General features: G+C 35.4%; 9 protein-coding genes and 1 pseudogene across 17 annotated transcripts in view; 5 read left to right on the top strand and 5 right to left on the bottom strand.

Moving 5' to 3' along the window:
- The window catches only part of LOC118060483 (N6-adenosine-methyltransferase non-catalytic subunit MTB), a 5143-nt gene extending 3878 nt beyond the window's left edge, over positions 1–1265 (top strand). The window contains exons 5-6 of the mRNA XM_035073700.2: positions 284–435; positions 657–1265. Coding sequence (XP_034929591.1) covers positions 284–435; positions 657–1091 — 587 coding nt within the window. The 3' untranslated portion in view covers positions 1092–1265. The remainder of the gene's footprint in view (positions 1–283; positions 436–656) is intronic.
- A 1286-nt stretch (positions 1266–2551) lies between these two features.
- LOC118060484 (sec-independent protein translocase protein TATB, chloroplastic) lies at positions 2552–5178 on the bottom strand. Its single transcript, XM_035073702.2, has 6 exons — positions 4857–5178; positions 4622–4743; positions 4099–4158; positions 3845–4004; positions 2987–3139; positions 2552–2889 (listed from the first exon to the last, which is right to left on the bottom strand). The coding sequence occupies exons 1-6, from the start codon at positions 5080–5082 to the stop codon at positions 2819–2821; spliced, it is 792 nt and encodes a 263-aa protein (XP_034929593.1). The 5' UTR covers positions 5083–5178; the 3' UTR covers positions 2552–2818.
- Positions 5179–8500: 3322 nt separating this feature from the next.
- Positions 8501–11687, top strand: LOC118060485 (uncharacterized). Its single transcript, XM_035073703.2, has 2 exons — positions 8501–8908; positions 9849–11687. Exons 1-2 carry the CDS (start codon positions 8807–8809, stop codon positions 11304–11306), a joined length of 1560 nt encoding a protein of 519 aa, XP_034929594.1. The 5' UTR covers positions 8501–8806; the 3' UTR covers positions 11307–11687.
- Positions 11688–16275: 4588 nt separating this feature from the next.
- LOC118060566 (silicon efflux transporter LSI2) lies at positions 16276–18746 on the top strand. The gene is made up of 6 exons (XM_035073801.1): positions 16276–16309; positions 16374–16408; positions 16632–16726; positions 16838–17861; positions 17985–18174; positions 18384–18746. Exons 1-6 carry the CDS (start codon positions 16276–16278, stop codon positions 18644–18646), a joined length of 1641 nt encoding a protein of 546 aa, XP_034929692.1. The 3' UTR covers positions 18647–18746.
- A 5602-nt stretch (positions 18747–24348) lies between these two features.
- On the top strand, positions 24349–31554 carry LOC118060486 (mitogen-activated protein kinase kinase kinase YODA). 4 transcript variants are annotated; one of them, XM_073403742.1, is made up of 14 exons: positions 24349–24606; positions 25395–26222; positions 26322–26373; positions 26467–27062; positions 27360–27447; positions 27582–27644; positions 27983–28143; positions 28275–28350; positions 28681–28740; positions 28827–28934; positions 29116–29355; positions 30075–30166; positions 30254–30762; positions 30869–31554. In XM_073403742.1, the coding sequence occupies exons 2-14, from the start codon at positions 25663–25665 to the stop codon at positions 30949–30951; spliced, it is 2688 nt and encodes an 895-aa protein (XP_073259843.1). In that variant the 5' UTR covers positions 24349–24606; positions 25395–25662; the 3' UTR covers positions 30952–31554. The 4 variants fall into 4 exon arrangements, with proteins under 4 accessions (XP_073259843.1, XP_073259842.1, XP_073259841.1 ...); XM_073403741.1 differs by adding an exon at positions 24743–24822 and having other exon boundaries at positions 26322–27062; XM_073403740.1 differs by having other exon boundaries at positions 26322–27062.
- A 113-nt stretch (positions 31555–31667) lies between these two features.
- LOC118060487 (short-chain dehydrogenase TIC 32, chloroplastic-like) lies at positions 31668–35326 on the bottom strand. 3 transcript variants are annotated; one of them, XM_035073706.2, is made up of 8 exons: positions 35158–35325; positions 34828–35059; positions 34611–34690; positions 34206–34359; positions 33621–33699; positions 33168–33252; positions 32545–32591; positions 31668–32267 (listed from the first exon to the last, which is right to left on the bottom strand). In XM_035073706.2, the coding sequence occupies exons 1-8, from the start codon at positions 35261–35263 to the stop codon at positions 32091–32093; spliced, it is 960 nt and encodes a 319-aa protein (XP_034929597.1). In that variant the 5' UTR covers positions 35264–35325; the 3' UTR covers positions 31668–32090. The 3 variants fall into 3 exon arrangements, with proteins under 3 accessions (XP_034929597.1, XP_034929598.1, XP_034929599.1); XM_035073707.2 differs by having other exon boundaries at positions 32101–32323; positions 35158–35326; XM_035073708.2 differs by lacking the exons at positions 31668–32267; positions 32545–32591 and adding an exon at positions 32598–32807.
- Positions 35327–37793: 2467 nt separating this feature from the next.
- On the bottom strand, positions 37794–40656 carry LOC118060488 (short-chain dehydrogenase TIC 32, chloroplastic-like). Its single transcript, XM_035073709.2, has 8 exons — positions 40488–40656; positions 40071–40302; positions 39820–39899; positions 39570–39723; positions 38782–38860; positions 38424–38526; positions 38267–38313; positions 37794–38154 (listed from the first exon to the last, which is right to left on the bottom strand). The coding sequence occupies exons 1-8, from the start codon at positions 40639–40641 to the stop codon at positions 37996–37998; spliced, it is 1008 nt and encodes a 335-aa protein (XP_034929600.1). The 5' UTR covers positions 40642–40656; the 3' UTR covers positions 37794–37995.
- A 6459-nt stretch (positions 40657–47115) lies between these two features.
- Positions 47116–52884, top strand: LOC118060492 (SKP1-like protein 21). Of its 4 annotated transcripts, none has more exons than XM_073403599.1 (9): positions 47116–47267; positions 47617–47868; positions 48226–48447; positions 48722–48913; positions 48992–49102; positions 49280–49358; positions 49591–49694; positions 49860–50041; positions 50254–50942. In XM_073403599.1, the coding sequence occupies exons 2-9, from the start codon at positions 47833–47835 to the stop codon at positions 50489–50491; spliced, it is 1164 nt and encodes a 387-aa protein (XP_073259700.1). In that variant the 5' UTR covers positions 47116–47267; positions 47617–47832; the 3' UTR covers positions 50492–50942. The 4 variants fall into 4 exon arrangements, with proteins under 4 accessions (XP_073259700.1, XP_034929605.2, XP_073259699.1 ...); XM_035073714.2 differs by having other exon boundaries at positions 47118–47267; positions 47651–47868; XM_035073711.2 differs by lacking the exon at positions 47116–47267 and adding an exon at positions 52514–52884 and having other exon boundaries at positions 47342–47868; positions 50254–50387.
- Positions 52885–53248: 364 nt separating this feature from the next.
- On the bottom strand, positions 53249–59687 carry LOC118060491 (uncharacterized; annotated as a pseudogene).
- A 1785-nt stretch (positions 59688–61472) lies between these two features.
- Positions 61473–67525, bottom strand: LOC118060490 (U-box domain-containing protein 32). The gene is made up of 10 exons (XM_035073710.2): positions 67023–67525; positions 66320–66441; positions 65955–66076; positions 65685–65789; positions 65047–65174; positions 64787–64914; positions 64085–64234; positions 63323–63847; positions 62027–62770; positions 61473–61856 (listed from the first exon to the last, which is right to left on the bottom strand). Exons 1-10 carry the CDS (start codon positions 67201–67203, stop codon positions 61674–61676), a joined length of 2388 nt encoding a protein of 795 aa, XP_034929601.1. The 5' UTR covers positions 67204–67525; the 3' UTR covers positions 61473–61673.
- Positions 67526–68098: the final 573 nt, after the last annotated feature.

Here is a 68098-nt window from a genome sequence, read left to right as displayed (position 1 = left end):
CCTGTGTTTGGTTTGTGAATGATCTAGATTAGAAATTGAAGAGCTGCTGCATAACTTTCTGTTTTACTGCTAGCTGTCCGTCTGTTCTCACAATATAATAAAGGATTTTGTTATGCATGCATTCATTCCTCATTTTTTGTTCTTGTTTTATTTGTTATAAAATCTGACGTTTACAATACATGCTTCCTTCAGCTGGAAATTTACAAGAATGTTGTAAAGCGTCACCTTAAAATGGGTGATGCTGTGAGACATATTAATGTGTTTTATGGCACTGGAATTGCAGGTTCAACTCAAAAGCCTGAAGACATGTATCGGATAATTGAGCATTTCTCTCTAGGCCGCAGAAGGCTTGAGCTCTTTGGTGAAGATCACAACATTCGATCTGGTTGGCTGACTGCTGGTAAAGGATTATCATCATCAAATTTCAATGCTGAGGTACAGTATCATTCAGAAACATGATTACTTCTAATCATAACACACTTTTTCCCTTCACGTGGACTCTCATAATGTGCTGGCCAACAATCTAAGACTTCAGCTGTTTAATGGAATAGCAATTTTTGGTGTTACGACACTTGTTTACTAATATGAATGATTTGTTCATGCTTGTCATCCTAGTTCCTCTTTGGTACGCTAAACCTAGATTTGGTAACTTTCAGGCGTACATCAGGAATTTTGCTGACAAGGATGGCAAAGTTTGGCAAGGAGGGGGTGGAAGAAATCCTCCTCCTGAGGCGCCTCATCTTGTCGTGACTACCCCTGATATAGAGGCTCTACGCCCTAAGTCACCAATGAAGAACCAGCAGCAAATGCAGCAGCAAACAGTATCGATTTCTCTGACAGCAGCCAATTCCTCCAGCAGAAGGCCAGCTGGAAATTCTCCTCAGAATCCAAGTACTTTCAGTTTAAACCAAGAGGCCTCTAGTGCTAACCCTTCAACCCCAGCCCCTTGGGCATCATCACCAATGGAAGGCTGTAGAGGACGAGAGGGTGGGAATATGCCCTCAGAAGACAAGGTCTTTGATGTGTATGGTTATAGCGGGCAGGTAAATGGAGATTATCTAGATTTTGAATCCCACAGACCTATGAATTAGCTGTAAAGAAACACTTGCATAAAAAATCCTCCCCCCCCCCCAGCTAGCTAATTAGCTAATGTAAATGAAAAGAAAATTCCATATCGGCGTCTCTTTTTTCTTTTTTTCCCTGTAGTTGCAAAACAATAAAAGGGACCAGAATAGATGACAACTAGTATGAGTTACTTTTCAACTGATTTGATGTTTCTTTTAAGTGTTTAGAAATGGTTTTTAATTGACCTTTCACGTCTCAACAACTCAAGAAAAACCGCACCAAACTTTTACTATTTAGGTTAGGAATGAGTATTTTTAGTTTGATTTGATTTTTGTTTAAATAAAAGAACCAACCTTAATTTTTTTATAAAATTTAAAATTGAAATCAAACCAAAATCAATTTAAACCAATTACTTCTTATTCAGTTGGATTATTTAAGATTCCAAACCAGAAAAAACCAATAAATGAAGGTGCAACTACAAAAAGACAAAAGGGTTAAACAATGGATGAAGCTTTACCGGCCTTGTTTCTCTTCTAGATATTAACTACCAATAAATGACTATCCCTGAAATAATATAGTAAAAAAAATCAATTAAAAAGCGTAAAACAAAACTAACAAGAGAAGGCGGCTAGGAAGTCATCACAGGGGGTTTGATGGGAAAAAAAGCCATGCTCACTCAATGGTTCAAGTTTTTATAATATGTACGGTACATTGCACACATAACTCAATGTTTCTCGGGCCACCTTAGCATCCCCTGCAAAAGAATGAAGAGAGAAGACCAAACCTAAGACCGGGAGACTGAGAGATTGAAATACAAAGATATTAATTATGATTGTGGATGGGGGTGGCTGGTGGCTAATTGCTAGGGTTAGAATGCAATTCTTTTTATTCATAGTACCTTAGTTTTTTAGTGATTTTTAAATTGATTCGGTTTGGTGGTTAATTTAGTTTTAATCTTTCAAAATCAAAACTAAACCAAACTTGATCAATTTTTTTCTTATAAAAAATTTCTAATTGTTTAATCATTTTTTTTTTATGATTCGGATTTTTTAGTTATTTTTTTTTTATTATTTTCTTGTTTTAATTGAGTTTTTTTGCTTACACCTAGGCCAAAAGGTGCAGCGGAGAAAAGAGGGCAAAAAATACGGCCTTACAGAAGAGCTTAAGTGAGGATACTGCAATAATTGCCATCATTTTACTCTCTCCTCGTGCAGAATCCGGCACTACATTACGAGAAGCAGATGTATTGAATTGAATTGATTTGCCGCAGCCTCTGAATTCCAATTGCGAACTCCATGCTATAGACTTACAAAGGGCAGATCAACTTGTACGGGATCAAATCAAGTACTACTTTTATTTGGAACATTCACATCTAGTATTCAAGAGGCCGTGGGATCACTTGATAGTTGAGACTTGAGACTGACGATGGAGTGTGGAGTAATCTCCTTGAACAGAACATGACATTGAGGCAGAACAAAAGGGCACCTAATTAATTCCGAAAGCTTCATTAACACAAAAAAATTAATATTTTACAACATATTCAAGAATCATACACTTGTTCATCCTCACAATATCCTCTTCATATAGAATTCCTAAAGGCTACTCTCTTGTTGTTTCACTCTTCCGCCCAAAAAGAGAGAGGATAGAGCTCCATTGCTCTCGTTCTTGAGCACCTGATTAATTCATGCTTAGGCAGTCTCCTCTCCGACATCAAAAAATGGACAGCTGCAGCAGTTCTTCTCCGCTGTGTTACTTAAGAGTTTTGCACTTCATTTTCTGGCTTTTCTGGAGAAGGCGTCGCACCAGCAGTTTCTTTGACGGACTCTGAGTTGAGTTCATATAAAAGATGTAAGGAAATTTAGGGAGTGGGAAACACAGAGATAGATGTACGAGAACAAATTTAGTAGGAAGAATGGCTAACCTTGTGGCCGAAGCTGAGTTTCAGGTTCCAACTGACTTTCTACTGGAGGGGTTGACAGACCCTGTTGTTCAGCAGCGGATGCTTTTAGCTGCTCTTCTGTGATTTTCAAGTACTCTTCACTGGTATACGCTCTGTTTGGGGATGGAGCACCATCTAAATTATTTTAAACAGAAGACAATGTCTCTCATCAGTCTTGTAGTGAAGCCATAGTTAATATTGGGAAACGGAAACCACAGTATTTTGTAGTGACTTGATTATTCAATCAAGAAAACAACCACTACTTGAGTCCATTGAAAACAATGACCGAAGCTATTCAAACCAATCCTGCTAAGTAACCATGGTTATTCCCGTCAATGAGGTGCATAAATCAGCTTTGGAGAGGAAGGTTTTAAACGATCACTTATTTCGACCCTAGATTTCGATTCTTGATCCTTATCCACTTAAGACGTTCAGCTACTTGTTCAGGGAAACATGGTTGGTTCTACAATTTAGAAGGATTGAGGTTCAAATTATATTTGATAAACTTTGAGAAGAAAACTGCCAAATGGCATGAACAGTGCTACAGAGAAATGTCATTCTTAAACCTTCATTTGTGGTTTATAGCAATTAGCAACTGTCAGTGAACAAACCAACTTTGATAAGAGTTTACATATGCTAAAGAAAGCGTACTAGTATTTACTCATGCTCCAATGCTATCAGATCCAAAAAGTTCGGTAAAGGAGTAAAAAAATGTAAATGTCAATTTACTAATTAATAGTATAGTATGAAGTACTAGAAGTCAAATATCACCATCTGAATCTGAGACCACTAATGGTATCAAAGGAAAGTAGCAGCTATTACTTAAAAAAGATCACTCACTAGGGTCAGTCACGGTGGGAGAAATATCGGTGCTGCCAGCTGATGAAGGGTTTGATGCGGTGTTTGTTATCTTGGAGCTATATGTGTTTTGAGTTTGATTTGAAATTTCATCAAGCCCAATCTCTCGCTCAAGGGTGCTCTTGAATTCCCTTGACACCTCCTATATTAAATTTAAAGGGTCGAATCAACTATATACAATTACACAAATACCTGGCAGGAACAATTCCATTAAAACTAAAGTTACAATGACCAACCTGAAGTTCTTTAATTGTGGGTTGAAATTCACGTAGAGTTTTCCCTAGATTGCGTGCAACCTGCATTTAGATAATTCAATGGAGACACCACAAGAATCTTTTCTTTTCAGACAACAGGAAAATTAATAAAACATGCACTCTAAAACTTGGCAGTTAATTGCTACAGAAACGAAAAAGGCACTACAGAGTCGTCAAGATACCTGGACAGGGTTCTAGATTTAGTTTTTAATGCTGCACCAAACAATCTTCAAATTGATGGAAAATAAAAGGCATAGGGTTTTCTAACTTTACTGGCTCATACGGAACTCCATAACATAGGTAGCAAGCAATTTAACAATCCTTGTCTCATAGAATTGCTAAAAAGGGTGAGATGAGCAAACACTTTCAAGTGCAAAAATAAAATAACAACAGAAACAAAATGATGCTTATCTAGAGTTACATTAACCCTTCCAGCATTGCCAGACTTTTTGCCACATAAAATCTTTTAAAAGGGGCAAAGCAGCAAATAAGTTGCACAACTAACCTCAGCAAGACCTTTGGGGCCAAAAACCAGCAGAGCCACCACACCAATAACCAGAGCCTCAGGAGCCCCAACACCGAACAAAGATGCATGAATCACCTGACCCTTACACCTTCCTTTCCTCTCTGTACCACCACCACATGTCAACAAGAATAAAACAACAAGAAAACGAACAAGCGAAACCGAATTAACCCATAAGAAACTTAAAGAAAGCAAGCCCAGATGAAAAGGGCATTACCTTTAGCAACGAAATTGGGGGAGAATGAGATACCCAGATGCTTTAAACCAATCCATTGAGAGAAAGGACCAAGACACAGTTGAGGAATCCATGTCGAGAGACCAAATTTGGGTGCTTTATGGTATGGGATTAGAGGAGAGGGGGGGAGAGGGTAGAGAGCTGATTTTGTGCTTGTTGAAGTTGAACACAAGGATGCTGAGGTTGAAATTAGTGATGCCATGACCATGAGGAGTTTCTACAGGATTCTTTTAAAAGGGGCTTTAGTCATATGAGCAACCAATATTATCCTGAATGGAAGGGAACTATGACTGGAGATAGATTTCCCAGGGTTTTGGGGAGTGTGGTAGCTCTTTTCAAATAGCCGTGCCGATCACACATGTTTTTTTTTCAAAAAGACATTTCTTTCTAGCTTTGTCTTTGCCCTTCTTTTTTTTTTTTTTTTTTTTCTTTTTTGAGGGTGGTGGGTGTGCCCCCAGGTCTGCTCATTGGGCTCAGTAATGGGAGCTAGCTCAGAAGCCCATATGTAGGTTTCCTTGGAAGTTTTGGATAGCTCTTGCTGGCCCAAAAAGGAGACGGTACTTGGGCCTAGTCTACTTGATATCCTGACAAAAGAGGACCATTCAAAAAGCTGAAGCTAATATTGTCTTTTGATGATGTGGTGGTTGTGATGGGAAAGCAGGGATGGCATCAAGCATTTGTAAATATTCTCAGAGGGGGCCAAGGAGCATATAAAATGAAGCAGACGAAGGTGTTGTTGGAGCAACTTAGTCTGCGTACCCAAATCTTTCACTTTAATTATTCAAGAATTTAGGATTTGAGAGATCAACCCCCCCCCCCCATTTACTCGATGACTTAAACACGTGGTGTGTTGGTTCGGCTTTTGCCTTGTAGGGCCATAACCACACTGAAGAGCTAGCTAGCTAGGGTCAGTTCATGGAGAGATATCCTTCGGCTAGCTACACCTGATCCTATTGGACCCAGCAATGGACTTGTAATTCAAATGATTCAAGCTTTCTCGGTTTGTAGTATTTTTTTTTTCCTTTTTCTATATATCAACTGGGCTGGTTTCAACCTTTGATCAGCACTTGTTTCATCTTAAGTTGGAGGGCTTTTATATACAAGTGTAGGAATTGATCACTGGCTAGCACTGCATGCATGGTCGAGACTTGAGAGATGATCGAAGAACGTGGCAAAGCATGAGATGAGAAAAAATCAAGGAAGCACAATGTTGAGGTAATGCATGTCATTTTCTATCTAAACTGTTGATCATGATGAGCAGATGAAAAGGCTACACGATATATATAGCAGCAAATGATACGAACAATGAAAGGCTGTGATGAGATGGCTTTTCTTCCACTCACTAGCCAGGAAAGACAAATCATTGTAGGTCAAGAGTGGAGGGCTAAAGTGCAGTATCTGCTGAAAGAGAGTGCATGAAAAGGGTTATTAAAGGTGAGTTCAGAAACAAAGGCCCTTTTGAGGGAGAAAAAGGATGGAGGGGTGATGATTATTACGGAAGCAGTCGACAAATGAAGTAGTAGCCATGTATGAAAACAACAAGGAGGGCACGTGAAATCAAAGGGGTTAAAAGAGAGTTCAAGGGAGAGGTGGGGCGTGAGGTAACATCATTATCTCGAGAGTTTCAATGCAAGAACGGATGATGGCAGCGGGGGGGAGAGAGAGAGAGAGAGGAGGGGTAACCCACTCACCCACGCACTCACCCACGCACCCGTGCAAGGTTTAGTTAATTAGAAAGGAAGAAGAGAGAGTGTCGCCATCTTCCACACAAAGTTGTGCGCACAAAAACCCATCCAACAGGCAACACTTGGGTTGGGTATCCATCCACACGTGCACCACTGGATAAATCAAAACAAAAGCCACTGTTGCTAATTTGTCCTAAACTAACCAACAACAACAACAGATGATTTTAAAACACCACTGCATGAAGGAATTGAAGGCCTTTATCTGGGCTCCTTTCTTGAATGCCCAGGACAGGAGGAGTGGCTCTCCTCGTGATGGGGGCCATAGCCATACTGAATAAGATAGAGAGCCACGCGCGTCATCTGAACCATACCATCTACCTAATCGATCTTAATAATGTAATCACAACAGTACTAGCTACTAGCTAGCACCATATATCCTCTTCTTCTTCCTCCCACGTACGGGCGAAATAGCCTCCGGACTCATCCACCCGTAATTGTCGGCTACTCTCCAAGTGATAATACCGCGTTTGCTTCCCCAAAAACACCATTTTTACCCCCTTTATAATCTAGATATGGTTTGAATATACAGCATGGCCTTGACGTTCCTAGAAACATTATTGATGACGCCATGATGACCCCAAAAGTTATTTATCCCTCCGCGCACATACTGTCCTCCTCCTCGCCATTAAAGCGGTTAAAGATTAAAACTTTCTTTAAGGGGCATTCACATGGAAAATACTGAATTCTTCCTCAGGCTTTATAATAAGATTTGTAACGAGCTTGACCAAGAACATACGTGTTTTCTATAGAGGAGGAGGAAGGACATAGCACGTGAGGGAGAGGCATGCTTCAAGGGAGTCCACATGGGGGATGGGCAGAGCCGGCCGAACGAAACCCATTGAGAGTCCAAGTGAATGAATAAACGGCCTTGATTGGTTTGATCAAGATTAGAATAAATAAAAAAACTGCTGATGGAGCACTAGCACATGGAGCTTGCAGCCTCGCGCAAATGAGGTCACGAGGATCACGACCTTGTAATTTTATTTTATAAAAAAAGAAAAAGAAAAGAAGAAAAGGGTATGTTTCTGTTCAAATTCAATGTACAGAAAGCAACTCTGTAACTTACAATAATATCACCATGACTTCTATCTCACCTCCAAAGCCTGGCAGGGTTGACATGAAACCTATCTTCTTTCCAGTCACGATTTCAAAAAAAATCCGGTTACCTGGGTAAATCTGTTGATTTTTTTTATTAAAATAATATTATTTTATTTTTTTTTAAAAAAATATTATTTAATAAATCTTAAAAGTAACAGCTTCCAGTTTCTCATGGTGTCACGTCCATCCCATGCCCATTTCAGTAATTACATGTGCTTGACCACCACCACCACATCGTTATCAAGTGATTGCTAGACCGAGAGTCTCTGTTCTAATAATCATGGACTTGACCAGCTTGGGTTAAGTAGACATGTCCGTAGAAAAACCACACCCCCTTGCCCTTCCCTTCCCTTCACATCAGCTCCCACTAATCAATTAAACGAAATAAGTTATCGTTGCTGATTAATTAGTGTTAACAAAATGGACTTTTTATGATATTTGATAAATAATAATAATATAAAAAATACAGCAATAATAGAATGATAGCGATGTTTTATGACCATGGAACGGTGATGAAATACAATAATAAGTAATGATGATAATAAAAACACTAATGGAGTGTTAATATGGATGATAAAATATTAATAACAATGGTACTGAATTATTGTTATTATTTATAAAGTATTTTGTAAAACATTATTATCATCTTGCTTTCATAATCGTATTTTTAAGTAATTATTTATCAAACATGGGAAGAACAATTGTATAAATATCTTCATGTAAAGTATTCTTTATCATTAAAAATGTTATTCCCTCTTAATAGTTAAGAGTATTTATTGAAGGGAAAAGGAAAAGAGTTAATGAGATTAAAAACAACAAACAAGAGGATAAGAACCGTAGAGAAGAGAGAGTACTGTGCATGTTTGGCCTTTATGATCTGAAAAAACAGAACACAACTCAACACTTCTCTTCTGTTCTGTTCTGCTGTCTTGTTTTTTTTTTTTTTTAAAAAAAATAAACAAAAATCTCTTTCTTGTTTCAGTTCTTTTATCTAAGAAAACAGCAGCCCTCTTTGGTCTTGGTATGAATTTAATTTCCTGCATGTGTTTTATGGGTGGTGATGTTTGCTGCTGCTGTTGTTAATCAAAGATGAGAAGTGTCAATAATAGCAGCATCGAAACCGTTAACGCCGCTGCTACCGCCATCGTCTCCGCCGAGTCTCGTGTCCAGCCATCCTCTTCTTCTGTTCAAGTACAACTCTTCTTTTTCTTTTTGTCTCTCGATCTGTCTGTGTGTGTTGGTTAGGAAATGAAACTGATTTCTGAGGTTTTGTTTAGACTCTATTCGTATAACTGTTATGTTTTTTTTTTTTTCCTTTTCTTTTCTTTGATAAAAATTTTGATCTTGTTCTAAGGAACAAACTAACTCCTCCTTAACCTTCGACTGCGCTTTTTAGCTGAGGAACAGTACAGTTCCGGGGAGATGAAAAGATTGGATCTTTTTTAGACTCCTTTGTTGTTCAAGTAATTGAGATTTTAGCTTTATTTTTAGTTTTTACTTTTCTGGGTCCTGAAAAGTTGCAATCATAGAATTGAATTGAATGGACTTTTTTCACTTGCTTATGAGCTGCTTCTTCCTCTTCGTTTTTTTTTTTTTTCCATGATGGAAAGTTAAATCTAAGAAGATAAAGACACATGGGATGCTTGGCTTTGGATGATGTTCAATAGCTCCTTCTCTTTCTCCATGATTATTTATTTTCTTGCCGCAAATTGAGGGATTGGAAGACACAACAAAAAAGATTCAAAATTTTTATGTTGTTAGAATTAAGATCTTAGAACCCGTTGAAAAATAACATGATTCTGTGAGATACTTTATGAGAGTTTGGATTTATCCATTCTACCAATTAGGATTTGCTGCCAAACCCACCTTCTTTGACTGTCTTCTTTTCTAGATGAATTCAGATCTATGCTAGGAAAGCAGCAGTCCTGGCTCTCTCTTTCCATGGATTTCTCCGAGTTTCAAAATATGATTTGCGTGGTATTGGTCATGAGAAAAATACCGTGTCTGTCTCGCTTTGATGCCTTTTGTTTTGCGATCAATAATGTATTTTATGCAATATTACGCAGGAAATATAAGAATTAATTATGATTCTCTTGGAACCAGTCATTTACAATCTCTTTTCCTTCAACAGAAAAGAAGGTGGGGAGGCTGCTGGAGTCTCTACTGGTGTTTTGGTTCTCACGGTTCTCACAAGAATAGCAAGCGAATTGGTCATGCTGTCCTTGTTCCTGAACCAGAAGTACCAGGAGCAGTATCCTCTTCAACTGAAAATCAGACTCAGTCAACTCCCATTCTGCTTCCCTTTATTGCTCCTCCCTCTTCTCCTGCTTCTTTCCTCCAGTCTGACCCCCCTTCCTCCACTCAATCACCAGCAGGATTGCTCTCTCTCACGTCCCTCTCGGCGAATGCTTATTCCCCACGCGGACCTGCATCCATTTTTGCCATAGGCCCTTACGCACATGAAACCCAGCTAGTCACCCCACCTGTGTTTTCTGCTTTCACCACTGAGCCATCCACTGCTCCATTCACTCCCCCTCCGGAATCTGTTCAACTTACTACACCTTCATCTCCTGAAGTGCCATTTGCTCAACTCTTGACGTCCTCTCTGGAACGTGCTCGAAGAAACAGTGGCCCCAATCAAAAGTTTTCGTTATCTCACTATGAATTTCAGTCGTATCATCCGTACCCAGGAAGCCCGGGTGGTCAAATCATCTCACCAGGATCAGCGATCTCGAATTCAGGTACCTCTTCGCCGTTCCCCGATAGACATCCTGTGCTTGAGTTCCGAATGGGTGAGGCTCCCAAGCTCCTGGGCTTCGAACATTTTACTCCTCGTAAATGGGGTTCAAGATTGGGTTCTGGATCTTTGACACCGGATGGTGTGGGGCTAGGTTCGAGGCTTGGTTCTGGTACAGTGACTCCAGATGGCATGGGATTATCCAGGCTCGGTTCCGGTACGGTGACCCCAGATGGCATGGGGCTATCGAGGCTCTGTTCTGGAACTGCCACTCCAGATGGTGCTGGCCTGCGTTCAAGGCGTGGCTCAGGAACTTTGACCCCTGATTGCTTCGTGCCTGCCTCGCAAATTGGTTTCCTTTTGGAGAACCAAATTTCTGAGGTTGTATCGCTTACCAACTCAGAAAATGGATCAAAAACCGATGAAAATGTGGTTCACCACAGAGTCTCCTTTGAGTTGAGTGGTGAAGAGGTTGCGCGTTGTCTTGAAAGTAAGTCAGCGGCATCCACAAGAACTTTCCCAGAGTATCCACAGGACACCATGCCCGAAGACCCAGTGAGAGGTGATAGGTTAGCAATGAATGGTGAACGTTGCTTACAAAACGGGGAAGCTGCCAGTGAAATGCCTGGGAAAAATTCAGAAGAAACAGAAGAGGATCACGGCTATAGAAAGCATCGATCCATCACTCTTGGGTCAATAAAAGAGTTTAACTTTGATAACTCTAAAGGAGAAGTCTCTGATAAGCCTGCTATCAGCTCTGAGTGGTGGGCAAATGAAACGATTGCTGGGAAGGAAGCTGGACCTGCCAACAGCTGGACTTTCTTTCCTCTGCTACAGCCAGAGGTCAGCTGACATTACAATCATGAAAAAAAGACCTCTCTTCCATATTTCGACAGTGAAGCAAGTATGTGGTGTTGAAAGCTAGCCTGTGAGATGCAAGTCCAAAGCCAGCACCTTTTGGAAACGCAGATTACCATAGTCTGCAATCACATGATTGAAGGATAGATTTCGCAGTACTATTTTCTCTAGTGACCAAAAGCACAAATTCTTAGAGGAAGTAGTTTGTAGGGATCCTTAGTGTGGGCACTGATAGATCATTCTTTTTTTATTTTTTATCTTTTCCTTATTTTAGTTACACAAAAATAGCATTTGCATATTGGTATTGTACTCTGGATATTTTTTTTCTTTCCTTTTTCCTTTTCATGTGTAATAATAAGAGAATTTGGTTTCCTACGACAGGTGCCCTCACTATAGTGATTCAGTGTCTCTGTGGCTGTGTATGCCCCTCCTCTTCTTGTTTCTGCGGGTTCTCTCGTTATAGAATCCTGATGAAATGATTATATATATTAGAAAGATAAGTTTGGTATTGATCTATCCACATTTTTAGGTCTCTGTGATGGTGATTCTGTCTCTGTGGCTGTATATGCCCCTGTATCCTTGGCTTACATTGCATTACATCTCTATGTCTTCTCATACTGTTGGGTTTGGTGCAGAAGGGTCAACCTTTGTACATGGAATCAAGGAGGAGTTTGGCGTACATGCTCTGTTTAGACATGTCGCCACTGTGTTTCAAAATGTTGTGTACAAGTTAGCTATAGCTGGCCTGGAATACGGATTTTAGATACTGTGACAGGAATCCCACGCCAAGAACAGCCCTGGGAGTTAGAGAGTTACACTGGTGTAGTAAAAGTCACTGTTGGTGGGGTACTGCATTGAATTTCTGCTGCTGGGAAGACAAGAAGAGCGTGGTGGTTAATAAATGGAGATGCGTTGAATGAAGAGAGAGGGGGGGATCTGTGGTGGAGCACCGTAGAGCACAGGGGAAATAGAAATGCAGTGTAGGGGTACTAAGATTATCAATACAGGAGGGGGTATTGTCATGGTCACATATGGCTGATGCCATGCCAGCACTAGGTATGCTGGCATGGCTGGCCATGGCCTCTATTGGCAACAGAGGATAAGGCAGGCAAATAATTTTGTTAGGTAACGGCCAGGAGTCATGTCTCTGTCCCACCTACCTATCCTAGCAAATGAGGCGACAGAAAAGAGAGGAACAGGCTGTCCTGTGTGACCGGCAAAACTGGCTGGCTTCTTCCTCCGTCACAAACCTGCTACTGTTTAGATTTAGATGAAGATGGGCGATGGGCGATGGGTGACGACGAAGTCATTTATAGATGGATCCTTCTCACGTTGGAAATCAATCAGTGGCCTAAGGAACAGGGAGTGAATCTGGCTGCTAATTAGATGTTGTTGTTACCTGTAGTTTTAGGCAGGCAACTAAGAAATTTGGTTTTAGGCGAGGCGAAGAGAATGTCATGTGATTATGCATGCATGATTGTCTCTCTGCTTTGCTTCCAGCGTGCATCCCCTCTTTGTCATTGTGTATATAATATTAACTACTTCTCTAAAAAAAACTAATTCTCTAAAACGTGTGGGGAAAGAAAGTACTTTCCCCCACATTTGTTTTTAATTTTTTTTTTACATTATCTTCTTCTTTTTTATTTTTTTTTAATTTATGTTTCTCAATTTTATTTTTTTACTATTAAACTGATTGAAAATTTAGCTTTATAATTTTTTTCTTTGAAACATTGTCGATCGCTACAGTGTTTTTTTGTATGTTTTTGTTTTGTTACAGTGTTTTTTCATATTTTTTTTTCTAAAATTATCTTTATTGAATTTATTTTTTTAATATTGAGATGGTTAAGAATTTAGATTTATAGTTTTTTTAAAAAAAAACATTATGGATTACTATAGTGTCCCCGTATGATTTTTATATTTTTTTATTATTTTTTTAAAATTATTTTTGTCGATTTTATTTTTTTAATATTGAGTTTGTTGAGAATTACAACTATAGCTTTCCTTATAAAATATTGTGGATTACTATAGTGTTTCCCTACATGGGTTTTTTTTCTTTTTCTTGTTTTTTTTATGATTTTTGTTTTTTTATATGATTTTTTAAAAAAAAATTATCTTTGTTGCTTCTATTTTTTTTTTTTAACATTAATCTAGTTGAAAATTTAGTTTTGTACTTTTTTTTCTTTGAAACACTATACAGTCATCCCCACAGTTTTTTTTGCTATAATTTTTTTTTTAAATTATCTTTGTTAATTTTATTTTTTTAATATTAAGCTGGTTGAGAATTATAACTTTATATTTCCTCATAAAAACACTATAAATTATGATAGTGTTGTTCTATATGATTTTTCTTTTATTTTTTTCAAATTATTTTTATAATTAAAAAATATATATATTATAGATTGCAACAATCTTTCTTTGTTTTTTTTTTTTGGTATATTATTTTTCATAAGTCTACAACAAAGTACATACATGCCATAAGCATGGCATCTGGCAGTAGCCAAAACGCGTCGTGTTTCTCCTTCTCTGCATTTTTCAAACCAAAATTTAATTCCTTTTTTATTTTCTATAATAAAGCCCTTCTTGTTGTGGTCATTGGGCTATTAGTGGCATTGAAGTCCCAAAGCCCATTAGGGATGGTATATCTATAACAACAATATATAGACACAAGTTTATGTTCTTTTATAATTGTACGATTAAACTAGATATGAAGCTCCCTCATTTTTTATGTAAAAAAAGCTATAGGTTAGAAAAAAAATCTACTCTCAAGTCACTAGTTAAAACGGTAATTTAAATATTATAGAAAAAATACCAACAAAAAATAAACTAACAAAAAAATAATCACACTTAAACCTATTCATATTATTAAACAACATAATACTAACTTAACTGAAAAAAATCATAAAAAATATAATCAAACTTCAAAAAAAAAAAACACAAGTTTGGAGAAGCTCAAGTGAACTTTCTAAACCTAGTCTAATCTAAAAAACTTAGAATCTTGTTAAATCATAAACCTGGATTAAATCAAGAAACTTAGATTTCATCCAATTTAATTTTAAAGGATGGAATCGTTGAAAAACCTATTGAAATTTAATTTAAACTTGGTCTGATCCATAAAAGTCGTATCCCATGAAATTATTGATCCAAATTCAATTGAGAAGCATAATTCTTAAACAATTTAATTTTGAAGATGAGATCGATAAAAAAATATTAATAAAAAAACTTGTAAAAGTAACAAAAGGAATGGGGATAAAATTTGACAGAAAAAAAAAACCCAAGGAGGATGCAATTTGATAAATAAAATAAAATAAAAATAATCTCAAATGAAATAAATATCAATTAAAAGAACAAGCATCACATTTTAAAGATTAAAAAAAGCACATGGGGTGAAATTAAAAACATTTATAAAAACCAAACAAACTCAGACAAATATCCTAAACATAGTTAAATCTTCAAAGACTCATAACCTATGAAACTTTGGATCTTAATCTTATCAAGAATTTATTGTATGTCAATTTAAAAATATAAATTTTAAAAACTTGTCAAATAAAAAAAAAATAACAAAAAAAGCTTCGAGCGAACTCGATGACCAATTCGGGTCAACAAATCAAACACATGACTTAAGACATGAAACTGGGATGATCATATAAATAGGAAAGTGAAAAAAATACCAGCAAAAATATATTCAAAAAAATACAAAAGTCGACTCGGGCTAATCCTACAGATCTTTTACTTAGATCATGAGACTGGGATGACCTTATTAAAAGCAAGCCTAAAAAACAAATAAGCAAAATTCTTAATCAAACAAATATTGAGGGATACAATTGAGAAAAAAAAATTTAATAAAATAACAATGCAAAAAAATAGTAATTAAAAGAATTATGACTAAATTCAACATCAAAATTAAATGAAATTAAATGTTTAGGGATTGAATTATAAAAAACAAAATCCATTAAGATAATGATTTAAAAATAGCAATTAAAAGAATTGTGACCAAATTTGACATAAAAATTAAATAAAAATAAATGTCAAAGGGTGGAAATGAAAAAAAAAAATCAATCTAGAAAATGATTAAAAAAAAAATAGCAATTAAAAGAATGGAAAAATAAATTTAAAAAACAAAATAAAAAAAATCAAATGACCAAGGATGGAATCGAAAATAAAATCCAATTAGAAATAATTAATGTAAATAAAATAATTGCAAATAAAAGAAGAGGGACTAAATCAAAAGAAAAAAATAAATTGAAGGGCTGATATGATTTTTTGCATGACTAACACTTAATCCAAAAAAGAAAGAGAAGGAAAAGAAAAACAATTTTTGGTTAATCTACATAGAACCACCATAGATGCATTACTCAAAGAGGAAGAAAATGCCGATATGAATCAACTGATACGACGGAATCACGATCACACCCACCAGATTTAGCCACAAACACTATAAGAAGAATTGAATAATAATAACTGTTTTTTGAACAGTTGTCTGTGAATGCATATATGATTGTTTGAGAATATGATAAAGAAAAGTATCAAAATATTATTATTTTTTATTTTTTTAAATTTTTTTTTTGACATAGCATATCAAAACAATTTAAAAATATCATAAAAAAATAATTTGAATTAAAAAAATTCAAAAAATAGTGAGACAGTGGTTCACCCACGTCGCTAAACAGGCCCTGAATATTCCGAACCAGAGTGACCCTGCCATGACGAACGACAATTTCAGCAATGATAAAATCACATGCTCTAGTTTGCACTGAAAAAGACAATCTGGCTGATAGAGAACCCATATACCACTCCATGTTTGTGTTGTCTGGTCCCCTTTTCCATGCTAATGGATCCTATCTGAGTCACAGGAACCTAATGATCGCACAAATTCCATGTATAGTGTTGATGAATGGCGAAAAGGACTTGCAACTACCAGCACCTCTCCTGCTTTGACATGTAGTTGTATTCGCAGCCAGCCAAAATGATCAAGCTCAAGCCTACTGGATACACTACCAGTAATCTATTTATTCATCCATTAATTAGACTAAACTTTCTGCAATTAATGGCTGTTTTTTTCAGGTGGACCTGCTGCATGCTGTGCTAGTTACACTTCTGTTTGACTGTTAAGTGCACTTTGATTTGATTTTAGGTCCACCACTTTGCTGTCAAAATGGAAGACTTCACTAAAATGCTAATGGACTGCTGGCATTTTTATGGGATTTGTTTTTTTTTTTTTGGTTGATTGGAACTGCTATGTTTTACTTGATAATGATGGGTATTGTTAGATTAAGGCACTGAGCAATTCGGAATGTTATTGAGTTCATTTTTCTTCAACAGGAAAGGAATTTTGTTTATCTTGTAACAGTTCTTCCCAGGCGAACTCCTGTTAACTGGCTAGTCTTCTATTTTGAATGGGCAATGTCTTCAATATTGTGTGAGAATTCAGGATAATTGAATCTTGTTGTGTTTTAAGGGTTTCTAAGCTGCAAAGGAAATGGCAAACAGTGGCTCCTTTAGTAGAAATGGTGTGTGTGAGAATTCAGGATAATTGAATCCGTGTTGCAATTCTTGGTGCTGGCAGTTTTCCCTGCTGTTCCATTTCTGCCCATTGGGAGGACTGCAGGATCTCTTTTAGGGGCAGTACTCATGGTTATTTTCCAAGTCTTATCTCCTTCTGAAGCATATGCTTCCATTGATCTTTCAATTCTTGGCCTTCTCTTTGGAACAATAGTCGTGAGTGTCTATCTTGAAAGAGCAGATGCATTTATGTACTTGAGCAAACTGCTGTCATGGAAGAGCCTTGGAGCAAAGGATTTAGTTTGTAGAGTCTGCTTATTATCTGCCATTTCAAGTGCTTTCTTTACCAATGACACTTCTTGTATGATCTTGACTGAATTTGTACTCAAAGTTGCAAAACAACACAATCTCTCGCCTCAACCTTTCTTGGTTGCTCTTGCCTCAAGTTCAAACATTGGGTCATCAGCAACTCCAATAGGCAACCCTCAAAACCTGGTTGTTGCTGTAAATGGTCAGATTCCTTTTTTGACTTTCTTTGTTGGAATTGCACCTGCAGCACTTGTAGGAGTTCTTGTGAATGCTGTAGCTATCATATGTATGTACTGGAGAGAGTTATCTTCTCATCTCAAGGAAGAAGAAGATGCAAATGGGGAAGTTGTTGCTGATGGTGACACGAGTTTCTACAGGTTTTTACCATCCACATTGCCACATTTCCCACGCTCAAGCTTTCAGGAAAGAAGCTTCATGTTGGATATGCAGGGCTCGCCTTCAATTCATGGGAATTCGGCTTATTTGAACACGTTAAGATACAGATCTGGTGCTAGTGAGACTGACATGTCCAGGGTTCCCAGTATTATGTTAGAGACTGCAGGAAACTCGAGTGCATCCTCGAAATGGAAAGCCATACTGTGGAAATCTTGTGTGTACCTGGTGACTCTTGGGATGTTGATTGCTTTGGTTATGGGAGTAAATATGTCATGGACTGCAGTCACTGCTGCTGTTGCTCTAATGGTTCTTGATTTCAAGGATGCTCAGCCATGCCTAGAGAAGGCAAGACACCAAACTTGATACTTCTGTTATTTTCTACCTGTCTTCCCTGTTAGTTAATGAAGATTTTTACTGGTCTCTGTCAAGAACCTGAAGTCTTGAATCTTTCTTCTTACATTTGGCCAGGTTTCCTATTCTCTTTTGATTCTCTTTTGTGGGATGTTTATGACAATTGAAGGCTTCAATAAAACTGGATTTCCAAGCTGCTTGTGGGAATTCGTGGAGCCCTTCGCACAAATTAACCATGCTAGCGGGATAGCAGTCCTCGCAGTTCTCATCGTTATCCTCTCAAATGTGGTGTCAAATGTACCAACTGGTATGTTCATACTTCCTTTTCTCCAAGCCCTCCCTAGCTATCCATTGAATGAGATTGGCATGCATGGACCCAAATTATTCTGACCAATGCAGCTTCATGCATGTATATATAATGCACGTTATCCATTTATGGGGCATTGTTACATTAATTAATGATGACTGAAAAGAAACATAAAAGGATGTTTATAGTAACTCTGCCGATCGTCTCAGTTCTGTTACTGGGGGCCCGAATGGCAGCATCGGCAGCTTGTATTTCCCCGGATTATGTGAGGAAGTCATGGCTGATTTTAGCGTGGGTGAGCACAGTGGCAGGTAACCTCTCGCTATTGGGTTCAGCTGCCAATATGATAGTGTGTGAACAGGCAAGCCGAGCCCCAAATCTTGGCTACAACTTATCTTTCTGGAGCCATCTCAAGTTTGGAGTCCCCTCCACCATTATCGTCACTGCTATTGGCTTGACTATCATTAGATAGTTCTTCTTTTCTTGCTACAGTTGCCGATTCATTCTATTCTTCTTATTTTATGGATAATCTTGTAATATTTTGTTTGGCTTAAAAATACACTGAACTGATATTTTTTTTATAGTAAAATACAGTTTTAACGGGCCTCACACCCCTTTGTTCTCCCTCCCTCAAAAAATGCAAATGTTTTTGGGCTCTGAACCCTCTTTGGGACTAAAAACCCAGTTATCAACAGACAAGTGATTCCGGCTGCCAGGGTTATCTAAGATTATTTGAAATTGTGTTTATTTGAAAATATATAAAATATTAATTTAAAATAAAAACTCTTAAGTGCCGGCCACTGCATGCATCTCTTTGAACATAAAAAAAGAGAGGAGAGTTTAAGTGCCGGCCACTGCATGCATCTCTTTGACTTCGGTTATTAGGAGCCCACATGAGCTCTTAATCCTAAACAAGAAAAGTCAAATGGATGTTTAAAGAGAGATTGTCAAAATGGTGATATCTTAGACAAGAAAAACCCAAAGGCACAAGTTTCACTACAAGCGAGTGCCCATGAAGAGCATATGCAATCTGACTTCTTTCCAAACATTTTGAAAGACATAAGATGGATATGTTTTTGGAATTAATTTACATGTTTTCAAAACAAAACACATCTCCTGTATTCTCACGGCTTTTGTGTTCAAACAGTAACCAAACAATTTCCAAAGGGAACAAATTCTTGCACAGCAGCCACATGATCCAGGGCGAGACACATGCACATAGGCAAATCACATGTGCTGGTGTTTTTTGTCACAGGATGGCCATGGAGTTCAGCCATGTAACTCAGAGGGCGGCAGCACTGCCATGTTGCCAGCAACAAGTTAAGAGAGATGATGAGAGAGCAGATGGGACCTACGGGCACGTGTAGGGCTGATGGTGTGGTGGGGCTAAATCTTTAGGACCCCACTCTGGCTTGCTTTTCGATCCCTGGTACATCTCCCCTTCCATCTCCGTCCCCATCTACCGTCGCAGGCCTGCCACTTTTGTCACATTCCTATTGCAGTATATGCCTCCATATCACATCTCGCCATGTGTTTTCTATGCTTCCTTTCATTTCAGTCACCATCTTCGAGTTTTTGTGCACACAAAATACCTCTCAGATTCAGTGTGTGTTACGTCTAGTCTTCCACAAGGGTATCCGCCTGAAAAGACATTAAAAATATCCGCACAGAGAAGATAGGTTGGATTAACAAAAAAAAAAAAACATTAAATCTATACATTTTAGGTTTTTTTTACTATAATGTTTACCTGCAGCATATCAATAATAATTTTATAAAAAAATAAAAAGTGCGTAGAATATTTTAAGAGTTTTGGATATGGCGATAATATCAAATTCAACAAGATAGCCTGGGGTTTGGTGGCCAAGCCTAATCTTAATGCTTGGAGCTGAGCTAGAATTATTTGTTAAGGAGGCAAAATTAATATAACAAGATATAATATTTATTTTAATTTATTGTATATGAGTTGTAAAAAAAACCTGTATAATTTAATTTTATTCAAATAACTTACTACAAACATATAATAACGTTTGTATAAGGTAAAAGGTTTAGAACAATACCAAATTAAGTCAAAGAAATGAAGTTAATTTTATCTTCATAATATATCCATTACTTTAATGTTATTGGTCTTTATACCTATCAAATATAAACATAAAAAGTATATAAAAAACATTAGCTACAACGAAACATTATTTATGTTTGATAAACTTTGAAATAAAGTAAAACAAAATAAAGAATGATTCTTACATATTTATTTTAATTGTGCTCGTCATTCTTTCATGGAATATTTTGCTTCAATCTTTTTCACAGGAAAATTTTGCTTTCGATTTATATTTTTATTTTTGTTTTTGACCGGCTGCAAAATTTATATCAATGCTATGCGGCATAAAGTACATAGATGACTTTATATTCTTTTCTTTCCTTGTAGGTACATAAAATCAAGAGTAAATTCACACTTAATTACTCTAAGAAGGCCCGCCTCTTTAAAATAAAAAATATGACACTTCCTCACACTTAAGTACAAAGTAATGAAAAATATTAAAATGTCTTGCAGGGGCCCGACCCCCTGCTTGCCCCCTTTTATTTCCACCCTTACCTAGCGCCAAATGTCTTGCAACCATGTAATTCCTCTATATCTAGGGTATGACAGTCAGGCTAGGCCTAATATTATCAGGTTTGGCGACAATGCCAGACCTGATAGCCTAGGGTCTGGCAAACATGCCATTCCCCAGCGCCTAAGGCAAAACATTATGTCTCCAACCATTTTTTCAATACCAAATGTAACCCATGAAAAGTTTTTTCGGCAAAGACAATCATATCTTTGCACTTCTTCAATCTATGACAATTTATGTCTTTGTGAACAGTAAAAGGATGAATAGTAAAAACCCAATTCCAAATAGCTTTTTTTCTAATATTATTGAATCTTATATATATATATAATGCCTTGTCTTTTTTATTGGAGTGCACTTTTAAAATTCATGTTTATTAAAACAAAAATATTATTTAATCATATTTCTAACAATTGTAAAATCAGAAATTATCTTTTTAGTTATTTCTTATGTTTTTTTTTCTATTTTTGTATTGTTATTAATTTTCTAGTTTTTTATTTGAAATAAATAGTTTTTCTATTTTATTTTAACTATTCAGTATTATTAGAATTTTTTAGTTTTTTCTATATATAAAGTTGTAATAACATTTTGATAAAGAAAACAAAAATGAATAAAATAGAATATTTTTTAATCCTTAATACCACCACCACTACCACCATTAATATCATTATTGTAATTATCATTAATATTATTATCATAATAATTACTAATATTAATATCATCACCATAATTATTGGCATCATAACCACTACAACCATCATAATAACTTGTTGCATTATTATGCTTAGCTTTTTCTATTCAAATAATTTTTTTTTCCATTTTATCTTTTTTATTATCTAGCATTACTAATGTTTTTCATTTTTTTAATATAAAGAATTGTAATAATATCTTGGCAAATGAGATATGAATGGATAGAATTCACCATCCTTTGCTTCCGATCACAACAATTAGTAAGAAAATTTTAACTTCTATCACACACTTTTATATTAAAACCATACAAACATAAGAAAAACAACTTGCATGTTATAATATAGTACTTGCTTGACAAAATAATCAATTACTTTTTTCAATTTTTTTAAAAAAACTATATATTTAATCCTTATATCTATATATTCATTTATAACTAGTATACATATACATTCACAAATAAACAAATAAAAAATACCATGATATAGAAGGAAATAAAAAATGGATACACACACACTTAACAAAAAAAGTAAAAAATATCAAAAAGAGTTGAAATTGGTGTCACAAATTCAAAGCCATACCCTTTTATCTTACATTCTTCCTTCTTGACAAATTTATGCACGCGATTGTAGAAATCTCATGTTTGTTTTTAAATGATCCAATTTTTCTTATATGGTCAGCTAGCCACAGGCTACAAGTCCCATTGTGGTCTAACAACTTCCATGATATCTAAAACCTTACTAAAAAATAACAATTTATTTTTTAATCCTCTAAGGTATTTTCAAACCTAGTTTCATACCTTGAAGTTATATATTATTTTTCAATTAAATTTTATATAAATTACTCATAAAAATCTCTATTTTCCAACCCCATAGAGTTTGAAACTACAACGGAAGGGTCATGATTTCTATAATCCAGCCTTGTTTAAAGGCCAACAAACAAAAGTCACAACCTAAAATAGGATTATGTCCTTCTCCGCATCCAAATTCCATGTTGGGCTAGGACATGGCCACACTCACCTCTAAGTTAGGTAGGGGCATATCCACACCCAACCCCACGTTGGGGCAGGAACGCTTTTGCTTTCAATTCCTTGTTGGACCTGAACGTGTTCACGCCCAACCCTATATTAGGCAAGGACACATCCGCACTCAACCCCACGATGGGCCAGGGACGCACCTGTGCCCAACTCCATGTTGGGCCTTGATGCATCTATGCCCAATCCCAAGTTGGGTCGGAGACACTCATACGCCTAATTCCTTGTTGGGCTTGGAAGCGTTCACGCCCAACCTTGCATTAGGCAAGGGCATATCCGCGCCTAATCTTTTGTTGGATTAGGGACGTGACCACGCCCAACTCCACATTGGGATATGGCATGCATGTCCTTGACTATTCTTGGGTATAGTCACAAGCTTAACCCAACTCCTCCTGGGCTTAGTGCATGAGTTAAATCCAACGCCCCCTAGGTTGAGTGCATAGCTAAAAGGTAACTCTACACTGAGCCTTTCATACCCTATGTCTGGGTTAATAATTATGACATCCATCATATTCTATTAAATACGAACAAGCAGTTTATATTTATATTAATTAGATGTGATAGTACGAGCAATAAAATAATATTATCTTACTCATACAAGATTATATTTTTACCCCTCTTATGTTGCATGAAACATGTTAAGTCAGATAATATAAAAGAGGAGAGGAATATATAGAAAGGGGTTCGAAACCTTATACTCTGAGACGTAAACACATTCTCTGCTTCTTCTTCCTGAATTCTACATCTTCTTCCCCTTCCTCTTCTCTATCTCCATAAAAGCTCATCATTTTATTAATGTCTTTTGCTATATAAAAATACCTTGTACCGACTTGATTTTTGGAGAGTCCCCCATGAACACCTCTAGAGGTTTTTAAGGGACTTTGTGCATGTATTTATTCAAGAAAAAATTTATACCCCCAGATGAAATCCATTAAAGAAAAAGCCAATACAGTCTTGAAATGAGGGTCGTAGAACACATTGTAAATGATATGTAAGGATTTATAAGAATAATTCTTTCCAGAATATTTTAAGTGATTTTTGTAACCTCATCAACAACAATAACACAAGCATTAAATCAGTTGCCACTTAATTCATACTTGATATTTGTATATCAAGATTAACTTTTGCATTACATGGATACTATTTATACATAGGTTAATGGATTCATAAGAATTTTTAATACAAAATATATTGAAATACCATTAACTGCATGAATAGAAACTTGATGATTTATTTATTTTTATTTTGATGGTTACATTATTATTAAATCAATTTTTTGTATCGATAGTGACTCTTTGATTGAGAGTACAAATTGGTGTTTAGTGTTGCGGTATGATTGTACTTTTTAAAAATAAAAAAAATATTATTTTAATTATTTTGAAAATCACTATCACACTATCAAATATGCACAAAATTTATATCTAGATTAGTTTATTCATAATGTATTTTTATCTCTTTTTTTTTTAAAAAAAAGTTTTGATTCATAACACACATCAATGTTGCATCAAACATATACATTACATTAAACAAGCTTTGAAATAAAATTCCATAATTTTAATAGGAAGTTACAACAAAAACTTAATCATGTAAATCCTTGCTGATCCATGATGTCATGACAAAAATTAGCATATAAGATTGATAATAGAAGCGAGTAAGTTTCCAAACTTCACCATAGACAAAAAGAATCAAAATCAACAAATCAATGGATTAATGATAATAATAATGTTTTTTTATTAAAAAAAAAAAATGTAGTAGTGGCAGTAGTGAGTAGTCCTGTTGTCTTTATATTTTATTAAATTATTAATAGAGGAGGAATCGAGCACATACAGAGCTCATGTCTTAGGACAGACACCCCCCCCCCCCCCCAATTTCTATCAAAATCTCTCTATATCCAACGCGATCTCTTATGATCTCTTCACGAACTCGCAAATTCAAAATCTTTTTCTCACTCTCTCACTTCTTAGATTCAGATTCTAATTGGGTTTTCTTTTAATTTTGCTTCTTTCACTCTCTAAAGTTGAAACATTGAAGACTTTTTACTCTATTCAATCACCTGGTCTCCCTCTACTTTAGCTTCTTCACTGCTTCATCAACTGTGTGGAAAAAGTAAGTGTTTTTCTTATGCCCCATTTTGTTTTTTTTCCTTACTAATGTCTTGAAGGGAGTGGATTAGTTTTGGTGTTTGTTGTTTTTTTTTGTGTGGAATTTTAGATCTGTATTGGTAAAGTTTTCTTCTTTGTAGCAATTTGAGATCCTTAGAGTCTGTTTGGTTCCTGAGAAAATAGGATTGAATGAAGAGAATGGGAAAGAAACTGAGTGGAGGTATCCACTTTGTGCCCACTCTACTTTCTGTTGTTGTTGTAAAAAAATTGTAAATTTTGAGACTGATAATTGTGATAGAGCTATTAAAGGATTGATTTTGGGTTTTTCCAGTTCTTATATTTATATCTGTAAGTATTGGAATAAAGGTTTTTTTTTTTTTCCGGAAAATTATATTTGATGTATCTTTCCATTATTGAAGTCAAATGGGTATTCCTGGAATTAGCGTCAGAAGCTGTTTGATAGACCTAGAAAGCACTCGAAAGTGGATTTTTGGGCTGATTTTTGACTTCCTACCAGTGTTTCCAGTAGACCTGTTTCGTACCTGAACTCTCATTGACTCATACAAAGGTTCTACTAGAATTAAGAAGATGAAACCACACACGGATTCTTTTCATGTCGATGTGTTTATGGGATAATTAAAACTCTATTGTAAATTAGTCACAACATGTTTCTGATAGTGTTAGTGATTAATGTTCTGTGAACTCCATAGTTTTGGATAATTTGTGTTATGTTTGAAGATACTAAGTTTCTTGAGAGAACTGAAGACGGGCCTTTTCCATTTATGTCTGCAGGTTTATAATTTCTGACAGTTTTCAATGTCACTCAAAATCTGCCCCCCAGAATGTTAGCCTCAATTTTCATGAAACTCCTTCAGTGAACTTTATTGTTGAACTTTCTAAGACCTCAAGCTCAAGCTTTTTAGGGTTTTCATGTGGTTCATAACTTCACACCTAGGTGCTATATTATAATGTTTGATATCAGAATGGATTGGCTTTGGGAGAACTTTGCATAGTGATTCTTTGTAAATAAAAAAATAAATTTTTTTTTTTTGAGAAAAAGATGCCTTCGTGGTGGGGAAAGTCATCATCTAAAGAATTGAAGAAGAAAGCAAACAAGGAAAGTTTCATTGATACATTACACAGAAGATTTAAGAGTCCATCTGATGGTAACCTTAATGGTAGATCTGGAGGTTCTCGAAGACTTTGCAGTGACACAATTTCAGAGAGGGGATCTCTATCTCGAGCAGTATCAAGATCACCTTCACCTTCATCAAAACATGTTTCTAGGTGTCAGAGTTTTGCTGAGAGGCCCCATGCCCAACCACTTCCCCTTCCTGGTGTGCACCCTGCAAATGTGGGGCGCACAGACTCTGGAATTGGTATATTGACTAAACCAAGATTGGAAAAGGGTGCAAATTCGTCATTGTTTTTGCCCCTACCAAGACCAGGATGCATTCGTAATAGGCCAAATGCACCAGATTTAGATGGGGATTTGGCCACTGCTTCGGTTTCCAGTGAGAGCACCACTGATAGTGACGATCCTGCTGACTCAAGTCATCGTAGTCCTCCAGCAACTGACTATGACCTTGGGACCAGAACCACCACTACCAGCCCTTCCAGGTAAGCCTCTGTATTATTTGTTAAATTTTCATTATTTGTGGTTTCTTCCATCATTCATTTAACTCATCCCTGATGAATTTACTCCATTTTCTCCTGAAGTGCAATGCTCAAGGATCAGTGCGCTATTGTGAACCATTCAAACTCAAAAGAGGCAAAGAAACCAGCTAGTCTTTCTTTTGGTAATCACACCTCCTCTACATCACCTAAACGGAGACCTATAAGCAGTCATGTGCTGAATCTACAGGTTCCACAACATGTTGCTTCCGGCAGTGCTCCAGACAGCTCCATGTCAAGTCCTTCCAGAAGTCCCATGAGAGCATCTAGCACCGAGCAAGTCATAAACTCTGCTTTCTGGGCAGGCAAGCCATACCCAGATGTCAATTTTTTAGGATCTGGCCACTGCTCCAGTCCTGGTTCAGGCTACAACTCTGGACATAACTCAATGGGAGGGGATATGTCAGGACAGTTATTCTGGCAACAAAGCAGGGGTAGCCCTGAATGTTCTCCGATCCCTAGTCCTAGAATGACCAGCCCTGGCCCCAGCTCCAGAGTCCAGAGTGGTGCTGTTACACCAATTCATCCCAGAGCAGGAGGGACGATCATTGAGTCCCAGACAAGCTGGACAGATGATGGGAAACAACAAAGCCACCGGTTGCCCCTCCCTCCTGTAACAATTTCCAGCCCCTCTCCCTTTTCTCATTCAAACTCAGCAGCAGTATCTCCGTCTGTGCCACGAAGTCCAGGAAGGGCAGAGAATCCAACAAGCCCAGGATCTCGCTGGAAAAAAGGAAAGCTTCTGGGTAGAGGCACATTTGGACATGTCTATGTTGGATTTAACAGGTATAAACCCCAAAAGCAAACGCTTGAATATGTTTGATTTACCAATATTGCATGTAAATTCTCATGGATGCATTATGCTCCAACTGTTTGCAACCTACACTATAACCCAGTAGAGATGCCTAGTTGTGACCGTTGTTAGTTAGTTAAGTTGACTATTTGTTTGTGGCGCCATTCTTATGAGAACCTACATGATTGATTGACAGTTTTTATTGAATGACATTCTAAACTATTCCTAAGTTTCCAAATGTTTGTGAAATTGAGGACTACACGTCTGATTTTACCTTTACAATCGGTCAGTGAACGTGGCGAATTGTGTGCAATGAAGGAGGTGACATTATTTTCAGATGATGCTAAGTCAAAAGAAAGTGCTAAGCAGTTGATGCAGGTAAGTTGATCACCCCTTAGCAATGAAGTTTCTTGTGACAACACTATAAACTTTTCTGCTTGCGTATATTTTTTTTATATTATTTAACTTGTAAATAGCTTTGAAAGAAGTTCTTACTTTCAGTCTTTTGACAGGAAATTTCTCTTTTAAGCCGTTTACAACACCCAAACATTGTGCGGTACCATGGATCTGAGACGGTATGTCTCTTATGTGCTGTTCTTTATCTTTTGCATGCAAGTGCTATTGAATTTAACCTCTTGTATTCATATTGAAACTTGTGTTGTTGGTACCATAACCTTTGGTTCTTTATAAGTCCTTTTACGTTAGGGTTAGAATAACAGTCAATGGTCAGTGATCATAAAACCTAATTATTGATACTCTAGAAATTAAATTTTGGGTCATGTTGGCTTGCTTAACTGCGTAGTGCAATAAGTTGGCAGGTAGTATTTCTGCACTGTGTGCAATTTGCTATTTCAAGGGACAAATGTAAGTACTACACTTCATTAACAAAACCTTCAAATGATTTCTTGAACAGGTTGGTGACCGGCTTTATATATACTTGGAGTATGTATCTGGTGGGTCCATATATAAACTTCTCCAGGAATATGGCCAATTGGGCGAGCTAGTTATTCGTAGTTATACCCAGCAAATCTTGTCAGGACTTGCATTTTTGCATTCTAAAAGCACTGTTCATAGGTGAGTGGACTTTCCGCTCTTTGATCTGCTAGATAATAACAATTTATTTGCTCATCTTTACAATTGTTAATATTCTCTTGCTGTTCCTCAATTTTTTTTTTTCTTGATAAATATCTTGCTTTCCTCTTCAGAGATATCAAAGGAGCAAACATTCTTGTAGATCCAAATGGTCGTGTTAAATTAGCTGATTTTGGCATGGCAAAACACGTAAGTGTGTAAACAGTTATTTTTCTCTCCAAAAAACAAGATGAATTTCATATTGAACTGGAGCTGATATATCTATATTTACGGATATGGAGTTCGTTGAATGATGCATATGACAACTAGGTAGCTCGCATAATCCCATGCCAGCTAGCAAAATTACCTTGTGAAGACTGGTTTTTTAAGTTTAAATTCTTTGGGTGCATGCACTAGGTGCAAAAATTAAAGAAAAAAAAAATTATTTGCTGCTGACTACAGTCTGATCTACTTTTACTGTTTACTCCCTCTCTTATGGTCAATCCTAGTAGCTGAGCTAACCTAATCTTTGCTTTGCAGATCACTGGGCAGTCATGTCCACTATCATTCAAGGGAAGTCCTTATTGGATGGCACCTGAGGTCAGAATCTTTTCTTGCTCAACTTTCTTGTGCTTATAATGGCATTTCCATATTATACTCAACCATCTTTTTCATTGTTTTCTCAGGTTATAAAGAACTCAAATGGTTGCAATCTTGCTGTGGATATATGGAGTCTTGGATGCACTGTTTTGGAGATGGCTACCACAAAACCACCTTGGAGCCAGTTTGAAGGAGTAATTCCTCTAGACAATATTTAATTTAATGCAGTCTAAAATCTAAATATTTTAGTTGATCAAAGAAAACTGGCACAAATTATTTCTCGTGTATCTTGACACTTGCTTCTCATTTATAAAGAATTTACAGGTATTAGATTTTGTTCTTTCTTCTAATGTACGATGTTTTCATGTTGTTAAGGTTGCTGCCATGTTTAAAATTGGAAATAGTAAGGATCTCCCAACAATTCCAGATCACCTCTCAGATGAAGGAAAAGATTTTGTAAGGCAATGTTTGCAACGTGATCCACTACATCGACCTACTGCTGCCCAGCTTTTAGAGCATCCTTTTGTAAAATCAACAGCGCCTTTAGAAAGACCTATTCCAAGCCCTGAACCTACTGATCCACCCCCTGGAGTTACAAATGGAGTTAAAGCTATGGTATGTCCCTTTGTTCATGTTGTTCCTTCAATTTCTATGGAGGTCTAATTTTGCATGCTTGGATAGTTAGCTGCATTTATTCCCCTTCATGTGAGATGAAGGAAAGGCTTTGGTAAGGCAATTTTAAGCTCTGACAATGTTTGTTTTAAATAGCAAATTCATCATGTTAAATTTATCTCTGATATTGTGCTGCAATGCATTTCATTTGTAGTCCAATGATGCCATGTTAAATATATGAATTTGTTCTGTTGTCTATTAAAAAAGTACGGGAAGAAGTTTGGTTATATGGTGGAAGTTGTCATCTCCTAACTTTTCATCACAATAACCTTACAGTTCGGTGAAGAATGCTTTCTCTGATTTTTTCTGATAAGTTTGTGCTCTGAAGGATACAAGCAGAATTTGTAGTGAAGAGGATGTATGCATTGGATGAGAGGCTGTACAACCCATGCTTTTCTGTTTTGTATATTATGCATGTGCGAAATGCATTTATATTTATGAAGTCAATAAACTGATGTATGTCTGGGGTGGAAGGTTACTTGACTGTTATTCTCCTGCTTTTGTTTGGCAGTATGACATAGGAGAAACCTATTGATCTGTCACTGAAAGCAGAGGAAAATCATGAGAGCTTAAACAAGCTGTTTTTCATGTCTGTTACAATCATTCTACTTTTGGATACCTGCCATGTTAAATGTTTCTTTGGTTTATTTACCATGTTTCAGGGCATTAATCAAGCAAGAAACTTTCCCACCTTGGATTCAGAGAAACTTGCAGTTCATTCTTCTAGAGTTTCAAAAACTGGTCTACTTGCCAGGTATCCATCTCTCTCATAATATCACTGGCATCACTGCAATCATCATCTCATCATTTTATGATCTGATTTCAATTCCCAAATCTGTAGTGATTTACATATTCCAAGGAACATATCATGCCCTGTTTCTCCCATTGGAAGCCCTCTCTTTCATTCGAGGTCACCACAACACCTAAATGGAAGAATGTCTCCTTCACCTATAGCTAGCCCCCGGACCACTTCAGGCTCGTCCACACCTCTGACTGGTGGAACTGGTGCTATACCTTTCAATCACTTGAAACAGTCAGTTTACTTGCAAGAGGGTTTTGGAAACATGCCATATCACACAAATGGTATGTATGCCAATGGCTTGGCTTATCATGATTCCAGTCCTGATCTTTTTCGAGGAATGCAGCCTGGCTCTCCCATCTTCTCAGAGCTGGTTCCCTGTGAAAATGATCTCATAGGAAAGCAGCTTGGAAGGCCTACTCAAGGGGAACCTTATGATGGGCAGTCAGTCTTGGCTGTTCGAGTGTCTCGGCAGCTTTTGAGGGATCATGTGAAAACGAAACCATCCCTGGATCTAAGTCCCAACTCTCCTTTACCCAGTAGAACCGGAGGTATATAATCTAATGCATTTTTGTGGACTGGCGGATCAAAGCAAGCTTTCAAGATTTTAAGACTCATTTTGGTTCAATATGATTATTTTATTCATCACATTAACAGCTGAGGAAACTAGCATGTTCAATAAAGGGAAGGAAAGGTGGAATAAGTTTAAAGGTGATGAGACTTGGCTGGAGGCAGATTGATCAGCGTGGTTCCAAGCTTATGCATTTAGATAAATGCATGCCAGGCATGCTAAGGTATCTGAAAATACTCTTTCTGGTCAGATCTTCAGATGCACTGAAATGGAGCGTGCTAACTAAACTGAGAAACTTGCTCTTGTGGTCATTTTGTGGTGACATGCATTGTGAACTTGCACACACTTGACGAATCCCTCTAGCACTCAAAACTGATTAAGGTGAAAGATTACATCCCCCCTAGCATTGCGTTGCATCTCATGATCCGTTGTATAGCAGTTCCTTCAGTAAGGGAATTATTCGTGGCTTTGAGAATTGTATATTCCTTTAGATCATGGTATAAAAAAAACAAATATCAAGCTAGTAAGTGCAATTGCTACTTTTTTGGACAACCTTTTTTGGGTCTGAAACTGCTGTACAGAAGATGAACTGAATCGGTGCTAGAAATTTGTTTACCAAGCAGATGTGGATTTGTCGAGCCTTCGTGTGCCTGTTTCTTGGAGATTTTTTTATGCTGGCTCAGATTAACTGTTGCCTTATAGTCGATTCAAGCTGATTTGTATGTACATTATCACTAGTTATTGAAAAGAATCAAATCCAATGATTTCTGTATTTTCGATTTCTCATCAAGTTACTGAATGATGCGAAATCGAGAAGCATATGCCTCGAAGCCTATCACGAGTTACAGAGCCAATCTATATATATACTTGGGCAATTTGTATATATACAGACACAATTTATAAATCTATGAATTGATAAAATAAAAATTACACTCAAGTAAAAATTACAATAGATTAAAATAATACGAGTAGGATCTTATTTTATATTTTCCCAAGAAAGCAAGTCGTCTCAGAACTCACTGTGAAATGAAAAAGTTGGGACTCAAGCTTTAGAAATTGAATGCTCAATTTGATCATTGCTGAGAAGCTCCTTAATTCTGGTGAAGGTAAATCTGGCTAGAAAAGAAATGGACCAACTCCAAATTATTGATTCCATAATCATGGCATGTGTGGTTTCATGCGTGCAGATTGAAATGACTTTACTTGCAATGAGACGTAAAGAGTTTCAAGCAGACGGCTTCTTATTGAGAACTTGCAGCATAATCTTTGCAGGGCAGAATCTCCTTATTGGAATCAGTTTTATGATGTTTATGAAGGAGTTGAGCCTCTACGGACCAAATCTAAGCTGAAATCCCAGAGTTTCGTAGCTAACTCAGCATCATTTGCTTGTAAACTCGCCTTGGCTATGCTGCTGTCAGCAAAATACTGCCCGCTCATGCCTTTAACTTTTGGATGCAATGCTACATAGCATGTAGTTGCTGCCCCCTACACCCAGATTGATTTAATAACAGAGCATACATGACTTCAAAAGCCTGTGTAATCTACAGAAAATCCATTATTTCTAATCAATTATGTCGTGAACCCTATAGAGAAAACACTCGCAAGAAAACTGGACAGAGTTTTGTTTCCATCAAAACTTCTGGCGCAAGAAGACATGCACAAGCACACATACACAGAGAGGGAAGAGAGGACGCAAGCAATTCTAAAGACATTATCAGAGCAATATTTACTTAATTGTTTTTTCTCAGTTAATTATGAGTACCTGCTGAACATTTTTGATGACGTACTTACCAACAAGACCAACAAGACCTGCATAAAACCCACATCATCAGCACTTAAATTAAAATCCCAGCTGACTTTCATCACATACATCCAAGAGAAGAACATGGGATTTTAACCTGAAAAAAATGATAATTAAATCTTAGCTAAACTTTCTCCATGATGAGGCAAACAAGGGTTTTACATGATCCATCCTTGTATTATGTAAGGTTCATTAACTGTGTGACTCAGTGAAAAGTGAAGCACCTAAAAGAAAGAAAACTACTCAGTTTTTTGCAAAATATGGGCAAGACAGCCTCTGAAAGATAACGTTGCAATTGTGAGGGCCAATAATTCTCAGTCTCGACTGAGCAAGGAGGTTTGAGCATCAACTCTCCTCCCCCCTGGAAGTTGGCAATTGACCGAAGAGGTATGATCATAAATCATGGTTGAAGTTGCCTTCGATTATTTTAGCACTCCAAATCTTTTGAAATATATTTGTTGTCCATGGAGTAAGAAAATGAGATCATTTGCCAACACTGTTTTCTTCATTAAACCAAAGCAGAAAAAGTTGTTTCCATAAGCAAAAATCAAAAGCTAAACTACTATGAAAAATAAGTAAAATACCTGTGAGAAAACTGTAATGCCGAAAAAGGTTGGTGGCTATCAATCCTGGATGAACTGAATTTGCAGTTACCTCCACCCTGTCTTCCTGATTGAACAATATATCATCAAAGTGTTGCAGCAACTTACCTTTATCATAAATACCACATTCTACTTTATATTAGACAGTGGAGAGCATTAATTGTGAATTATAACAATAGATCATCTCTCCTTCAAACTGGAAGAATCCAGTATTTACTTATTGCTGTCTATACACAGCCAATCAACTGAGAAAAACACAATGACCGAAAACTTCAGGTACCAAGGCCAAGGAAGGTCTGCTGAGAGAAAATCCAAGTTTATAGCAAAGAGATAGTGTACACTGACATAGTTTAAAAAATATCATTTCTGGAAGCTCATCGGTATAAAAACACAGTACAGTGCAAGTGCATTAATATGCTTGAACAAATAACACACCTTTAGTTGTCTTGCAAGCTCATTAGCATGCAAAATATTTGCAAGCTTCGACTGACCATATGCAGATAAACTGTTATACCTGTGCAATCACATTCACTATATGTTAAGAGGAAAGCTATATCTTGCAAAACACATTCACTACATGTGTCCTAAGAATAATTTTGCAAAAATGACTAAACATTCATTACAAATTATCAACTATGTTTAGCAATCAGTCTCACTTTATGAGAAGCTTTAGTAGTAAAAAAGGGGGGCAACAAACAGCAAATTCTCCACAAATTTAGTTACAAATGACATCATATACTGAACACATTTGATGTCCTACACTATTGACTAGCCACAACCTGAATAATTAATAAACTGGTGTTTCCCCATTTTGCTCCATGCCTATCCTTATAGGGATTTGCTACACTAAACACAACTGTGCTCGAAATTCAACTCAATTTTGTTAAAAATTTGCAAGAATTTTCAAATGCCATGTCAAAATCATTTGTAATTATCCAGACCAGAATGCTTAACATAAACAAATAAAATAGACCTCCAAAAGTGAGACCCATGCAATTCTGTGTTGAGATGTGGTTCTACCCGGATGGATCATTGAGTTTAGCAAAACGAATCCCTTCAGGGTATGAGAATTTGTGCCGGCGTGATGAGACATTCACAATCCTTCCTTCTTTCCTGCTTGCACGAGCTGTCTTTCTAATGGTTTCCATCAGTAAATTCGTCAACAGAAAATGACCTGCAATATCACATTCTCAAGTATTAAAAAAACACATCACACGATTGACTCCATCGGATTGATCAAGCTATTTTGTATACATTTAACAGTTTCTTCTTCCCACCATCTTGAGCTAAAAAGGAACCCTCCAACACATGACTGCGCTTGTTCACCCATGCAAATCTCAGAAAAATACAGACAAAGGTGGAAGCAGGAAGCTTTTTAACATTCAAACAATTGACAGTTCATTTTTTAAAAAAAAATGTACTCACCGACATGGTTTGTTGCGAATTGAAGTTCTATGTTGTCCCTGGAAAGCATGAATGGTGTTGCCATGATTCCTGCATTGTTACTAACAAATGTATATCTGCTTTCAGTGCAGGGTTGTCACTAAGTGAAAACATCAAAAGGTTCTGGGTGTAAGCAAAACGAAAATACTAAGCAAATTAGAGCCCATAAATCATTTTTCCTGTTATCCAATTAACTTACATGAGAAGGTTTAAGGGAAGATTCAAGGACTTGAAGTCTTCTGCAAATTTCTTTACTGATGCCATGGAACTTAAATCCAAATCCATGGCATCAAGCTTTGCATTAGGGTTTCCCTTAACAATTGCTTCTTTGACCGCCCTGCCAGCTTCCAGATTCCTCACTCCCATAACTACATGAACACCCCGTAATGCAAGCACCCGTGCTGTTTCTGCTCCAATCCCACTTGATGCTCCTGCAGCATAATACATCCATGATCATCAAATAAAAAGGTATCCCTAATGCTTGCTTTGAAATGATCATTTTTTTTCGGGCTTTAAAAAAAAAATTGACCTGTGACAATGGCAGTGAGACCAGAGCCATCAATCCCTTGTGTAACATCTTCAGCTGTGGAAGAAGCTGAGAACCCAGATGTACCTTTTCTGCTCAAAAACCACATTCTTTCTATCTCTTATCATAAACACATCATCTACCGTGGCACTTTGTAGTTGTACTACTCAAAGGGTAGTGAACAGTAGGCGTTTGTCCATTTTATTTCTTCAGGGGCTAAAGGCCTCAGTCCAGTCCAACAAAACATGGCCTGCCCATGAAACCAATTTAATGATCTCCATACAAACCAGCTCATTATGGTTAATTGGAGAAGCCAGTTGAGATCATGTCTCATAATTTTCGGTTTTGTACAGTTGGAGATCTCAAGGGAAAGGTGTCATTCAAGGTTGTTAAAATCGTGATTTTAACACGGCACGGAAAGCCGTTCATAAAATCGGATCGTAAAAACGGATCATAAAATCGTAAAAAAATCGTCAGGAATTTTAAAATACATTAAAAAAAAATTCATGCTTCAAATAAAAATTAATACATAGTTCAAGCACCTTAAAAATAATGCTTCAAATAAAAATTCATACATAGTTCAAATATCTTAAAATACATGGTTCAAATAAATACATAATTTAAAATAATTTTTTATTTTTAAGTCAAGAAAAAGAGCTGAGTCACTTCTAAAAGTGCTGTGTGTTTTTGTAATGTAAGAACATGGGTTATTATTCGAGTAGATTGATGTTTTCTTTTGGTTCAATCCAGTGGTAAGATATAGCTACAAGAAGACTCCAGTGTTCAAGGTAGAGAAAAAGCAATTCCTACAAATGCGAGAGGCTTTTAGATTTTCTCGAGGACAGGAAAGTGAAGAGAGATTGGAATGTGCGTGTTGTGTCAGAGAAGGTGAAGGTAACGCAAGTGAGTGGCGTTTGTAGGGTACGTGTCGAGGGAAAACATGAGCAAATTGTTAATCAGTTAATTGCCTTCGATCTGTTCCATCCAATAGGCGGGTGACACGTGGCAGAAACACTGAAATTTTATCTTCTGCGGGCAAACTCGTTCAATCGGGTGTGAAATCGCGATTTTATGCGATTTCATCCGATTTTAACTGTTTTTATCCGATTTTGCTCATTTTCAAGTTTTATGAACGATTTAGCACGTAAAGTCTATATTAACTCGTAAAAACATACAATTTTACGAGTTGAATCGCGATTTTAACAACCTTGGCCATGGACTTTCTTTGCTGCAAGGTTGTTAAAATCGCGATTCAACTCGTAAAATTGTACGTTTTTACGAGTTGATATAGACTTTACGTGCTAAATCGTTCATAAAACTTGAAAATGAGCAAAATCGGATAAAAACAGTTAAAATCGGATGAAATCGCATAAAATCGCGATTTCACACCCGATTGAACGAGTTTGCCCGCAGAAGATAAAATTTCAGTGTTTCTGCCACGTGTCACCCGCCTATTGGATGGAACAGATCGAAGGCAATTAACTGATTAACAATTTGCTCATGTTTTCCCTCGACACGTACCCTACAAACGCCACTCACTTGCGTTACCTTCACCTTCTCTGACACAACACGCACATTCCAATCTCTCTTCACTTTCCTGTCCTCGAGAAAATCTAAAAGCCTCTCGCATTTGTAGGAATTGCTTTTTCTCTACCTTGAACACTGGAGTCTTCTTGTAGCTATATCTTACCACTGGATTGAACCAAAAGAAAACATCAATCTACTCGAATAATAACCCATGTTCTTACATTACAAAAACACACAGCACTTTTAGAAGTGACTCAGCTCTTTTTCTTGACTTAAAAATAAAAAATTATTTTAAATTATGTATTTATTTGAACCATGTATTTTAAGATATTTGAACTATGTATGAATTTTTATTTGAAGCATTATTTTTAAGGTGCTTGAACTATGTATTAATTTTTATTTGAAGCATGAATTTTTTTTTAATGTATTTTAAAATTCCTGACGATTTTTTTATGATTTTACGATCCGTTTTTACGATCCGATTTTGTGAACGGCTTTCCGTGCCGTGTTAAAATCACGATTTTAACAACCTTGTCCATGGCCATGCTGCTGCCAAGCCATCCTGACATCCTTTATTTGGCACCATGCAAACTGTCAACGTCCCATAGGCTGTTGTTTCTACATAATTTTGGCAGTTCAATTACTTCAATACATTATTATTGTACCGTTTTTAGCTGGGAACTGGTCACTTGGCGGCTCATAAAAAAAAAAAAAAAAAAAAAAAAAAAAAACCTTTAACATAAAAAAGTAAGGTTTTTATTTATTAATAAAATAGATCAAGAATTTAAAATATTAGTAAATATTAAAAAAAAAGCCTTAAAATATTTTATCTTAAGCCACGGAGAGCTCTTTAGTTTTTTTTTTTATTTAATTTTATGAAAATTATTATTTTTAATGTAAGAAATATAACACTAGTTAAAATTCCATTGAAACAGAATGATTTGTTAGTTTAATTTCTCATTTCTTTATTGTTTTGATCTCGTCAACATGCTCCATTTTTTACTTTTGACTTTTTTTTATCTGAATATAAATTATAATAATTTGACGTTGATGTATTAAAATAATATAAGAACATGCGATGCCATCGATAACATTTTAGCAGTACTGGTACCCTTTTTTTGAAATGCAATCGCTTAGATTTTTCTTTCCTTTTCTTTTCTCTGCGAGGAAATATACTTCTGTGACTTCATTGTCACAATAAAGTAGTACAACACTGATACCAAAGACCATATGGCAGATGGAATTACACCATATCCCTCTGAAATTTATTACATTATCTTGGAAATATAGAAACTTGTAGGCATCAATATATATTTATTGAACCAAATCCATACTGAAATCCCAGAGTTTCTTTGCTAATTGGGCATCTCTACTCTCTGAGCATGCAGCGGCCAGATTACAACCGGAAAAATACTCGCCGCTTACACCCTTTACTTGTGGATTTAATGCCACATAGCACGTTGTTGCAGCACCCTGCAATCAAATCAAGAAATATGAAGATGGAAATAGGCTTTTGTGCAATGAAGGTGTTTCAGTTTAGGGAAACTAGAAAAACAAGCTGTGTTTTGGAAGACAGGCAGCTCACCTGCTGGACATTTTTTAGCACAAGCCCGGCAAGGGACTTGAGAAAGACTGCGTTAAATCAAAAGAACTCATGAAGTTAAGAAGCTATTTTTCACTTGAATTTGGAACCGAGTCCATTGAATAGGACCAGAGAGATTAGAGGAGTTAAAATGTGAAACCTCTTATGGGATTGTCGGTGGCAAGGCTCGTATTATGACGGAAAAGATTGGTGGCGATTACTCCAGGATGCAATGAATTTGCAGTTATGTTTACTCCATCCTCCTGGTTATCAAAACAATCAAGAACATGTTGCACTTAGCATCATATCTATCCATGTTCAGATATAGTGTAGGCTTGCACTTGAATCCTAGCTAGATTCTTCGAATGCTATATACCATCTCTAATTAATTAAGCTGTTGGAGGGGTATTTTTGTTAGAAGGGATTGGTTTGATCCTTATTCGTAAAAGATGCTATCGACATTCTCTTTTTATCAAGCACTTCATGAGACTTTTTTATAAAAAAGAAGACCAAGATACCTTGAATCGTCTAGTGAGCTCATTAGCATGCAGCACATTTGCAAGTTTCGATTGGCCATATGCCAGGAACCTTTTATACCTTTACAAGAGCAAGCATAGACACGATCAAATTTCTCCATTCAAGATCAATATTGCATAGCATGATTATATCAGACAACGAATATTTAAACATACTGAATAGCATGCATCAAGTCCAATGCATGTAGAGGACACAGAAAGAGCTTCATGGTTTAAAAAAATATAATCAAGACGCTGGAAGAAGCAAGATGTGTTACGGAGGTTATTCCAACAACAAAAGCGCATACTACATTTAGCAATTTTCTCTTCTGAATCATATCAGCAGACACAAACAACGGCCTAAGAAGTGACGACATGTGATAAGCTCTTTACCATGAAAGTATTCGTGTTTGCCAAGAAAATTTCAATCACGTGTACATCATGGGAATTTGACAGGCATTCAGCTAAAAGCAGACGAAACAATAGTTCAGAACTTAAAGACAGGTCGAAGACTCGAAGTATCACAAGCAAATATTCATCATGTGTAGCAAACAAGATTAATTATCTTTTACTTCGTTAACTCAATTTGTTCTTGAAGGTTCAGACTTCACTTTAAGACATAAGACTATTAATGTCATCATTTAAACAGCATATAAGAGCATATGTGTTGATCTTCAGAAAATTGAAAGACGTAACAGGGACATATGAAATTAGGGACACTGGTTCTGCTTGGTGACTAGCATGCTTTCAAAATTAGAAATGGATGCAACTCTGAATGATTACAGTGTTACCCTGACTGATCATTGATATTATCAAAACGAATTCCCTCAGGATATGGATAGCGGTGAAACTCCGAGGAAACATTTACAATTCTTCCTTCTATGTCACTTTCACGTGCCGTTTTCTTCATGGTATCCAACAAAAGATTTGTCAAAAGAAAATGACCTGTAGAAAGCATTCAAAGGAATTAACTTAGTCTACTCGTTTGTTTGGACAAGAAATCATTGGATTATTCATTATTTCCCAAAACAAAATGAGTACCCAGGTGATTTGTTGCAAACTGTAGCTCTATGTTGTCTTTGGAGAGCATGAATGGTGTCGCCATAATTCCTGCGTTGTTACTTACAATAGAGAAGATAAAATCATTTCTATAATTTAGTAAACCGAGCAGGCCCAGGAGACACCAGGAAAGCTATACATGAATGAACGGAAACCAAAAATGTTCAGAATAGGATGAGACAAATGCGAAATATATATTGTCTACCATCATGGTTCTTAAATATTTTCCTTACATTAAGAGGTTCAAGGGGCGGCCTGAGGAATTGAATTCAGATGCGAATTTCCTCACAGATGCCAGCGAGCTGAGGTCCAATTCCATGACATCAACTTTGGCAGCGGGTATTTCCCTAACCAATGCATCTTTGACTTCTCTTCCAGAAGCCATGTTCCTGACCCCCATTATAACATGGACACCACGCAACGCAAGAACTCGAGCAGTCTCAGTGCCAATACCACTAGAAGCTCCTAAAACCCACATGAAACAAAAAAGATACAATCATAAAGTGGTAATACGAATTGCTGAATGTCTTTTGTAGGATTAATTTAAGTTTGTATGTTATGCATATCTACATTTCTTGATGTAGCTATGCAATGACGTTAGCTTACAGAAATCATAATTCAAATAGAAAAGACATCTATGCAAGTATGACCTGTGACAATGGCAGTGAGGCCAGAGGCATCCACCCCCCGAGTGACTTCCTCCGCTGTTGAAGATGAAGAGAACCCAGATGATCCATTCCTGTTAAAAAACCACATGAAGAGCAGAGCATGCAATGACAGGACAGCAGCAGCAGCCAGTAACATTTCTTGAATAGTACGGACTGCAGTGGAGCCAAGAAAGGCAATGGCCATGCTGCAGGCAAGCATCGTGACATCCTTTATTTGGCACCGCGGGAAGTGTCAACGTCCCTTGAGCTGTCGTTTCTACTTAATTGTGGCAGTTCGATACATTTGTCAACCTAATAAGAATTCATTACACCGTTTTTTTGGATTGGAAGTCGTAAAGTTATGAACTGTCTGTCTGACTTTGTCGATAATTTCTCTTCCAATTCATTTTTTTAATTTTTTGCACTTCCATTCATGTTAATTCTCTGTCTTTGTCTGCATGTTGGCTAACAAGATTAACTCATCTATCTGATTAATTGTTTTTCTTTGCTCTAGGTTAATGGATGTCAAGGGATTTTCAAAAGGTGACCTCTTTTGGTGCAACCATTTCAAGTAGTTATTTCCCCACAAAGGTGTGTTAGTCTCAATAGATCCATGGACATGCAGGACACCGCGGGCCCAGTTATTTTTTCTTTGTAAAATAAAACATAAAGATATTCAAGTGCTGCAAGTGAGTTGAAGAAATATAAAAATCAATGATTTAGATCATAAATTCAATTAAATTGGGTTTTCTTTTAATTAAATGGTAACAACAAAATGACACCAAATGTACCGGATAAAAAAGAATTAAGATAACTCAAAAAAACACTATTTTGCAAAAAAAAACAAAAAAAAAAAAACAATACTGCTAAAATTTCAACAAACTAAATATAAAATAACAAAATTAAGTATATATAAAAAAAACAAATCAACTTGAATTAGCATGATAAATTCTTCACTCAGGTAATAAGGATGGGATAACCCAATAGAATGCATATGAGAGAAAAAAAAATCACAAATTCTAATTTTTAACAAACCAAATATTGAATGATAAAATTAAAAAAATATATGCAAAAAGATTCAAAAAATAGCAATAGAAAAATAAGGATCAAAATTGAGATAAAAAAACAAATTAAAGGACAACTAGTAATTTTTTATTGAATTGTGAAATTAAAAAGAAAAATCAATTTAACAAAAAGATAAAAAAATAATTATAAAATAAGGATTAAATTAGAAAAAAACAATATATTAAAATTTTGGATTCTAAAATGAAATTGTGAACAAACCAAAATTTTAGAGCCAATATCAAAACTTAAAAGTTAAAATAATAAGAATCAAAGTAGACATTCAGGTATTTTTAAAAGTTTGAATATTTAATATGAACTTTAAAAGGAAGAAGAGAGAAAAGAATGAGAAGAAAGATCTTACCCTACCAACATGCACCGCCCTAACTAGAGAAGACGTCATAAAGATTCAAACAACGCGGCGAAAAGAATTTTTTAGCCGTTGTATGATGCGCCACACGCCATTCAAATAATATAGCAAACGCATCCCACACACCGGCATGAAAGTTGCACGCGCCACCCCGTTTATCCCGAACACCACATTTGTTTTTATTTTTAAATATGATATTTTAAAATTTAATTATTTTAAATTATCCAGAAATTGTTTTAATTCGCAAAACTCAGCATCAAAAAGGGGTTGAACCCTCCCCTCCCCTGTCGGTGCATTTCAAATCAATCCAGTTTCCTGTCTGATATTTTTTTTCTTATTTTATCTTTTAATTTCCATGAAAAAAAAAGGCTAAAAACCATCGATTTACAAAACAATTATGTATGGAGAAGTGTGTTAAATATCGCTTTTATCTGGTTGGATGAAAAGAAATTTAACGGTTGGAACCATCGAATTAAGGATGGAATTATTTATTGCACCGTTTTTCGGTTGGTTGAGAGTTGTAAATTTTAATAATCAATGTTATTTGATTGTGAGCTGAGAGGTTACCCATCTAATCAAATTATTTTCATCTCTGTGACTATTATTAAATTATATTTTTGTCTGGTCCAGCTTGTAACAAGCATGTTAAATTAATGATTCATTAAATTTACAAGATAATATATATCTTGGAAAGATCGACTTCTTTTATTTTATTATTTTTGTTTGTGATTTTTTTTGTTTTCATCTCTTTCTCTTTTTTTTTCTTATTATATTTGATATATTTATCACTTTACACTTAATTTATTTATCACTTCTTTTATTTTTCTTATCTGTGTTCTTTTGTAGTTTTTATTTTTCTTTAAACTTTTTTGAAAAAAAAACTTATTATTATTTTTCAATTCACAATTATATTTTTTTATTTAATGACAAAAAACACATTAACAGTACCTATACATTTACTTTTTTATGTTAGAAAAAAGATTGTTCGACTAGCAGCGAGGCGAGTTGAATAGATGTGTTTAACATATATTTTTCATTTATTAATATAAATAGTTTTTAATTTATTTAATTAAATATATGTATAGACCTTTTGATTAATGATTATGATTTTTTTTTTTGTAAAAAGACGTGTTGAAAAAACCTGTATATTCCTTTTTTTTTTTTACTAAAAATATTATCTGATTTATGGTGAAGTGCATTTCAAATAGTTAGTATTCATAAAATCATGATACAAAATACCTGTATCAAGTTCAATGTTTTAAGAAAAAAAAACAAAGAATTCCTTGATAACTTATTTTTTATATTAATTAATTAATGTATACATTAATAAATTTTCATGGTCCCAAAAGTATTGATTTATATAGATTTAACTATACAATGAGAAATATTTTTTAAAAAATATATTGGTATATTACTACTCATGTATCAAAGTTATTATAATAGTCCGAACCAAAACTTGGTTCATGCATTGAACTAGTTGACTTTGGTCAAAATATTTTTAAAAAAATATTAAAATAAATGGGTTTTGATTGGTTGATTGAGTCACAAGTTAACCCATTATGTCAACCAAATTAAATCAGGTCAATTCCAAGTTGATTTGTTTTAAAACCCGACCTAAGTTAGGGGTCATGTCAACTAGGTCCTAGATCACTCTGTTAAAACAAACAAGGTTTAATAATGATTTTATGTACTCATTTTTAGGTATTCAAAAAAATTTAATTTAGTAATGTATATGAAGAACCATCTAAGTTCAAATCAATTCGTTAAAGGTAAGTTAAAGAAAAATATTTTTAGTTGTGTTTTTAAAAAAATATATGTACGATTAAAACTATTATGAAATGAATTTTTTATGCAAAATAACAAAAAAAAAAAATTCTACATGAATGAAAAGTAAATACATATGAGATCTAATGCAAAAAACAAAAGTTTTTTTTTTCTAAAACTTGTCTCCAAAAAAAAAAAAAAAAAAACACAAACTCAATGGTCTTATCCTCTAAAAACCCATCTTTTACTATTGAGATTCAAACAAATCTTAGATTTAGAGAAGAACACTAGATATATTATATGCACTTCGTCGTGGCTTGAACATTTTTTTTATGTAAAAAAATGATAGGTAAAAAAAAATTCAAGTCTCAAGTTATTGGTTAAAGTGAAAATTTAAAAAGTACACAAAAATTTAAGCAACAATAAATAAACTAAAAAAAAAAACCACACTCAAACTTATTAGGATTATCAAAAAACTCAATACTAACCTAATTGAAGAAAACCATAAAAGAGAGAGAGAGAGAGTCTAATCCAAATAAACTAAAAAAAACAATGAAAAAAAATATCATCTTAAAGAAAAGGAAAAAAAACCAACCAAACTTATACGAACTTTATAAACCTCGTCTAATATAAAAAACTTGCAACTTGTTAAATAATGGACCCGAGTTTAAATAAAATTTTTAAATGTTATCCAATTTAATTTTAAATGATGAAATTGTTGAAAAAACTATTAATGAAAACAAACTTGCAAAAGAAAAGGAACATAAAAAAGAAAAGAAAATAATAAGGCTAAAATCTGACAGGAAAAAACCCAACAAGAATGAAATTTGAAAAAAATAATTATCACACACACAAAAAAAAAAACTACAATTAATAGAATTATAACTAAACTTGAAAGATTAAAAAAATCTTAGAGGGTGAAATTAAAAATTATTTGTAACATGATAGATTATTTGTAGATTAAAAATGGTAGGGATTAAATAAAAATAACATTGTTGAGGGCTAACCCAATATAATGAAACTGAAAAAAAAAATATTTTTTTAAAAAAAAAGATAATTAGATCCAAAAAATAACAAAAAAAAATGTTAAAATAGGATAAAAATAAGAAAACATCAATTTAGAAAAAGAAAAAAAAAAAGGCAAATTTGACAAATCTCTTAAATCTAGTCTAATTTCTAAAATTCATATCCTGTGAAATATCTTACCTAAACTTAATCAATAACTATAATTGTCAACGAGTTTAATTTTGAAGAATAAGATCAGTAGAAAAGTATTAAAAAAAAAACTGCAAAAACAACAAAAAAAAAATAAAGATAAAATGTGATATAAAAAACCCAAGGACAATGCAAGTTAATGAAAAAAATAAACAACAATCCCAAATAAAAAAGGAAGCAAATAAATGAATAAGGACCAATTTTAAAAATTGAAAAACAAGGGGTGAAATTAAAAACATATGTAACAACAAAACAAAAAAATTGGACAAACACCCCAAAATGGTCAAATATTAAAAAGCCCGCAACCTATGAAACCTTGAATCCAAGTTCTATTAAGAAATTTATTATAAGTCAATTTAAAAATATAAATTTTAAAAACTTGTTAAAGCAAAGAAAAAGAAAATAAAAAAAAGCCTTGAGCAAACCCAAGCCAAAAAAATCAAACACATAACCCAGGACATGAAATGAGAATGGCCCTATAAATAAAAAAACGAAAACAAATACCATAAAAAAAATACTTTTAAAAAAGATAGAAGTCGACTTGGGTTAATCTTTTAGATTTATAACCCGAGTAATGAGATCGGGGTGATCCCATTAAAGGCAAAACAAAAAAAAACAAAGAAGCAAGATTTTAATCAAACATATATTGAGGGGCGAGATTGAAAAAAAAATCAATAAAAAATTAATGCGAAAAAAATAGCAATTAAAAGAATTACAATTAAATTTGAAATAAAAATTAAATGAAATTAAATGTTTAGGGATGAAATTGTAAAAACCAAATCCAATAAGAAAATGGTTAAAAAATAGAAATTGAAATAATTAGGAAAAAATTGACATATGAATTAAATGAAAATAAATGCTTAGTGGTGGAATTGAAAAAAAAAATTAAGAAAATGATTAAAAAAAATAAACAACAGTTAAAATAATAAAGAGCAAATTTAAAAATAATAATTAAATGACCACAGATTAAATTGAAAATAAAATCCAACTGAAAATAATCAATGTAAATAAAATAATTACAAATAAAAGAAGAGCGATTGAATCAAAATAAAGAATAAATTGAGGTCTGATATGATTTTTGCATAGCCAACACGCAATTTGAGAGGGAAAGAGAAGGAAAAGAAATTTTGGGTCAAATCACGCCAAACCATCATACACAAGCCACCCATGTAGGAAGAGAACATTGAAACAAATCAAATGATGTGACAGGATTACGATTACAATCATGAGGTTTAGGCGCACACGCCATCATAAGGTGGCGAAACAACCGACACGTGTCAATAGCTTTTTAGTTTTTTTCTTTGTACAAAACCAAAAATACCATCCGAACTAAACAATAATAAAATACAAACCATGATGAAATCACAATGCTCTTAGGACTAAATGATATCAAAAAACAAATCATGATGAAATCACAATGAAGCCTCTAAAGCTAGGGTTAAAAAATATGAACGACAAGGATAATAGAGTAGTTCAATTCTTATAGCAAATATGAAAATACAAAAATGTTATTTTACAAAAGATATTCGATTATTTTACTTAAGGGTTACATTAGTATTTTTACTGCACATTAAAAAATATAATTACCAAAATAACCTCACACTTTTATATCATTTACGATTGTAATGAATGGTGTTTTTGCATCTTGTGACACCATAAAACCTCTATAAGAATTAGTGTTCTAACATGGTTAGAAACACAGTCAGAAAAGAAGCCAGCGGTGTGAAGTTACGTAAAAGGGAGGGAGATTTTAGTGTTCGAAGGAGGGCAACTGAGAAGTGAAGTCCCCAAAGCAAAGGGCAACCTGTGAGGTCTAAATTGTAAGACAATTTTGAGTCGTCCAAGAATTGTATTATTCATCACGATCGTCCGCCGCCTAATCATTCCCCGTCAGGATTTTACTCAGATTATACTATGCTTCTGTATTTACTCGTTTGATTTAATTTTTTGGAGCCTGATATGAAAAAAAATATAATAATACAATATTTAGATAGCTTTTAGTAGTGTAGTACCGGTTGTGGTTCAGATTATTTTTTCACAGAAATATATTACAATAATAATTTTTATTTTTAAAAAATTATTTACATTAAAACAATTTTAAAATATTAAAAAATTTAAGCAAGCAACTAAAGAGAAACACGTGCGAGGAGGAGGCAGCACTCACTCAGCGGCGGGGAGCAGACAAACTTATTCTTCTACTCTCGATGGAAGTCACGTGCACAACTCAAACAGTCCAGCACATCACAGCACACAATATACCGAAGACAACCCAACGCACAGACCCAAACCAGAGAGACCAACAAAACAAAGTAACAAACACCATACAAATTAAATTAAATCAAATTATATTTAGCTGCATTCCATTTCTCAAGGTAAGCAGCTCCCTCTCCCCCTCTCCCACTCAATCTTAATATCGTTTTTATTGTTAATTAATTAATGTTTTTTTTTTTTTTTTAATCTTGTTTAGTTTCAATTTCTTTTCTTTTTAATCCATTTTTTTTCAAGGCATTGCACCTGCAAAACAAAAAAATAACAGATGAAAAAAGAAACCAACTTTTCTTTATGCATTTAATTATAATTTATGAAATTGAATTCAGCAGCTTCTTTCTTATTTTGGTGAGAAAAATGGAGGTTGGACATTTAGTGTCAGTCTGTTTTATTAAGATAAGATATCTAATGGGTGCTCCCTTTTCTTCTTGTTTTTATTTTTCATGATTCAAGCAAGTTTTGCTGATAAGAATGGTGATATCCACAGTGTTGTTGGGACTCAACAAAGTGTTCTTTTGGGAAGCTTTGGTGCAGAGTTTATGTGCATCTCTACAAGCTGTTGTTGTTTTGACGCGGCGCCTGCCTTTTTTATTGCCTTCCCTTCTCTCTTCTTGTTAAGGCCACTGCTGCTGCAACTCCCTTCCTTTTGTTTTTTTAAGTTTTTACCACATGCCAGAAGCTGGATTGGCTGTTGTGAAACCTGAGGTTTGTCTTTGTTTTAATCTTTTCCCCCTTAATTAGCTTCATTTGTGGTTCTTTTAATTTGATTTGTCTAGATGTAGACCAGATTTCCAAGTCTTGATTTGGCTTCTTTGTTGGCAATTTGTTTGTGGGATGAATGGTTTCGCAGCAGGATAAATATTGCAGAACTTTTTGGTTACAGAAATATGATTGTAGAAAATTTATAATTGGGTGGAAGTGGAACTCCTGGAACTTGAAATTCTGGATATCCAGTGCTTGCATCAAGCTCCGATGCACACCTTTTTTCTCTCCTATTATTTGTTCATTTTTAGCCTTAAGTTGCCTTCTTTCTTTGATTTTGTTGTGGTTTTCTGTATGAAGATGAAGTCTTACATTTGGCTCCAAACTGCTGATGGTTCAGTCCAACAAGTAGAAGAAGAGGTTGCCATGTTTTGCCCCATGATATGCCGAGAAATTATTCAAGCTGGCATGGGATCATCCAAGAACCATGCCATATCACTTCCACAACGGGTGAATCCTGCCATTTTGGGCTTAATTCTTGATTACTGCCGGTTTCATCATGTACCAGGTCACTCTAACAAGGTGTTACTTTCTTTTGTCTTTCATTTTCTTCTCTTGTTTTTCAGCTCCTGTAATTCTTCTGCTTTCTTAGATGCTATAGTTTCCTAGAACTCTAATAGAGGACGTTGGAATTTTTGGGATTAGAGAAATGCCATCATCTCATATTGGATTTTTTTTTTGGTGTGTGTGTGTGTGTGTTTCTGCTGGGAGTTGGGATTGGGGAATGAACAGCATAGCTTGTGGATGATCAAATCGAGTACTAATGTTATTTTTGCTTCCTCATTCTTTTGTTTAGGAGCGAAAAACTTTTGATGAAAAGTTCATTCGGATGGATACAAAAAGATTATGTGAGTTGACATCAGCTGCTGACAGCCTCCAGTTGAAACCTTTGGTTGATCTTACCAGTCGCGCGCTTGCTCGAATTATTGAAGGGAAAACTCCTGAGGAGATACGTGAAACATTTCATTTGCCTGATGATCTCACAGAGGTGTGTTGCCACCAATAAGTATGCTTACATTCTTTAGCCTGTGTGAGTGTTTTTTCATGTAGATTTGGTTTTCTCCAGGAAGAAAAATTGGAGCCACTTGGAAACATAACTGATGATCCACGAATCCGGCTTCTAAATCGTTTATATGCAAGAAAGCGGAGAGAGTTAAGAGAGAGAGAGAAATTGAAGGTTGTTAACTTTTTTGTTTGACTTTGTGTTGGCAGCTTTTCTTAGGGAAACTTTTTATTTAATTTGGTTGACCCTTGCTTGTATTGTCTGATTTTAATTCTGTAGTCATTATAGTATTGAACTCCTCATACCTGCGCATCTTGTTATAATAGCAAATGGATTTTTCATATGTTCCAGAATGTTGATGTTGAGGATGAGCGTGCGGATAACCGCTCAGTCGAGGATCTCCTATCATTTATAAATGGTGAAGATGGAGGTATGTGTGCAAATGTTTCTTCATCTTCCTGTGAAGATGGCTAGCATCATGTTCTGACCAAATTCATAGCACTTGATAACAACAGGCTTCTCCAGTTGCTTCAGACTTTGTATTGATATTCAACAATCAGTATATGGCTTACAGGAACATATTGAGAGGATCAGTACTTAAATAGCCATCTTTTAAAGTTTCTGTGTCTTTGGAAACTTACCAGATGTGCTACCATTTGCAGATTCAAAGGGGGGTAGAAATAGTAAGAATAAAAAGAAAAACCGGAGAAGAAAAGAACAAGCAAAGGACTCCTCTTCAAACAATCCAAATGAAAACCAAAAGAAGGTTTCAATCTCTTTCTCAATCTTCTCCAGTGCATTTCCTTGCTTTATGGGAATGCTTTGCAGTAATCGTGTCATATCTAGTTTTGCACATCATGAATAGCTTATTGGCATGGTGAAGGGTGCTTTTTTCTCATCGCTACTTTTTTGTTGTTGGTTGATGTCTCAGGAGTCAGACATGCTCCCTTCTGTTTCCCCTAATGATGAGGTTAACGATATTTTGGCTGCCTCTCCCAGTAAAACTTCATATTTTCAAGATTGTTCTGCTGTCACCTTTTCACCTAAGCTTGATTTTGATGACGCTGATATTGATGATGATTTAGATCCTGCAATGAAGGAGGAACTTGACAGGTTAATTGCTATGCTTGATTGTCTTCATTCACTCAATGAGTTCAATTTGTATCTTGTTTTGAGCAGCATTTCATGTGGAATTTTGACGCTGTTGAAACAGCAGTATATTTTAGACTGCAAAAGTTTGTTAAACCATATGTTTTTGAGAGAGAGAGAACTGTCAGTGCTTGCTGATTGAGATTTACAGTCTCTTTTAATTTTCCATAATACAGGGAAGTTGAGGACTTTGCTCGCAGATTAAATTCCGATTGGCCAGAAAGGATGCAGGAAATATTGTCTTTGGACCAAAAAAAAAGGCCTGTACCATTATCTATGAACGGCAATGGAACATCACGTAGATATTCAGGTTCTTTCCTACATTCCTTCTTTCTCCCCTCTTTTTTTTTTTTTTTGGTTTCTTATGAGTATTTGCTTTGGTTATTCGGCATCTTAGTAGGTAGGTCCTGTTAAGTTGTCAGGGATGCTCACGTTTGTTAAGAATTAATAGGTTATTTTGTGGCCAAACAACCCTGAAATCAGCAGCACGGGGAAAATGTTTTTGATTCCCCATATAAAACAATATTTTACTTGAATATTTTGCTCTTAATGAGGACTTCCATAGGGCATGGTCGTCGCCTCATGTGCCATGATGTGTATTGTGTCCATTGATAGACTTTGCAGTATAGCGAATGCGATATTTTACATGGATAACAGGTTTGGACCAGAGATAATGTAAGGATACTCGACCCATATTTAAAAATCTTAAGCAGCATTAGTGTTTTGTTAGACTTGATAGATCTAAATATATTTTTAAAATAATTTGCATTTAGTTCTAATGCAGAGAAATAAATAGATCAAAATATGTCTTGAAAAACACTCAATTTCTTTTATAAAATTTTTGGTACTTTTAAGCTCTGACACACTCAAATTTAATGGTGTATTGGTTCATATGTTTAACTTTAACTTTAACAATCTCCCACTTGGTTCATATGTTTAACTCAATATCTTAACTTAACCCCATCCTATATCTTTTTTTAGAAAACAAATGCATGAATCATGGAGATAAGTCCTTTAATAACTAGTATTACATTCCATGTATTATAATGCATATAATTTAATTAAAGATGTTGTGGCTAATCTTTAATGTTTTAAAATTATATAGATCACTAGACATTAAGTTAGGCATAATTTTATATAAAATAAAATAATATGCTACTTTTTTTTTTTTTTTTTAATTCATAAAAGCAACACTGAATAAAACAAAAATAAAGCCATGAAAATAAACCACACAAAAAATAAAAGTGGTAACCACGCGAATTAAAATTACATAGCCCGAACATTAAATGATTATAAAACATTATTTCCGAAGATTTATAATCATATGAAGCATCAAAACAACCCATAAAATAAAATAAAAACCCTAAAATGTTTATTTTTAACACAAATGGTTTTCAATTTATTCCTACCCTACCAGGCATGTTGATGGCAATTATTTCCTTTTCTACTAGGCATGTTGATGGCAAGGCATCATATTCATGGCATTTATTGAAACTTATTCCACCATAAACTAAACTTTCTAGCCATAAATAAAGTCAAGTTAATCATTAATTTAATTTGGGAACTAAGGTTGTTCTTAAAATTTTTAGGGCATATAAAATACCATGGAATAAAAAAATCAATTGACCACTAAAAAAATTCATGACAAATATAATTAAGTAGGTTAATTAATTTCATGGCAGATGTATTCTTGTTGTGACTTTGATACCAACTGTTAGATTAAGTAGATCTAAACATGTTTCTAAAACAATTTGTATTTAAATCTAATGCAGAAAAATAAACAGATAAAAAAAATCTTACCAATGATGAAAAACACTTATGGAGTTTTTTTATTTTTTTTTAAAAAAAATTTGGTACTTCTAAACTCTTAACACACTCAAGTTTAATGGTGTATTTCTGTAAGTAAAAGTCTCTATTTCAGTGTGAGCTTAGAAATAAAAAAACCATTCTTTATATAACCGGAGTTCCATTTAACTACTATTGATATGCTATTAATTTATGAAATATTAATATGGGAGTTAATTTATTGGATCAAATATTAAAATTCTTGAAAAAAACAAAAAAACATAACTTCTAACATGTTTTCGGAGAAGATACTGCACTGTGTCTGCTGCTGTCAGATGCCAGAAGAATTGAGGCCATTATGATCTGGTGTGTATTGCATGTGAGTATATTGTTTGTCTGACCCACCAAAAATGCAACATTCTTTCTGGGATCTTCGTACGTACGAAAAGCTTAGAAAATAGGAGTAAAAAGAACTCAAGAGCAGACAACTTGAGCACAATACGCTCAGTTGTCTATATTCTTGCGCGTTATTGGCTTTGCTTGTGACTTTCAGCTGTTTTCATCGGCAAGCTCCTGTACCTTTTGAAAAATATTGCTTCCACAGTTTTTGTTTTCCCATTGAATGTCATTCAAAATTTTCTCATTTTTCAGAATGCTTCCTATCGGCTTCTTCATGAAGATCTCTAACCTGTAGATAAAGATTTGGGGATATATAGTTGCTTATCTTGCAAATCCCTTGGGGACTCCGCATGTTCCTAGATGTTGCTTGGTGTCACGAGTGGAAGTGGAACTTTAATGGGAGAAAACTGGTAGAGTATTGATTTTTCAGTATGTGGTTTGTAATTATACAGTAAGACCTTCGTAAAAGCATACGAAGTTTTTGTTCCGGGGTATTTGGGGACTCGATTTTAAATAGTGAACAGTAGCTGCATTCTCCTCTACGCATAGAATGTTTTGATGTTTTTCCCTTGTTGTGCTCTGTCACCTCTGCAATAAAGAGATCATCATCAGCTTCTTCATGATATCTTATGTGCTCGTTCTGTGTTGTCTGGTTCATGGATATCATTTAAGATGCTTTCGATTTCTGAAGAAGACATGAAAATGGGGAGCTAATGCTCTCATTTGCTGACACATGTTGGAGTTCATGAAAATCCCTTGCCCTTGTGGGATAAATTCGAAAAACTTATTGATTATCAAAGACTTGTATTATTCAAAGTAGAATTATCTGGGGTGTCAAATGTCTCAGAGCTTACAATGTTTTATGTCTAGTTAAAGAAATAAAGATATTAAATAAATGTTCTTGAAATAATTTTAATAGAAGAAAATCCTTTCCGGTAAATGACAACTATAATTTAGCACTCCTTCATATGAATCATTTCAACTTGATATGCAAGTGAATTTTTTACCCATGATGTCACACTGACATACAGCACAGCACAGAAGCTGCAGAAATTAATATTTAATTTTCTTTTTTTACTCCATTTTATATGTTGAACTACGAAACAAAAAGAAGGCAATTTAATCCTTGACCTTCAATCCAGTGGAGTACTTCTTGAAGGCTCTACGGATGTAAACAAGCACCGAAAGGCCAGGTTAGCCACAGCAAGAGCTCTACCAATGGGGAGCCTCCTAGTAGATCCTTCGTAATCCTGCTCCACCTTTGTGATCTCATTCCTCAACCAATCAACAAGTGTGAAAATCCTCCTTGAATTATAAAAAACAGGCACAAAAACACGTATTGGGATCGAAAACCTATCTGAAAATGCCACTCCTTCCATGAAAACCTGAGCTGCTGGTGCTGCAGCTTTGATTCCTTATTTATCTCCCTCGAAAATGCCTTCAAAGATGTAAGCTAGGGTGAGAAAGAGTCCAACAATAGCACCAACAAACACGTAGAGGCCGAGAATCTTGGTTTTTGGGTCAAAAACTAGAGAGTCACTTGGAGGGTTGATGAATGCAACTTCGGAGAAAAAAATACATGTAAATAATGGAAAATACAACAAAAGCAAAGTCTTGAGGGCTTACCATGCCACAAAACCAGCTTTCTTTGAAGAGGTAGTAGTGCATTTAGGGTTTTTAAACGAGGACGATCTTCTTGGAGTTTCTGCTCTTGTTCTCTTTCATTTGGAAGGCTTATGTCACTACATGTAGGGCCAACACCACCTGACATTTTGCTGTAGTTTTTCTTTGGCTAATTTGTGAGTGAGCTAAGTTATGCACAGCGAAAGGAGGAAAGGAAATGGAGGTACGAGCTCGAGCAGTGAAATTTAAGAGGAGAGAGAGAGATGGGAGATATGATCAAGAAGAAAGGTGTGAGGCAAGGAGAGTGCACAAGTGGCAGTTTCTGAGGAGTTTAAGGTGGAGAACTACTTGGCTCGTGTTAGAGTGGAAATCGGGAGCATGGTTTTCATCTTCTTGGTCGAAGTGTTTGCAAATTTTAAGCCTTTAGATTTGCGCTTTGTCACTGTTACAGCTCTTGGTTCTTACCGATGCAAAAGCCTAGGTTTCGATGCTTACTTGGCAGTGTTTCCTTTTCTGTAGTGGCGGTGCTACAGGCTATGAGATTAGCAAATTTAATAGCTGAAGTTCAGCTATGGGTAATCTTAAATCCCGCCATGTCTAAGAAAATTCTCGTAAGAAATTCGGTGAACTTTATCTAAGCTCAGGGGAACCTGGCAACCTATCTTTTTTGATAAAAAGGAAAGAAATTTTTAATATTTAATTTCATTCAAGCAATGTCTTCATCCATGTACAGATTTTTTGGGAAGAATTGATTGCACATGTAGGTTTTCAATTTGCTCAGTTGGACTTGGAAAGCCCTATTCCATCAGTTTCAAGGATGCTATGCCTCAAGAATTACCTTGATCAGTCTTATATCAACTAATGAACAACGGCCAAAAATGAATACATAGCTACATTCGCTAGTCCACATTTAGGCTCCATTTTCTGCTGAATGGTTGCCCCGGCCACCAAAATGGAACCCCACATGGAGGAACGAAGCAATGCCAAGAAAACAAAATTTATTACACAAAAATTTGGACTATTAATCCAAAAATACCTAAGTTTAGTTTTCTATGACAGGAAAAAAAAATGGCGGAATAGCAAAAAAGGGCAAAACCTTTCTTCAACTTTCTGACAGAAGACCATCGGTAAAACTGGAACCTCTGCTAAGAATGCAACAATGATAATACTGTGCACATCCATAAAATAAAAATATCCCTTTCTCTTCTCCATCTTATATTAAATGATCGTTCTTTGTTTTGGTATATACTTTAACTTGACACCATTATCAGGCTTTGTTTTATACTTGGCTCTACCAGCTCCAGAAGTTGAAGGCTCCTGTGCCTCCACATTAACCAACTGATTTTCTGCACTGCTGAGATCGTTGTGCTTACTTGTATCCGATGAATGATTTGTAGCAATTTGATAGTCTGGGGATAGAGCCAATTTCACATGTTCAGCAGCAATGGCCTCCTTCCACCCTACAGGAGATATATAGCCAATCAGATTGAGAAGAGGCCAAGCAAATTAAGCTATGAACATATAAGAGCAGAATGATGACACAATACGGTGGGAAAAGAACTCTACAAGTGCGAGTGCAGACAAATATGAACTTACTCTCTGCAAGAAAAGCCCTTGCTTCATGGCTTGTAAACTGCAAGACTCCCGGAAGAAGCCCTCCAGGTAAGGAACCATTTTCCATCCCACCAAAAGTATTGTCCATGGCACATGATCTTAGAGAGCTGTCATTGAAGTTCTGATCCTCACCCTTCCCATCAATGTTGTCGTGTTGGCATTCTCTACTGCCATTTTCAACTAGCATTCGATCTTTCGATCCATTTCGACTAACAGGCCTCCAAAGCTTTACTGTTGAACGATTTGTGCCACATTGAACCGAATCAGGTCTGTTGTGCTTCTCCTGCACATTTTTCATCTTTAGAATTTCATGCTCTACCAGGCAATCATCTCGGGCTTCATCCAAATTGTTACCTTCATCATGGCTACAATCTCCAAGTGTGACAGATATAGAACCAATCAGAACCTCCCCCTTCTTATCATGATCCAGTACGGTTATTACTTCCTTTTGCACTCTAGCTTTCAAACTCTCCCCATTATATTCTGGTTTAGGTTTTCTGCTCCATTTTCTGTTGCCATTCATTACAGATCCAGGCTTAAAATCCCTTTGATTTCCATGCTTCTGTATGGTGCCAGGTTTTGGGGCGTGAGAATTTTGATTAGCATGGAAACCATATGACAGATGATTCCGCTGTGATTTTAAAGGACCATGCCATCGAGCAACAACAATATGCATATGACTCTTTCCTTGTAACATTGACCGTCCACCACAACATCCCATCTGATTTTCCAAATCAAAATCTTCATCTGTTCTTGGTAGTTGTAAGGGTTTAAGAGATGACAGAACATCATCTGGCAGAATCTCTGAACCAAGCGTATCAGAATCAGATATAGCCAAAGGACAGGATTGTTCAGCTTGAGGCACAGCCTCCAGTGTGTCCTCAATACACTCCTTATCATCTAGCCTTTGCTCCTTCTCTTTCTGTTCTTTGATCCTCAGTTTTTTCTGCCTCTTCCTTTCCAGGAGTTCAACTTGCCTTCAAAATTTAGGAAATAAAATGAATAAAATATGTTTAGGGAAAGCAAATTCAAGAGTCGAGTTTTTCAAGCCCCACAGTAGAACACAAAAAAGTTCTTGGCTAATGGAACATCTATAATTCTAATAAACTGAAGAGGTTTGTTTTAAGAATTCAGGTGGTACTGAGGAAGATATTAGGTGGTGTAATATCTGAGCAACACCCTGATGGTTGAACAACTAACCTTAAACTGGTTCCATAACAGTTCAATGGACAGTCCAATTTTCAGGAGATAGGTTTGAGAGCTTAATAGAAACTAAGAAAACAGCAGATCTAAGAACATAAAAATCCTGATGAGACAAAAGAGCTCTTATCAGTGCCTGTCTCTACTTTATGATGTGTTTTTTACACTGGGACCGTTTGATATTCTTTTACTTGAAATAATGAATCATGTAATTTCCATGAAGATCAAACCATGAGCAGCTCCAACCACAAATGTCAAGTTCATTGAGAGTAGGATCACAAACGCTCAAACAATCAAAACAAGAGAATAATCACCAGGAATGCTTCATTGACTCTCAAATAATCATAAAAACCTAACAAGAAAGAGCAGAACAAATCTCCTCATGAACTTTTTTTCTGATTATCTTAATTCTTGCCTTCCATCTTAATTTTTTCTTTCCTGTATGATATCATCGATGGATCCTTGGATATGAAAAGATTCTAATAACTATCAAAGATAAACAAGTTCAAGAGCAAACTATACTCGCAATATAAGATATAACATAAAGCAGCATCATAAGTTCAAGGTATAAGTGCGAACTTAGGTTGCACCTTCTCTGTGCAGCTTCCTCCTCCTCCACAAGCAACTTTTGGCACCTCAAAGCTTCTGCCTCCTGGTCTGCAAGCCATGCGTTAATCTGAATACAGAGAATCACAAATGCGAGAGTAAAGTACATCAACACATTTCTGAATGCAACAGTGCATAAGGAACGTCTGTGGTGCATGCAACACCAAAGCACTGGTTTGTTATGATAACTGGAACTTTGGAAGTAACTGAGCCCAAAAGAATGAAAAGAAAGGAAAGAAAGATACCAATTTCTGTTCCACCACAAAGCTTGTGCAAGCAACTATGTTCTTTGTTTCAAACCCTATCTTCCCAGCTCCTCCATCAAAAATATATTTTTGTATTAATACAGCTGTTCCACATAAAAACGTATTTTCACTTGCATCGTCAAGAATACTGAAGAGTTGCCCAGAAGACAAAGGAAACCTGGAGGGCCTCCCCTGGACAAGATCCTATCATGAATGAGGATACATCACATTTTTAGGATAAATAATATGGCAGATGAAAACTACACAAAATCCAGAGGAAAAACAATGACAAGGGAGGATGCTCCCTTACCAAAAGGGCAGAACCAGCTCTCCAACAAGATTGAGTAAGTGAAGAGATCCCTGGTTTCCGAATAACTGTCATCAATGACCTTATAATTGAAGACCCTGGAACTTCCTAGTAAGTAATTAAAGAAAACAGGGAAAATGTTTACACAATAATTATAGAATGACAATAGATTCCATTTAAAAGAAAAGGCAAAGACTCCAACTCCAGATGTTTATTAGTCAACATATAAAAATATGGAAAAAATGAAGACACTCAGCAGCTAATATCACTAACTCAACTGAAATGAATAGAATATACCTCAAAAGTCACGTCCTTGAATGATAAGATTTCCTTTGCCTCATCCTCAGAGAGCTGAACAAAATTAAAAGATACTAAAATTCTGCATAACGAGGGATGGGTTCAGCCAAACCTTCCTAAGGGGAAAATACTTTACCTTATCCCAAAATGCTCCTAACAAGTCCCTATTTTTGGCAGAATCCTACAAGGAAAAACAAAACATCTTTCAGAGCAATTTATTGCATGTAAATTAACAATGAGAGTAGCTATAAACAAAACTATTCGATAGGCAAAATCAACATTGACGGAACTGAACATCTGACCATGATGAACACCAGATTTACAAGTTCCAAAACGCCCAAAAAATGTTAAAGCAGCAGGACTAATAAAAGAACAGGCATGTCTGTGAAGTGAAATGAATGAAACCTTATCAAGTCTTTTCAATCGATGATGAACCCGCAAGTGTCTTCTATAGTTAATGGAAGAACAATATTCTCGGGAACACTTGCTGCACTTTTGCATCTGCGCCTTCAAAGGAGTGAGCAAAGGCCAGCCTGGGTAATCTGCGAAAACGAAAACCAAGGAAATCAACAAGTTGATTCATTGTCAAATAAAGCCATATGCCAACCTTGACCCAAAAACCCACCGACTGTATCAAGAAGAAACCACTAATGAATTATGATTCATTTAGACAATATCTAGTACCTGGCTGATCGAGAGCATGGAGTAATTGGATCCACTGAACAGGGTTATCATTCGGCCTTGAAAAAGAAAGAAGCGGTTGTTTTCCAATGGCATCCCTGATGAATGTATCTAGGGAAGAATCATTCCCCTCACCCGGTCTCATCACATCAATAATACTGCTCACAGGTTTCACAACTGGCATTTAACACAGCAACTGCACATAAAAAGAGAGAGAGAGAGAGTTAAGAACTGATTCAAAATCCTCAATTTACCAAACTAAAAAGGAAATGGGCTCTAGATCAGAAACATGAAGTATAAACAATGACAAGACTTCCATTTCTATGGGATTCATAATGAACTTTCCATAGAAACACATAAAGATTACAACTTTTTCAAACTGAGAAAGACTTTTAAACTCTACAGCAGAAATAAATGAAGAATTACAGCTAAACAAGCCAAAATCAACATATATTCAGTACCAAATCACCATGAAAATTATAAAAACCAAAAGGGCATCACACAAAATTTAAGAAATGATGCTTTATATCTGCATTTTTAAGAGACCCCACAATTCAGGATTCAGTTATCAACAGCTAAACCGCATAACATAAATTAAACACACACACAAAACCCTTTTTTTCCTCAAAAAAATAGCATAGTTTACGCGGTCTGTGATGAGTTCTTGAAGGTGACGTACCCAGTGAAAAAGTTGAAAGAGAGAGAGAGATCGGAGAGATTTGGATTCGCCGGGAGAGAGAACAGAAAAGGTGATGAAATTGATGATCGGCCGATTAAACAAGAAAACAAAGGAGAAAGAAAAAAGCGAGAGAGAGCTTTGAGGAAGAGAACTGGAAGTAAGAAAAAAACCCAGCTTTATATATATATATATATATTTTATATACGAGGCAAATATAGAACCTTTTTTCCTTCTTTCTTTTCGAGGAAGCACCAAAATTAATTTTTAATCAATTCTTTTTATTTTTATTTAAAATAAAACAATGAAATTGATTTAGGATTAGGATACCCTGTTTTTGCTCATATAATTTGATTACTTTTTCACTTCTGCTCCTGTAGTTTGAATATATATATATATATAGTTTTTCATTAGGTATTAAGGGATTGGGACGTTGCAATTTTTCGAACTCTAGGGGTGATGATAAAATCTTGTGTACTATAGGAGTAGAAATAGAATGTTAATAAAGTTTGAGGACTAAAATGAAGTTTATCTATTAATATAGGACATGATCGTGACACGTGAAAATTTCTACCACACTTGGAAAGAGAGAATGGATGACATCATGTGATAGACGAGCACAATAAGCCCTATGTTGTTCTTTAATAATTAACTAGTTATGTTAAATTTAAAAGTTTATCACTCCTCTAATTAAATAAATAAAAAATTATATATATATATATATTAAATAAATAAAAATTTATTAACAATAACTAAAATTAAAAAATAAATATAAATTAAGATATTTGATTTCACAATATAATATATTTATCTAATTGTATTTACTAACTTTGTTTATAAAAATTAATTTTTTATTTAATTAAATAATATCAGAAATAGAAATACATATAAAATTGATTGAATAAAACCAAAGAGAAAACAATATCTCATAAGGTTGCACTTATTAAAAATATCATTCAAAAATAAAGTTTAATAATATAAAACATAAAAAAAATTATATATGACTTATAATAACCTCTTCAAAAATTAAATACAAACAAAATGAAAAAAAAAAACCCACTATTTAAAGATGCTAAATACAAAACACAAAGAAAATAGAGAAAAAGGTATTAATTTTAATACAAATAAAAATATAATTTTTTTTTTAAAAAAAAAAAATCATGAGTCACTAGACCTAACCCATTTAGGAAGGGCCCATGTGGGGGCCATTTTTTTTTTTTAATGTATTTATATATAAAATAAAACAGCCAAATGATGTGTTGTATAATATTCCCTAGATTTTAACTATTATTGTGACCGGAAAAAAAAAAAAAATATATATATATATATATATATTTATGTTTTTTGATATAGAAACTCATTTTCAATATAATTTTGATCTAATACATTTAAAAAAGTGTTTAAATATCTTAAGAAACTTATAATTAACTTTAAAAAAATAAACAAAAAACCAAAATCAATTTAAAATTAAAACTCTTCTTAAGCTCAAATCTAGTTTTTTAGGCAATTACAAGACACAAAATATATAAATAGAACTCCTCTTACTAAATAAAACCCCTCGGTGTTAATATCATTTTTATGGTTGTGATTTGATTTAAAAACACAAGTTTAATAAAAATTATAAATTGCAACTTTTTTGTAAATAATATTTTAAAGATTTAAAAATGAATTTTCAATAAAAAAACCATGTAAAATCATGATATATATTAAATAACTAAATACTTTTAACATTATAAATGAAGCAAAATAAAATTTTAACCACACCTCACCACATTATCAAGGGAATCCTAAAAAGTAATGGACAATGATGTTTTTTCTTGTTATTGGCATTTTTGTTATTTTCCTATGAGAGTTGCAAACATTCAAAATTCTTGGGATTGCTAACAAATGGAGGGCAAATCATTTCATTTCTCTCCCAAACAGCCTGCATGATGATGTTTCAATCTCAACCAAAACACTAACTTGAAGCAAATATGCATTCATCTTCAGCATCTCAATCACTTCACTTCTATATAAATATCACAGTATGTGTTCTTGTTCTATACATCAGGCATGTCCATAAAAGTTGAGCCTTTCAATAAAAAAACTTTCAATAGCTATCAACAAGCATTGTGTAGTGTTTAATTGCTCTCTGTCTTTCCTGTAATGTTGAGTCGAATCAATTCACAAATGCTGACGCCACTCAAGAATCGCTTGATGAAGAGCATGGTTAGGGAGTAGATTACAGTGCTCAAGTTTCAGATTTGTCATTGGTGAAGTGTTGTGCCCGCTCTTCAGCCATCCTCTAATAGCCTCCGCTTCATATGTAAAACCATCTGCGGCAATCTGTGGATCATCCATGACTTCCTGCAAATCCAACATAACAGCCATGGTCATAACTCAAAAACAAAAATGCTAATAAGAGAACAGTAGGATTTGCTTAGGTTTCATGTTTAATTCTTGCATTAATACAAATCTACAGTGATCAAAGAGAGGGAGCATGTACAGCAACACCGACCCATGGAGGTGATTATTACCTGAAGAATAGGACAGACAAAATGAGATGGAATCCGACTTGGCTCCTTGGGTCCTGAATCAATTCCTGAAGTCTTCATTGGCTCAAGCACTCTCAAGATTAACACAAGATCTGGCCTGTCAAGTCGGTTCTTTTTACAGCACCTCAAGGCCAAGTTAGCTATCTGTTCGGCTTCCTCAAATGGCCAATTCCCACCAGAACAGTCCAGTAGTGCTTTGAAATTATCTTTTTCTATTGCACATCTTACTTCTTTCAATATGTCCAAACCAGCTCTCCCAGTCAAAAGCTGTAACAGTATAATTCCTAAAGAGTACACATCTGACTCTCGCGTAAGCATCCCGGTCTCAAGATATTCTGGATCAATATACAAAGAGGTGAAATTGGGGTTGGATTTATTACAAATTCCAGTTAAGTTTGAACCGCTTTCACTTTGTGGGATCAAATAAAACACGCCAAAGTCAGTAAGTTTACTGACAAAGTTAGCATCAAGGAGGACCTTGGATGGTTTTAAATTCCCATGTATGATACAAGGCTTGTTAGAGTGTAGGAAGATAAGGGAAGAGCATATCTGGACAGCAATGCGTATCCGAGTTTGCCATGGAAGCGGGGGCATCTTGTCTTTGCAGAAAAGGTTATCTTCAAGGCTTCCATTTCGGACATACTCGTAGACAAGCGACCTAGACTCTGGACAGGTTCCAACTAACATTACAAGGTTTGGGTGCCTCACTCTACTAAAAATCTCTACCTGAAATTCAACAAAGCAGAAAATCCATGGTCAAAAAGTATTATGATTCCTTCATATGGCTTACCATTTTCATACTACAGTGACTCAAATTGCTGGACCATGAATCATTTTACACACACAAACACACGGACAATCTGTCTATAGCTCTCGCAGGATGTAATCTGTTTACAAACCAAGCACCTGTGGGATGCATATTTATTAGCCCCTCAATCATTTGTTTCTTCACAAATTATTTTAGATTCAATAGCTCTCATCCTGGTCTGATATAAAAATTGAACAGATCTTTGAAATAATATTGAAGATATATATCCAAACTTCATAGCTATAGGCGAATGGAATAGCAGATTAAGCAATAATCTCAAGGCAAACAGAGGGAAAACCAAAAAAAATAAAAGACTAGCAAGGTTAATTTTGTTTCTTTGCACAAGCTTTAACTTTAATCTCTCAATTATCACCAATCACATGTCTCATCATGATTGATTGTTTCAGGCAATGATTCAGCTGGTGTGTAAATAGATTGATGGTATTATAGAGATGTGAAAACATGATTACCCCATTCTGAAAGTCCAGGAGGCTTTGAGAGCTGTAAGATGGCAACATCTTGATGGCAACAAGGAGATGGCGAAGGAGCCCTTTGTAGACACTTCCATATTTTCCTTCACTGATTTTCCAGGACGGATCAAAATTGTGAGTTGCTTCATTGATTTCCATAAAAGAGAATTCAAGGATTTCTGACTTGCTGCCTGCAGCTGCCGCTATAGCTGATCTTTTTAGCCTTCTAACTTCCTGTCTTGCATTTTCATACTCCATCATTGCTGCATCCCGCCTTTCCTTAAAACTTATCAGGAGTTGCACAGCTGAGATGATCTTCTGCTCCAACTCATCCACTGTATTCTGGGACCCTGAAATTTGGCTCTCAAGTGCAAACTTGTGCTCCTGGACCATCTGGAGTTCTTTTAAAAATTCATCACGCTGATTCCTTTTCTTTTCCACTTCTTGCTTTCTTCTATTCAAGGCTTCCTCCATTTCTTTTCTTAGGCTAATCTCCTTGATGCATAAGTTTTCTAACGCTTTGGCCTGTAAGAGTATAGGATGGCAACAAAGTTACTGTGAAAAAAAAATGGTATTTTCCAATATTCACAAGAAAGAAACATAGAATTAGTAATATTCTTTGCTAAAATTTGGAACTTCTCTTTTCCTAGGGGAAACAGAAGTACAGAACGTAATCAAGTCTGAAACAATAATTTATGAACAGAACAGCACCAGCAAGTCAATAGTGAAAGATGAAAAGAAGAAAAGAAATAAAATTTTTGCCTTGCATTTGGCCTCCATAACATTGTCTTCCTCTTTCCATCGCTTTACTGCCTCCACAAGAGCCTTTTGCTTTGAGTCCTTAGTATCCACAATTGCTTGTTCCAATCTAGAACATGTTTCTTCAGTTGTTTGCGTCTTAGTTTTTTCTTCCTGCAAAAGCCATGGAGCACTATAACCTCATGAGGTGATTTAAACTAGAATCGAACAATTGGCTGTAGTGACATCTATAAAGACCTGGACCACATGCATATGTACAATGTATTTGTAAGATAATTCGTTCTGTAATCCTCAAGATGATGACCTCAAATTCAGCCTTATCATGTCAAAGTTCCTGGAATTCAACAATTCTGATGGTAGCTCATTGATTTCTTCATATTACACATATGAACATAAGAATATTTTTTCAATGAAAAAAAAGAAGATTTTATAAGAATGAGGTATTTGAGAGATTATTGGGGAATAGGACATCTTCCAATCCAACAAAACAAATCTTAAAACACAAAATCAGTAAAAGAGGGCATTCCATTTACTCTGAATATCTGCTCCAGAAGTGCCACATGGAAGCAAGGAAACATGTGAGATAAAATGGTTTACTGTATAAAGATCTAATTCCATACCATGAAAATCAAAATCACAGATGAAGAGAAAAACATCTCATGACTTTTGAGCTGAGGAAAGGAGCAGAGAACCAGTTTCTCTAACCTCATCTGCCAACAATGGAATCAATTTGGAAGTGCTGAGTATTATGTTGGTTGATTGACAAGAATGAACAGGATAATAATCAAATCTTCTCAATATTCCTTCCAAGTCACCAGCAACTTCCTCTGCATCTGTACAGCTCTGCAACAAAGTTATTCCTCTAGCACTCATTAAGAAAACAAGTCTTTGAGCTCTCCACATGAGAAACAAACTCAATAGATTTGATCATCAAATGCAATCTCTGCGTTGGTCAGTAAGCTTACCGAGAGATCTATCTAGTTGTGTAAGAGACTCTGATCTCAAGAGTCTCAATTGCTCAGTATCTGAATCTGAACTCAGCAGCAGCAATGGAAGAGAAATCTCTGTTTCGGATCCATAATCTCTACCTTCCCTGTTTTTTTCACATTCCATCTATGAGCAGCATTGGTGGTTGAATCAAAGTAATAGCAATAACAGAAGGAATTCAAGCGGAGGAGATACTCCAGACTGGCCAAGCCCTCACAGCAAGGCTATTGCACAGCATTGATGAGATGCCTAGATTTTAACTGAAATGCTATCCATTCAGTTCAATTCTAGTTCAATTAGAATCTAGAGATCTACAATTGCGGTTTTGCTAGTAAATTTCAGAATCCAAGTTAATGTCATTCAAATCATGTGCTCATACATATGTAAATGCAATGAGTCTCATGGATAGATTCTCTAACCATGATCAGTCTGATCCAGTGATCTAGAAGTTGTTGATCAAAACAGACCAAACAACCCCCTAGCCCAAGATTTATAACACAGTTCTAACTCGGTAGACCACCAACCACAACCAAAGAATCAACAAAAGAAATGGTCTGCTAGTTCAAATAAGCACACTAAACAAACCAAGAGTGAAATTTTATAAAGTCAAAAGCACCTTGTGTAGATAAGAGAGCCTCTGCACACGAACCAGATATGGCAGGAAGTTGGTGCTTGCTGGTACACAATTATTGCTTTCTTGGACTTTATTTCTCCCAGTTTCCTGCAACAGAAACACACTCAAATTAACTGGGAGTGGCGTGGGTTCTTTATACCAGCCATACTATGTGAAGAAACTAATTAAGAAGAATCTATACATCATTTCTTAACATTACTGTAGCATCATGAAAATAGTGACAAAGGAGTAATTGCACTAAATAGTTCATACTTTGAATAGTATTTATCAGCTGCTGCTCCCATGACAAGCCACCTAATGTTGTAATGAGCAATAAGCTCAACAATTCCCTTTGCTATATCGTCCATCTTGATCCATATTTTGTCTGCTTCTACCTACAATATAACCAAGTTTATCAATAAACTGTTTTGAATGCACACATATGTATTGACCCTGGCCTGGCTTCCAAAAGCATTTGAGTTTAAATCACATTTGGATAAAGTAATTTTTTTTTCCTGTTCAATTTAATAGAATGCAAAGCATTTGTGTTTAAGTCTGGGACTCAAAATTCTATTCCAAAGCTGACACTGACACTCCATCGTGACTAGTTAGAAAAGACTGAAGAATCAGAAAATTACCCCTTCTTGAGCAAGAACGAGACGGTATTGATCTAAGACATCATGCATCTTTTTTGTTTCAAGTTCTTGGAATGCCTTGACAGCATCTTCCTTTAGTTTATTGACAGCAAGTTTTCTGTGTGCTGCATAAATCCCAAGAAGATCAAAACAATTACATCAGGCCATCCACGACAAAATTAAAGGAGGCAGAAACCGAAAACACATTTCTCTTTACAATCTCCATAAGCATGTGGTTTCCTTTTAAAAACCCAGTTAATTGAAATTCTCAAAAGCTTCACATCCTAGGAAATTCGATTCCATTCAAATTCAATATCAAATCATCGGGACCGAAAAAATAATGCCCTTTGATGGCAATACGTTGTGGATTCTTTGTTATCTGGGAGCTGTGATGAAACAAAAGCAAGCAAGCAAACAAATAAATAAACAGAAAGCTCTGCTGACTTCAAAACAAGTAATCGGCCATCAAGCTTATACAGCACTAATATTTTATCCCTGTATAGCACAAACAACAGCACAAGATGGATTAACCACAAATATTTTAAATTGTCTTTTTCAATATATAAAACATGGCCTTTAAAATTCAATTTTCCTTTCCTTTTCCTGAATTCTCTCAGGGACCAAACATGGAATTAATCAAAACTAATAGCAACATTAAAATGGATGAAAAATCATTAAAAGAAAACAATAAAAAATGAAAACTCACTGAAAGACACAACATTTGCAGGCCGGTGAACATAGAGGAGGCATATCTTCTTGCCTGCAAAACTCTGTAATACCCAAAAAAGCAATCTTTTACTCTTCTCTACATTCTTGCCAACTGCAACAAATATAGTCTCCTCCAAATCAAACACTCTCTCTGCCTCGAGCCCATCAACACCCTCCATCCCTTGTATAATCCGATCACCTTCTCCGTCTGTTAGGTGAGAGCTTAGTGAGTGAGTCAATGAACAGTCTCCTCGAGTCGCAAACTGGGTGGCTAAAAAGGATTAAACTTTCCTTTTCTAGAGTACTTTTTGTGACGTGGGGTTAGCTATTCTAGCTTGCCAACCTTTCGAAAAAGTATCGGAGAAGATGATTTCTTTCTCCTTGCATCAGTATTTTTTCAATAGTTTCTACGAATCTTAAACTGGAAGTCAAGACCAAAGCTATTATAATGAGTGATTTGAGGACAAGTGGAACATCTACCTGGCAATTGGGTTTTTGTTTGTTTGTTTGTTTATATACGCCTCCCTATAGTTTCACTATTTCATTGACCTTTTCAAACAGTTAATCAATTTCTTACATGACAGATTCAACTCAACTCCTTGTTAGCTTCTTGGTGTTGCCTTAGATTTCTGTGTTCAGACAAAAAATATTTAAGACAAATAGAAAACTTACAGGTTAGGGTGGGCATGCCAGTTCCAAGCAGTTGAGTTGATGTTGACTTTCCTATTTTATCGTGAACGATGTGTTGGTGCTTTTTTTTTTTTACCGGGCCATGGTTCCTTGATAATTACGATCTAAAAAAATTTAAAAATTACTTAAGAATCTGAAATCTACCATAAAAATTAAATAAAAACAGATCTCATTTTTCAAGTATTTTTTATATATATATATTTTACACTTTAATTTTCTGCTGTTGAATTTTTTCCATCCTCAACAAAAACTTGACAAGTTATCAAATTATATAAGGCTATAATTGTATAATTGAAAAAAAAATTGAGGATGAAAATAAAAATAAAAACTTGGTTACTTTACCTAGTTATTTTAATATATTTTGTAATAATTTTAATTGTAATT

The sequence above is a fragment of the Populus alba genome, chromosome 12, assembly GCF_005239225.2.
Source record: "Populus alba chromosome 12, ASM523922v2, whole genome shotgun sequence".
NCBI classification, from domain to species: domain Eukaryota; kingdom Viridiplantae; phylum Streptophyta; class Magnoliopsida; order Malpighiales; family Salicaceae; genus Populus; species Populus alba.
This window is presented reverse-complemented; position numbering and strand designations above follow the sequence as displayed.

Bases quoted from the DNA above. Each gene is read 5' to 3' on its own strand.
- LOC118060486 (XM_073403740.1), top strand. From the start codon at position 25,663: ATGCCTTCGTGGTGGGGAAAGTCATCATCTAAAGAATTGAAGAAGAAA. The intron at 28,144-28,274 runs GTGAGTGGACTT...TTTCCTCTTCAG, and splicing joins TCTAAAAGCACTGTTCATAG to AGATATCAAAGGAGCAAACA. The intron at 28,935-29,115 runs GTAATTCCTCTA...CATGTTGTTAAG, and splicing joins CTTGGAGCCAGTTTGAAGGA to GTTGCTGCCATGTTTAAAAT.
- LOC118060484 (XM_035073702.2), bottom strand. From the start codon at position 5,082: ATGGTCATGGCATCACTAATTTCAACCTCAGCATCCTTGTGTTCAACT. The intron at 4,159-4,621 runs GTTAGTTGTGCA...ATCTAAATGCAG, and splicing joins GCCCCAAAGGTCTTGCTGAG to GTTGCACGCAATCTAGGGAA. The intron at 4,005-4,098 runs GTTGGTCATTGT...AATTTAATATAG, and splicing joins CCACAATTAAAGAACTTCAG to GAGGTGTCAAGGGAATTCAA.
- LOC118060492 (XM_073403599.1), top strand. From the start codon at position 47,833: ATGCCAGAAGCTGGATTGGCTGTTGTGAAACCTGAG. The intron at 48,448-48,721 runs GTGTTACTTTCT...TCTTTTGTTTAG, and splicing joins TACCAGGTCACTCTAACAAG to GAGCGAAAAACTTTTGATGA. The intron at 49,103-49,279 runs GTTGTTAACTTT...CATATGTTCCAG, and splicing joins GAGAGAGAGAGAAATTGAAG to AATGTTGATGTTGAGGATGA.
- LOC118060487 (XM_035073706.2), bottom strand. From the start codon at position 35,263: ATGTGGTTTTTGAGCAGAAAAGGTACATCTGGGTTCTCAGCTTCTTCC. The intron at 33,253-33,620 runs GTGTGTTATTTG...TTGTTCAATCAG, and splicing joins AGCTTGCAAGACAACTAAAG to GAAGACAGGGTGGAGGTAAC. The intron at 32,592-33,167 runs GTATTTTACTTA...GGTTTTATGCAG, and splicing joins GCATTACAGTTTTCTCACAG to GTCTTGTTGGTCTTGTTGGT.
- LOC118060488 (XM_035073709.2), bottom strand. From the start codon at position 40,641: ATGTTACTGGCTGCTGCTGCTGTCCTGTCATTGCATGCTCTGCTCTTC. The intron at 40,303-40,487 runs GTCATACTTGCA...TGTGGGTTTTAG, and splicing joins CCTCACTGCCATTGTCACAG to GAGCTTCTAGTGGTATTGGC. The intron at 39,900-40,070 runs GTAAGGAAAATA...CTCTATTGTAAG, and splicing joins CGCCCCTTGAACCTCTTAAT to TAACAACGCAGGAATTATGG.
- LOC118060490 (XM_035073710.2), bottom strand. From the start codon at position 67,203: ATGGAGGGTGTTGATGGGCTCGAGGCAGAGAGAGTGTTTGATTTGGAG. The intron at 63,848-64,084 runs GCAAAAATTTTA...ATACTCTTACAG, and splicing joins TTATGGAGGCCAAATGCAAG to GCCAAAGCGTTAGAAAACTT. The intron at 61,857-62,026 runs GTAATAATCACC...TTGGATTTGCAG, and splicing joins TTGTCTGTCCTATTCTTCAG to GAAGTCATGGATGATCCACA.
- LOC118060566 (XM_035073801.1), top strand. From the start codon at position 16,276: ATGATCAAGCTCAAGCCTACTGGATACACTACCA. The intron at 16,310-16,373 runs GTAATCTATTTA...TGTTTTTTTCAG, and splicing joins GCCTACTGGATACACTACCA to GTGGACCTGCTGCATGCTGT. The intron at 16,409-16,631 runs GTTTGACTGTTA...TTTCTTCAACAG, and splicing joins GCTGTGCTAGTTACACTTCT to GAAAGGAATTTTGTTTATCT.
- LOC118060485 (XM_035073703.2), top strand. From the start codon at position 8,807: ATGAGAAGTGTCAATAATAGCAGCATCGAAACCGTTAACGCCGCTGCT. The intron at 8,909-9,848 runs GTACAACTCTTC...TTCCTTCAACAG, and splicing joins CATCCTCTTCTTCTGTTCAA to AAAAGAAGGTGGGGAGGCTG.